The sequence below is a fragment of the Triticum aestivum genome, chromosome 4B (assembly GCF_018294505.1).
Source record: "Triticum aestivum cultivar Chinese Spring chromosome 4B, IWGSC CS RefSeq v2.1, whole genome shotgun sequence".
Classification (NCBI taxonomy): Eukaryota; Viridiplantae; Streptophyta; class Magnoliopsida; order Poales; family Poaceae; genus Triticum; species Triticum aestivum.
The window spans coordinates 182,511,857-182,583,945 of NC_057804.1; positions in this window are offsets into that span (position 1 = coordinate 182,511,857).

The window sequence follows — 72,089 nt, forward strand, 5'->3', positions numbered from 1 at the left end:
CGAGTTCCGGGCTCTGAATGCCCGCCTGAACCTCAAGATGGAGAAGTGATTGTATTTATGCAACACTAAGACCGGGGCTTCAGCCCTCCCGGTTCAAAAAATTTCCGGGATGTCCTCACCAGTTTTCAACTCCATCCACAAGACATTGGACCAAATTCTGTGTCGAACATATGAAATTTTCAATTATTTTGTGAAGTGTACCTTCAAGAAGAACCATCTGTCGAGTTGTTCCGGGACTTCTTCCACTTAAACCGCCGAACCGAGTTTTCTGATGGCCCTAACACAAAACTTGGCGGGGTATCAATCCATAAGAGAAAAGAGGTTGATTTCCCGCATGCATCACACCACAGTCATCCCAAAGACTGGAACCAAACTTGGTTTTACTGTCTGAACACAGCCCGTGCTGGAGAGAATCCCTTGCCGGGTTACCGCCCTCATCGGCTTAGCAATGGCCACCCGTTGCCTAAACGATTAACTGCCAGAGAGAGGCAAACTTACGCCCCTCAACTCGCCAAGCTCCGGGCTCTCATGGCCAACGGATTAACTGGTGTTGATCTTGTTCATTGTTGGGTCAAGTGGCATATCCTGCCCTTAAGCCGCCATTCTGGATTAATGCATGAATATACCGGCAACGCCAATGACCCTCAACGGTTTAATGAGATAGAGATGATTGATGAAGAAGTCACCGAATCGGTGAAGAAGATGTTGGATGAATCAATCACCGCATGCAGCCAAACCGGGCCGGCTCCTTTCTACACCGCCAACAAACCACCGGCGATAAGTTTTTGAACTTGTACTTTCTTGATCCGCCTCCGCTTTAACACTTGTGCTGACAATCCTTTGTTTTAATCTTTTCAGGCCAACAGCAATTTTTGGAAGAAGAAAACTTCAGAGAAAACAGTTAGAGCTCCTCGTGATAAGAGCAAAGTTGTCAAGAAATCAAAAAAGAAGACCGGCGAAGCTGCTGATCTGCCCGAAGATGCTGAAGAATCGGATCAAGAGGTAGAACTTGACTCTCTTGGCTCCTTTTTTATTCATATTATTAACAATGATTATCATCAGGATGATGCGGAGGTCAGCCGTGCGGACCATGTTGAGGTAATCTCTCTTTCTTCCGGTTCAGATCTTATGCCGGTTCAATGATTTCGCCGTGTAGTTCGGAAAGTGAAACGCTCTCACCCTCTTGCTTATTTGGATCCAAAATTTTCTTTAAAGAAACAGCAACCTGAAGAGCGCCGCACGACCCGACATAGTGGCCAACAAGTCACTTCTTCCGGTTTATAGATACTCCAATCCGGAAGCGTCGTCAAGAGGTTACTTGCTCTCCCAAAAAACGTTATCCTTTGAAGGGTTTCTTCCGATACCCACTTAATCTGTCTGATCCGAATTACCAGGCGTCTTCTAACTCATCTGGCGGTTCATCAACCACACAGCTGCCTCCCCTCAAGACCGTCCCTGGGTAAGTGCATCATTTGTTGGTTTGTCTCTTCATGCATTGATTTACCATACTAATCTTTATCTCGATGCTGCAGTGCCAAAGCTTGATTGAGTAAGAAAGCCAAAACCAACGGTCCCTCTAATGATGTTGAACCGGAGAAGACCCCAGATAATGTTGGTGATGATACTGAAAATGTCATGGATGAATCCGTTCCACAAGATCCTGCTGCTGATGCCAATACGCTAGAGGCTGATCAAGAAACACATGTTGACACATCAAGTCCACATGCCACACCTCCAAGTCCAATTGCTGATTCGCTGGGCTCAACTGCCAATCCACCAAGTCCTGCTGCCAATCCGCCAAGTCCTACCATCAGATCGCCAAGCCCAGCCAAAGACAAGGTCAACTCGTCGAGCCCCGCCAAGGATGACGATGACGTTATTGTCACTGGTACTGCGTATACCGGCCCTGGCAATCCAGTTGCTTTATCAAAGCACACTGCCAAGGATGAATTTGCTTCTATGAACAAGGGAAAGGGGAAGACTGATTTGTCAGCCTATGTGGATCTTTCTGCTCAAGACCTTCATTCTGGATTCTTGAACCGGCTTTACACCAGCCGAGATTATAAGGCCGGTTTGGTGAATCTGATGAAGGAACGCTATGAGGTAACTTTGAAAACACCATCTTTATTCTGTCCATTCCTTGCATTGTAGACCCCAAGGGCTGGTTTATCTTTGAAAGATAAACCAGGTCTTTTATATTCCATATTATATCTTTGTTGGCTTTCCTTGCGTATGTCGTAGATCAAACACACATTAGCCCCCAAGTGCCAAGATTAAAACTTGTATTCATCCTTGGGACTTTAAACAATTAGTAGTAAAAAAGCAATCCGCATTAGCCCCCAAGTGCCAAGTGTATAACTGGTTATATGCTTGGGACTTTCAAAAAGACATTGACATGCTCTTCTGACTGTTGCAGACTGAGATAAATCAACAAGTATCTCAAATTGCTGATCTTCAAGAGAATCTTAAATCCCAACGAGCAGAAACCACCAAGGCCAAGGATGAGTTAAAACCGCATTAACCACCAATGAGCAACTCAAAGAGTGGTTCAAGTCTGAGCGTGCCAACTGGGACACCGAAAAGGCTGGATTGCTGAAGTGGGCTGAAGATGCCGAGTTGGCTCTTAAACCGGTGGCGGAAGAGCTATCTGGATTGAAACATCAAGTGAATGCCATGACCTCAGCAATATTTGGTAAGTACTTTGTGCCAAGGCTTCTTGAATGACCATCTTTGAAATATGTCGTTTTAACATGAAATTCTTAAACCGGTGTAGGTGGCCGCATTGCTCATCTAAGCTCCGATATGCGGATGAAACTAAAGGCAGCCTATACACTGATTGAACAGTTGTATACCTGTGCCCAATGGGTTATCTGCGCAACCTCCTATGACAAGTCAGCCCCAACTTTGATCAAAGACACTCTAGCCAGGTTATCCATGACACCAGCCCAGATAGAAGAGGTGAAGTGATCCGCTGCCAGGGCTGGCACTTTGTTAGCACTCACCCGAGCCAAAGCATGGATAGTTGATCTAGCTCCGATTGATATTGCCAAGGGTTTTCCCAGTGAACAAGAAAACGGGGCAACGTTTGATAACAAAGCCCTCAAAAAGGTGACAAGGGAGATGCGTCCTTTGGCGAGTTAGTTGGCAGAAGAAGCTAACTTGATGGTTCACCGGTCCTTCTATGATGCCAACAACAAACAGATTGAGGCTGTTATTCCAGAAGTGTAAAATCTTATTCCGCCAATTCGTAAGCACACTTACGCCCCTGACGTTGATCCGACTGAACTTATAAGTGAAGAGGCTGTCTTTCAGGCCTTAACCCGGATTGACTGGACCACCACTGACTTCCATCCACTAGATGGGGAGGAGGAGGCTGAACCGACACCAGATGACCCATCCACTTCGCGTCAACATGGTGATGAGGTTTGATCCGGCAATCTGGTTGACACTTCATAAACTGTCCGGTTTGAAAGAAACAATTCCATATTTTGGGCCATAAAGCGCCTTGTAATAGGCTAGTAAAAATACTTTGATCTGCTGCCATCGTACATTGGGAGATACTTTGTGTGATCCACCATGTGAATTTCAATGTTGGTTTCTATATCATAATATAGTATGCAATCCCTTATGTCTGCATAAAAAGAATTGTCCTGGCGGTTTACCGCCGAACGGGTCATAATGCCCAAAATAAAGCCTGGCTAATAACCAAAGAGAAATAAATATGAAATAACTCATACCTGTGATATGAAATCACTTAGTTGGTTACCAACTTTTTGTTGTAGTAAGGGTGCAAACCCAAATTGTGAACTGTTTGACCTCTCACCATGTAATGATGGCGTGTAAGAGGTCACACCGGGTTATAATGAACACCAGATGATCAAAACTGGCGACATGTAGTCAAAGCCAGGCCGGGTTAAGAAACGCCGGTCTAACAATGAGGTCTGACAACATGTAGTTGCAAACCAAGCCGGGTTAACAAACACCGGGTTAATATGATGACTGAAAAGTCATACGGGTCAAGAGACGTCGGTTTAACTCAAAACCTTAACAAAGGAGAGAACTTCAGAAAACAAAAAAAACTTGTAGTCGAGACTTTTCAAGGGCTGCCAGGCCCAAATTCGAGGCTTTTCATGGGCTGCCAGGCCACTGAGTTGAACCATTTGACAAAGCCTTTTAAGATGGGCCTCCAACTAACCAATCATCATTTTAACTTTGACAAGTTCAGGGTCTCAATGAGAGTAACTGTTAAACGTTCGACGGGTCATGCCAGGATTACCTGGATAGGAGTGGCTTACTTGATGAAGGCAGGTTAACCCGGGGTTTTAGGTGAATACACCAGGCTTCCAAGCCGTGGGTCGATACCCAATTACAAGGGTCCCTTCAAACTCTTTGTGGCCTTTGCACAAAAGAGCCCCCAAGTAACTTTGTGAGTTGTGCTCAATGGGTGCCTATGTTTGCGCTGTGTATAACATCCAGACTCTCTTTGGCCCCTTGGGTGTGAAGCTCCCAAGCTTTGTTGTGGCGTGATAGCCGGATTAATGGACAGAACTCCGCTTTGTCAGCTGAAGCCCCCATGTAACCAAGTAAGATTGGAAGAACGGCAGAGGCCCTGCTTGTAGCAAGGATGCCGGTTTATTATATTGATAATAATATATATATTTTCATAATATGTACATAAGGAAAGCCTATGGCTCAGGTATAATAAGGCCAAAGGAGAGCTATGTTCCATGGCCGCCGGGTCTCCTCCTCAGAACTGCGTGAGTCTTCTCGAACGTCAATGAGGTAGTAAGATCTGTTGTGCAAATTTTTGCTGACCACAAAGGGTCCTTCCCAAGGTGGAGATAGCTTGTGCATATCGGTCTGATCCTGGATGAGCCGAAGCATTAAGTCACCTTCTTGAAAGGTTCGTGTCTTAACCCGGCGGCTGTGATAATGCCGCAGGTCTTGTTGGTAAACCGCTGACCGAGCCAAAGCCATGTCCCGTTTCTCATCTAACAGGTCCAACGCCTCTTGACGCGCTTGCTCATTGTCCGCTTCAACATAATTGGCAACCCGGGGTGAATCATGACGAATATCACTTGGGAGTACAGCCTCAGCCCCGTAAACCATAAAGAAAGGTGTATAACCCGTGGATCGGTTTGGGGTGGTGTTAATACTCCATAACACAGAGCACAATTATTCCACCCAACAACCCGGCGTCCACTTCAATGGAACCATAAGACTGGGCTTAATACCCTTCAAAATTTCTTGATTCGCCCTCTCGGCTTGACCATTGGACTGGGGATGTGCTACGGATGCTACATCAAGCCGAATGTGCTCTCGTTGGCAGAACTCCTCCATCTCAGCTTTAGAAAGGTTTGTACCATTATCTGTGATGATGCTGTGAGGAAACCAAAAACGGAAAATAATCTTTTTAAGAAATTGAACCGTCGTGGATGCATCACACTTACTGACAGGTTCCGCTTCAACCCATTTAGTGAATTTGTCAACCGCCACCAACAGGTGGGTCTTCTTATCCTGGGAGTGCTTAAAAGGTCCCACCATATCAAGCCCCCAAGTGGCAAATGGCCAAGTGATAGGAATCATCCGTAGCTCCTGAGCCGGAACATGAGCTCGACGTGAAAATTTCTGACAAGCGTCACATCGCTTTACCAGATCCTCCGCATCAGCATGAGCTGTCAACCAATAGAGCCCATGATGAAAAACTTTAGCCACCAGGGATTTTGAACCGGTGTGGTGACCACAATCCCCTTCATGGATTTCACGTAGAATCTCTTGTCCTTCTTCAGGGGTAATACAGCGTTGAAAAACGCCTGAAACACTGCAACGGTGTAGCTCGCCATTGTGAATAACCATGGACTTGGACCGCCGGATTATCTATCTAGCGAAAACCTCATCATCTGGTAACTCGCCCCGGTTTAGATACACCAAATATGGAACCATCCAATCCGGAGTAGTATGTAAAGCAGCCACCAACTGGGCCTCCGAATCAGGAACAGCTAAATCCTCCTCTATAGGCAACTTGACAGACGGGTTATGCAAGATATCTAAAAAGGTATTGGGCGGTACCGGTTTACGCTGAGATCCCAGTCGGCTTAAAGCATCTGCTGCCTCGTTTTTGCGCCAGTCAATATGCTCAACCTGATAACCCTTAAAATGACCTGCCACAATATCCACCTCGCGTCTGTAAGCCGCCATTAGTGGATCTTTAGAATCCCAAGTACCTGAAACTTGCTGAGCCACCAGATCAGAATCTCCAAAACAGCAAACACGGCTTAAGTTCATTTCCTTAGCCACCCGAAGACCATGGAGTAAGGCCTCATATTCAGCTGCATTGTTAGTACAAGGAAACATTAAGCGGAGAACATAACAGATTTTATCACCTCGAGGGGAAGTAAGAACAACTCCAGACCCCGAGCCCTCCAATTGCTTGGAACCATCAAAGTGAATGGTCCAATATGTACTATCCGGTTTGTCCTCTGGTGCTTGTAACTCGGTCCAATCATTGATGAAGTCAACAAGTGCCTGTGACTTGATTGATGTCCGAGGCATATATTTCAATCCGTGCGGGCCAAGCTCAATTGCCCACTTTGCAACCCGGACAGTTGCCTCCCTGTTCTGAATTATATCGCCCAAAGGAGCTGAACTGACCACTATAATGGGATGGCCTTGAAAGTACTGCTTCAGTTTCCGACTTGCCATAAAAACCCCATAAACTAGCTTCTGCCAATGCGGATACCGCTGCTTTGACTCGATAAGCACTTCGCTGATGTAGTAAACCGGCCGTTGAACCGGTTATTCCTTACCAGTCTCCTTGCGCTCTACCACAATCGCCATGCTGACAGCGCGGGCATTAGCAGCCACGTACAATAACAAGGGCTCTTTATCAACCGAAGCAGCAAGAACCAGCGGTTCAACCAACTGTCGCTTTAAGTCCTCAAACGCCGCATTAGCCGCATCACTACAGATGAAATTGTCTGTCTTTTTCAACATCTGATACAAAGGAATCGCCTTTTCTCCCAAACGGCTAATAAACCGGCTAAGGGTGGCGATTCGACCCGCCAAACGCTGAACATCATTGATACACTTCGGTTTAGCCAAAGATGTAATTGCTTTGATTTTTTCCGGATTAGCCTCGATTCCTCTGTTGGACACCAAAAAGCCTAAGAGCTTGCCTTCCGGAACACCAAATACACATTTGTCCAGATTAAGCATCATCTTGTAAACCCGAAGATTGTCAAACGTCTCCTTGAGGTCGTCTATCAAGGTTTCCTTCTTCCAGGATTTTACCACAATGTCATCCACATAGGCATGAACATTATGCCCAATCTGCGTGTGAAGACAATTTTGCACACAACGCTGATAAGTTGCTTGGGCACTCTTGAGTCCAAAGGGCATAGAAACATAGCTGAAGGCTCCAAAGGGAGTGATGAAGGCTGTCTTCTCCTGGTCCTTAACCGCCATCTTAATCTGATGATAACCTGAATAAGCATCCAAGAAACTCAGGCGCTCACAACCCGCCGTCGCATCAATAATCTGATCAATACGCCGGAGGGCAAAAGGATCTGCCGGACAAGCCTTGTTCAAATCTGTGTAGTCCACGCACATACGCCAAGTGCCGTTTTTCTTGAGGACGAGCACCGGATTAGCCAACCACTCGGGATGGAACACTTCAATGATAAAACCAGCAGCCAACAACCGGGCTACCTCTTCACCAATGGCCTTGCGTCTTTCTTCATTAAACCGCCGAAGAAATTGCTTGACTGGTTTAAACTTGGGATCAATATTGAGAGTGTGCTCAGCGAGTTCCCTCGGTATACCTGGCATGTTAGAAGGCTTCCATGCGAAGATATCCCGGTTCTCACGGATGAACTCGATGAGCGTGCTTTCCTATTTCGGATCCAGATTGGTGTTGATGCTGAACTGTTTGGATGAATTGCCAGGAACAAAGTCAACAAGTTTAGTTTCATCAGTCGGTTTGAACTTCAGGGTCGGGTCATGCTCAGTGGTGGGCTTCTTCGAAGGAGTCATGTCTGCCGGATCAACATTGTCCTTATAAAACTTCAGCTCCTCCGTAGCACAAGCCGACTCAGCATAAGCCGCATCGCCTTCCTCACAATCCAAAGTGATCTTTCGACTTCCATGCACTGTTATAGTTCCCTTGTGACCCGGCATTTTGAGCTGTAAATAGATATAACAGGGCCTCGCCATGAATTTGGCGTAACCCGGCCGTCCAAACAGTGCTGATACAGGCTCCGGATCTTCACCACTTCAACGGTCAACTTTTCAGACCTGGAATCATGCTCATCTCCAAACACAACCTCCAGAGAGATCTTGCCAACAGGATATGCCGATTTGCCTGGCACCACACCATGAAAAACAGTGTTGGACGGTTTAAGACTCTTGTCTGTCAACCCCATACGACGAAAAGTCTCATAATACAGGATGTTGATACTGCTCCCTCCATCCATCAGGACTTTGGTAAACTTGTAACCTCGCACCTGAGGTGCTACTACCAAGGCCAGTTGACCCGGATTGTCAATCCGGGGCGGATGATCCTCCCTGCTCCACATGATGGGCTGCTCGGACCACCGTAAGTAGCATGGCACTGCCGGTTCAACAACATTAACTGCCCTTTTGTGAAGCTTCTGATCTCGCTTACACAGGCTAGTAGTGAACACATGATACTGCCCACCATTCAACTACTTGGGGTGACTTTGATAACCTGATTGCTGCTGATTCCCCTGATTATTCTGTTGGCTACTACCACCTTGGTTATGCTGGTTGCCTTGATTATTCTGAAATCCAGAGCTTGCACCACCGCCATCATGAAAACCTGGACCTGAACCGCCCGAAGGACCCGGATCATACCGGAAAATATCGGAATTCTTGAACTCCTTCATGATATAACAATCTTTCCATAGATGTGTGGAAGGGGCCTCCTTGGTCCCATGCTTGGGACAGGGCTAGTTCATTAAACGCTCCAGATTCATCCCTCCACCGCGCTGGGGCGGTTTACCTTTATGACGCTGCATATTAGTGTTAGCCACAAGATCTGAATTATCTGCTTTGCGCTTACCATTGTTCCCATGGCCTCCTTGGTTGTGATGTTGTCCCTTTGCACCATCGTTCTTCTTTCCCTTCTCCGGTTTCTCATCATCAGAATCGGGATCCTTGGTATTATCAGAATCGGCATACTTGACCAAGGCTGCCATAAGGGTTCCCATGTCATTGCAGTGGCGCTTAAGTCGTCCCAACTTCATCTTTAGTGACTTAAACCGACAATTACGCTCCAGCGTTATGATCGCTTGACCAGCGTTAATCCGGTCGGACGAGTGCAAAACCTCTGAAACCCGGCGTACCCAATAGGTTGTTGACTCGTTCTCCTCTTGAACACAAGCATCCAGATCCACAATGGAGTACGGGTGTTCCTTCCAACATCATCGTGAAGTACTTTGCACAGGCCGCTTCATCCACATCCAGCATCTCCATTGCCATCTCATAACTCTCGATCCACGCCTCAAGTGGCTGATATGCCGTGTAGTTAGGCACTTTACATGGACCCTTGAAATCTTTGGGCAGACGCACATTATGGAGAGCCGGAATAAGGCACGGTACTCCCCAGGAACTGAAGGCAAGCCCGGTGCCTCGGTCTACTGACGCAGCTGGCTGAACCGGGGCGGGTTGATGACGACCCAAAGCGGCCTCCCTTCATGCTCTGCCATTATTCACCACATCTTCAGCATTACGATGTCACGCACTGCTAGATACTTTTGGTTCATCCATGTTCCTGCTATAGCTCGGGCTCGGACGAGGGGTTGAATGAATTCTATCCCGGCTATAAGAATAAGCCCGCTGTTGTACCACGACGGTTTGAAGAAGGTCCCTAGCCCGTCGCGTTTCAATTGCTGCCAGTGAATCGCCCTCTATCGGAATGGCTGCCAGGCGCGATGCTGCGGCAATCATGTTATCCAGAGGGCTCGAGAAGTGACCCGGCAGTGTAGATACGTATTGCGGCGGGTTATCTGTTCGCCGGGGTGGTTCCGTTATCCGTAGTTGATCCGGAGATGTCCTAGGCACGTCAGTTTGCAGCTGCCGGATTGCTCGGCCCTGTGCCTGGTGTTTGAAAGAGGTTTAATCCTTCGTAGATCGACAGCTGACGAGACCGGTACTTCCGTCGCATTACATCCTCTGATGCGGTCCGGTCCAGCATGAGCCGATAATTCTGCGCCTGTATCTGCTGTGACTGGGCATCCACAGCGGCCCGTTCCTCAGCCATCCTAGCATCCTCAGTTGCCAGGTCCTCCTTAGCCTGTGTTATCTGATCCTTCAGCTTTGCAACGTCCGCATTGTCCTGATCCCGCATCTCCGGGGTGACTGCCGTGGTTAACAAAGTCGCCCAGGCATCCATCAAACCAGAGAGGACTTGAGCCGGTCGGTGCACTGGGGCTCCTGTCGCGGCTGCTGATCCGTTATTCATTGCCGCTGTAGATGAAGATTGCAAAGTGGGCTGTGTTTCGGCCATGTAAACAGCAACCCGACTTGGCGGTTCAAGGAGGTCCGGAATACTGTTACCATCGGAATATCCTTCGAACACACCATTATGAATCTGGTACAAGGACTCGGTTTCGCCAGTGGATGACTCGCCGTCGGAATAAATAGCCGTCCCGCCTTTGGACACCGGTTCAGATCCGATCCCATGGACACATCCTACGAACGCACGCTTCACGGCGGGCTTAACCCGGGCTGGACTCGCACGCTGAGCCATCTCAACAAGGTCGCTGCAAATGTCCGGCTCAGGGCTCGGTTCGCCGATCTTGCCGATGAAGACATGAATTCCACCAAAGGGGACCCAGTACCCGTACTCGATTGAGCCGGCCTTGGGGCCCCATCCTTCGTCGTCGATGTAGAGCTTGCCGCGACGACTCTTGGTCATCCAGCCAACCACGTACCCCTTTAGTCCTTCAAAGTTGCCCTTCAAGAACTCGAAACCATCGTGCGATAGCCCCACGGTGGGCGCCAACTGTCGTGGAATTAAGACATCAGATGTCCTCATGAAAGGACTTAGTCGTGGAGCCATCGCGACGGGTTAGCTTGAAGGGGTTAAACTGAACAAGGGACACGTGAGTTTTATAATAGTTCGGCCCCTTCGATGAAGGTAAAAGCCTACGTCTAGTTGTGATGGGATTGATTGGGTTTCGACGACCAGGGAGCAAATACGCTTGCCTGAGTCTCGAGCTATTGTCTGTTGTCCCTGAACCGCCGTCGGGTCGTCCCTTTATATACTCAGGTTGATGCCCGGCCGGTCTACAGAGTCCCGAGGCCGACTTATACAAGTGTACGGCTCGGTCTATCCTTTCCTAACTTATAATACAAGTTACATAACCATGGCGGTTTGTTACTACGGGCCCTAACCCGCCTTTGGGCTTCGGGCCTCCAAGCTTCATTAGTAAAGCGCCATCTTCGGGGTCTTCATGGGCTTCAACGTAGCTGACGGTGAACCGGCCCTCCTGGGCGGTTTACATCCTGTAGTTATATCCCCAACAGTTTTGTAGCTTCTCCTAATGTGATTTCCATAAAGGTACCCCCTGCGGTTGAGTCCAAAGATTTCTAGAAACAAAGTTTAATCCCGCATAATTTTTTATATGATCATCCATAAGCTTAAACCATGAGTGGGGCAATTTCTTATCATTAGTTTCATTCTCTCCCAAGATTGTGCAACATGTTCATGCTCAGGTTGCTTAAAATTCATGATTTCATTTCCATGACAAATAATTTTGGCGGGAGGAAAATACTTGGCAATAAAAGCATCCTTACACTTATCCCAAAATCAATACCATTTCGCGGCAAGGATGAAAACCAAGTTTTACCACGACCTCATAGCGAGAAGGGAAATAATTTCCATTTGACAATATCATTATTCACTTTTTTTTTCTTTTGCATATCACACAATTCAACGGAAGTATTAAGATGGGATGCAACATCTTCATCAGGACTACCCAAAAATTGTTCTTTCGTAACAACATTTAGCAAAGTAGCATTAATATCACATGACTTTGCACTAGTGGCGTGAGGAGCAATTGGAGTACTAATAAAATCATTATTAGTCCAAGGATGTATCAAAAGATTGACGCATCAGAAGCATAGATAGAAGGGCCCACGATGGGCGAAGTTTTGCTACAAGCCACGGCTTACACAGCCAAAAGTGTCCACATGTGGATCGCTCACCATTGTCCAACCTATCTATCGAATAAGGAGAGAAGCCAGCTCCCGAAGCAAGCCGTTAGCCCTCCAATCCTGACCATCAAGCTGAATCTTCCTAAGCACGGCGTCCGCCGATGGCGAGGCACCATTGAACATGATGCCGTTACTGTGCTTCCGTAGCATCCAAGCCACGAGTGTCACCATCGTCCAGGTCTCCTTCCTTAGTTGTTTCCGCGGGCTGAGGGGAGTCAACCATCCCACCAAGGTCACATCCACCACTGGCATCCAGGAAGGCCTGCCCCAAGCATTGGTGATGCTGGTCCACACTTGCCGAGACAGCACACAGCCAAGCAGCAAGTGGTCGATCGTTTCCTGAGCTTGATCACAGAAGGGGCATGCCGAGGGGTGAGGAAGTAGCCTTCTTTGCAATCTATCCACCGTCCAACACATATTCTTGCTGCCAGCCAGATGAAGAACTTCCAAGAATTTGGAACTCTCGATTTCCAAATCTGGGTGGCACCGTCCGACTCCATCAAGCCAGCGAAGAATGCCCTATATGCCGATCTAACAGAGAACTGCCCCATGCTCTCCCAAGCCCAGTAAATCCTGTCATCTGTGCCTTACGTGAGGACCACATCCGGCATCCTGTCGACAAGTGCAACAAACTCGAGCAACGCTTGCGCTGACATGTTCAGTACTTGTTCATTGCATTGATTGTGTTCCTTCTATGTTACCGGTACTCCTTCCCTCTCGATAGATGTGGTTCCGACGATGAGTTTGATGACACCGATGAAGAGATATACTATCTTCAGAAGTTCCAGGCAAGCAAAACCCCCTTGTTCATTCCGATACAATCCCACTCTCTCGCTCCAGCTCTCTTTTACTGCATTAGGACAACAACGACTCATGTGTTACTTGCTGCGGTAGTTGAACCCCCTTTTCCTCTGCATGACCTGTCATTGCCATAGTAAATAGATGAAACCCACTAGCATGAGTAGGAGTTGTTTGAGCCCTGATCTGCCTACTCATTCATGCTTGTTTATCATGCCTGCTACTGCTTAGAGTTGAGTCGGGTCTGATTCATCGGGGATGAATTGGAATGGTGTTGAACATGTCCTACTGTGTGTGAGCTAAGTGTGTGAACATGATTTGGTAAAGGTAGCAGTGAGAGGCCATGTAGGAGTACATGGTGGGTTGTCTCATTGAAGACGTCCTCAGGAACTGAGTTCTATGTTTGTGATCCATGAACAGCTACTACCACTCATTGGGATCCTTAATTGACCCTCTTGACTTATTAGCCGCCCTTGTCCTATGTCCAGGAGTTGCAAGTAGTTTCTGGTGTTTGTAATATGCTGGAGGCCGTGCGCAGCACTGACCCGAGGGGTGGGCTGTGATGCAGTAGGCACATGGCCGGGTATGCTGGGCGCCCATTTGGTGTTGTGAAACCCTGTACACATCATTCGGGGCCGTATGTGGAAACCTCGGTCGGACTCCCTGCGGATGGAACCTGAATAGGCCATAAACCTGGACTAGAGACTTGTGTGGTTAGTCAGGTTGTGGCTGACACCCTTGCCAGGCTTCTGCTTGAAGGTTGCCGAGATACATGACGTGTACATGGAGGTAAGTGGTGAGAGCGTGTGTGAAGAAGTACACCCCTGCAGGGTTAACATCATCTATTCGAATAGCCGCGTCCACGGTAAAGGACCTCTAGGTTGCCTATATAGTTCATAGACAAGTGAAAGTGGATACTCTAAAATACGCAAGATAAGCATGAGTGCTATGGATGGCGTTCTTGTAGGGAGACGGGAGCGGATCCATAGTAGTGTATTGATATGGTGAATATGTGGACTCGTGTGCGCCACCTCAAAAGAGCTACTTGCAGTCGTAGTTCAGGATAGCCACCGAGTCAAGTTGGCTTGCTGAAGTTAAACCTCACCATGCCTTTGTTGATACTGATGCATATGTAGTTAGTTCTGATGTAAGTCTTGCTGGGTACATTTGTACTCACGATTGCTTAATTTATGTTTTTGCAGAGAGACTCCAGTCTCACTAGTAGTTCTGCGTGGACTTTGATGTTTAGCTTGTTACCTCTGCTATGGTCTTGTGCCCTCGGCAGGATCTGGTAGATAGGCAGGCTTCTCAGCCCTTTTCATTTGTAGTTGTGTGTACTAAGACATGTTAAGCTTCCGTGTGTGCTTGTTGTTCATATGCTCTGAATGTTGGGTCATGAGACCCATGTTTGTAATACTTGGCTCCTCGGAGCCTATACTTGAGTTGTAGAGTCATGTTGTGATGCCATGTTGTATTTGCACATATCGAGCATATTGTGTGTATGATTATTGAAATGCTTGGTATGTGTGGGATCTGACAATCTAGTTGTTTATTCTTGGTAGCCTTTCTTACCGGGGAAATGTCTCCTAGTGCTTCCACTAAGCCATGGTAGCTTGCTACTGCTCCGAAACACTTAGGCTGGCCGGCATGTGTCCTTCTTCGTTCCTGTGTCTGTCCCTTCGGGGAAATGTCACACATTGTTCCTTTAAGTCCCTGTAGCTTGCTACGACTTGGGTTCATACGTTGTTGATCGACACGTTCGTTTCTAGGTCGTGTATGCCTATCCCTGTAAGTTAGCGCCACCTTGGGTTTACGACTAGTCATGTCGGCCCAGGTTCTTTGTCATATGGATGCTAGTGGCACTATCATATACGTGAGCCAAAAGGCACAAACGGTCCCGGGCCAGGTAAGGTGGCACCCATGGGAATACCGTGCGTGAGGCCGCAAAGTGATATGATGTGTTACATGCTAGATCGGTGTGACTTAGGATCGGGGTCCTGACAAGCGCGATGCGGTGCATTAAGCCATAGCTAAATCTATGGCAGGGGCTCGCGCAAGGAAGAATGAGGTGCCCATTAAGGTTTCCTTTCCTTTAACAGCTCTGCAGCAGCTCTACGGTGTCTCCCGAGGCCTCTAGCACCTCCCGAGACCGGTGGCCCCTGAGTCACCAGGAAAGGGGGCTTCGCCAGGCATCAAGGGTCGTGCCCCCGCAAGGTGGGAAGCTGCCGCGAACATGTCAAGCTAAGTTACCCTACCCTTGCCTACCCAGAATACAAACATCACGGCACAACATTAAGATAACAAGAACATCATAAATGGCATAACTGCCATAGTTCATTACACACCCCAGCGGGCACCCTACTTTTTTCAAATTGCAGAAGGAAGGAAAGGTTAAACAAAAGTGGCCTGCAAGGTCGCAGAAGGTCCTGAGTCCAAGTTCGGCATCCCTGAGCTCAGGTCGGGCCTTCCTCCTGCTTCACTGGGACGTGGCGGCGAGACGATCCGCCGCCTTCCTTGATGTGAGCTCAGCGGCATGGAGGCTGGTCGTAGCCGCCGCTGCTTGAGCTCTCGCCCGAGGAAGAGCTGCCAGTGCGGGAGGAGATGTGGATGTCGTCAAGGCAAGCTCACCCTCGTCGCCGGCGCGACCAACGTCAAGGCCAAGCTCATCGTCACTTCTGTCTTCTAGGCAGCACCCCGCGTGGCAGCCGTCTTCCCTGAACACCCTCATGAAGAGGGTCGCAAGGCCATTGTACTTGAAGTGGAGGTTGCACCTCCCGCTCAGGCCTCGTGATCGGGGAAACGCCTGCCAGCCGCGGGTCAGTACCATGCTGCCCGTGGCGGGGACATCGATCCCCACCCACGAGGCCCTGCTGCAGCAGCTGTTGGCCTGCAGCCAGAGGCCGTCAAGCCCCAAGGTCGGCAGCTCGCCGCTGAAGAAGCACGGAAGCCGAATAAGGTGCCAGCGGGCCTCTCCGACCACACCACAAACTCCAGGAGCACATCCATCGAGGAGAAGCGCGGACGAGGAGGGCGAACGACCATAGCGCGCCTCCCCTCGTCGCGGGGGCTGCCCCGTGGCGGGTGGCCCCCACTGCGAGAAGAAGCACCGCCATGGATGCCAAGGGAAATGCCAGCCCCTGGAGAAGCGCGCCCGCGCCCCCTGGGGGCGCCGCTGGGGTCGTGGCATGCTTTCGGGGACGGCCACGGCCCCTCTTGGGTGGCGGTGAAGCTGGTCCCTCCTTAGGAGCCTTCCCTTTCTAGGCGGTCGAGAATCTCCTCGTCGACGCCATGGATGTTGCGGCAAAGTGAAGAAGGTGAAGAAGGGATGAGTAGGGAGGAGATGAAGAAAGAGATGAGCGAGGGGGGCTCCGCCCCTCCCCTCATTTATAGCCGGAGGGAGGCCAACCTCCGGCCTCCATGATCTCGCACAATGATGTTTCTCTGCCTGCAGCATCAACTCGTCAAGTTGGATGGATTTCAAAGCAGCATGGGGAAGTGGAGACGCCCACGCCCCATCAAGCGCCACACGTCGTCCAAGGCCGCAGGTGGTTAGGGCCCGTGGCGCTCCACACTTTCCCTTTGGCTTTGCCCAGAAGCCAAGTCCGAGCGCACCTTGGGCCCGGGGGCTACTATTAGCATTCTGAATACGGGTGTACCTAGACTTGCCTCCCTGCGGCCCACGGCGTGGCTCCATTGATGGCCTGGTACGGCCCAACTTCAGCATCAACAACACAAGATGTTTGCGAGGGGCCAAGCCTCGCGAGGCAGACGACACCAAGGACTCCAAGGGGATCGGCCCCCTCAGGCTGGCTCCCGAGGAGCGAAGACACACGATCTCGCACAATGATGTTTCTCTGCCTGCAGCATCAACTCGTCAAGTTGGATGGATTTCAAAGCAGCATGGGGAAGTGGAGACGCCCACACCCCATCAAGCGCCACACGTCGTCCAAGGCCGCAGGTGGTTAGGGCCCGCAGCACTCCACACTTTCCCTTTGGCTTTGCCCAGAAGCCAAGTCCGAGCGCGCCTTGGGCCCCGGGGCTAGTATTAGCATTCTGAATATGGGTGTACCTAGACTTGCCTCCCTGCGGCCCACGGCGTGGCTCCATCGACGGCCTGGTACGGCCCAACTTCAGCATCAACAACTCAAGATGTTTGCGAGGGGCCAAGCCTCGCCGAAGCGGATGACACCAAGGCCTCCAAGGGGATCGGCCCCCTCAGGCTGGCTCCCGAGGAGCAAAGATACACGATCTCGCACAATGATGTTTCTCTGCCTGCAGCATCAACTCGTCAAGTTGGATGGATTTCATAGCAGCATGGGGAAGTGGAGACGCCCACGCCCCATCAAGCGCCACACGTCGTCCAAGGACGCAGGTGGTTAGGGCCCGCGGCGCTCCACACTTTCCCTTTGGCTTCGCCCAGAAGCCAAGTCCGAGCGCGCCTTGGGCCCGGGGGCTACTATTAGCATTCTGAATACGGGTGTACCTAGACTTGCCTCCCTGCGGCCCACGGCGTGGCTCCATCGACGGCCTGGTATGGCCCAACTTCAGCATCAACAACTCAAGATGTTTGCGAGGGGCCAAGCCTCGCAAGGCGGACAACACCAAGGCCTCCAAGGGGATCGGCCCCCTCAGGCTGGCTCCCGAGGAGCAAAGATACCTATGCAAGGTGCACCTCGTGAGGTTCGGCTGTGTTGGGGATATAACTCCTGAGTGTAAACCGGCCAGGAGGGCCCGGTTCACCCTCAACTATATTGAAGCCCACGAAGATCCAGAAGATGGAGTTTTACTAGTGAAGCTTAGAAGCCTGGAGCCCAAAGGCGGATTAGGGCCCATAGTGGTAAACCGCCATGGTTATGTAACTTGTATTGTAAGTCAGGAAAGGAGAGACCGAGCCAGACACTTGTATGAGTCGGCCTCGGGACTCTGTAGATCGGCCGAGCGTCAACCTATGTATATAAAGGGATGACCCGGCGGCGGTTCAGGGATAAAAAAACAACAACTCGAGACTCGGGCAAAGCATATTTTGCTCCCTGGTCATCAAAACCTAATCAATCCCATCACAACTAGACGTAGGCTTTTACCTTCATCGAAGGGGCCGAACTAGTATAAAACTCCCGTGTCCCTTGTCCGGTTTAACCCCTTCAAGCTAACCCGTTCCGATGGCTCCACGACTAAGTCCTTTCATGAGGACATCTGACGTGTTAATTCCACGACAGTTGGCGCCCACCGTGGGGCTATCGCACGATGGTTTCGAGTTCTTGAAGGGCAGCTAGGACTCAAGGGGTACGTGGTTGGCCGGATGACCAAGAGTCATTGCGGCAAGCTCTACATCGACGGCGAAGGATGGGGCCTAGAGGCCGGTTCAATCGAGTACGGATACCGGGTCCCCTTTGGCGGAATTCATGTCTTCATCGGCAAGATCAGTGAACTGGGCCCTGAACCTGACATCTGCACCGACCTCGTCGGGACGGCTCAGCATGCGAGTCCTGCCCGGGTTAAGCCCGCCATGAAGCATGAGTTCGTAGGATGTATCCATGGGATCGGATCTGAACCAGTGTCTGAAGGAGAGACAGATGTTTGTTCCAACAGCGAGTCATCCACTGGAGAAACCGAGTCCCTATACCAAATTCATGATGGTGTGTTCGAAGGATATTCCGATAGCAACAGTATTCTGGACCTCCTTGAACCGCCAAGTTGGGTTGCTGTTTACATGGACGGAACATAGCCCACTTTGCAGTCTTCATCTACAGCGGTAATGAATGCCGGATCAGCGGCCGCGGCAGGAGCCCCGGCGCGCCGACTAGCTCAAGTTCTCTCCGGTTTGATGGATGCATGGGCGACCTTATTAACCACAGCAGTTACCCCGGAGACGCAGGATCAGCACAATGCGGACATTGCGAAGCTGAAGGATCAGATAACGCAGGCTAAGGAAGACCTGGCAATTGAGGATGCTAGGATGGCTGAGGAATCGGCTGCTTTGGATGCCCAGTCACAGCAGATACAGGCACAGAATTACCGGCCCCTATTGGATCAGAATGCATCAAACAACGTAATGCGAACGAAGTACCAATCGCGTATGCAGCCGGTCTTTGAAGGATTGAATTTCTTTAATACATCAGGGGCTGGGCCGAGTAATCCGGCAGCTGCAAACCGGACCGACGCGCCTAGGGCAGTGCCATACCAACCACGGATAATGGAACCACCTTGACGAACGGATAACCCGCCGCAATACGTGTCCACACCACCGGGTCACTTCTCGAGCCCTTTGGATAACATGATTGCCGCAGCATCTCGCCTGGCAGCCATTCCGATGGAGGGCGATTCACTGGCGGCGATTGAGACGCGGCGGGCCAGGGATCTTCCTCAAACCGCCATGGTGCAGCAGCAGGCTTATTCCTATAGCCGAGATAGAATTCATTCAACCCCCCGTCCGAGAAAAAGCTATAGCAGGCACATGGATGAACCAGAAGTGTCTAGCAGTGCGTGACATCATAATGGACCCAATCCGGCGTGCGGTGAGGTAAATGCTCAGGACGTGGTGGATAATGGCAGAGCATGAAGGGAGGCCGCTTTGGCAGCACAATATGTGGGTCATTATCAACCTGCCCCGGTTCAGCCAGCGGCATCAGTAGACCGAGGCACCGGGCTTGCCTTTAGTTCCTGGGGAGTGTCGTGTCTCATTCCGACTCTGCGTAATGTGCGACTGCCCAAGGATTTCAAGGGTCCATGTAAGGTGCCTAATTACACCGCGGATCAGTCACCTGAGGCGTGGGTCGAGAGTTATGAGATGGCAATGGAGATGCTGGATGTGGATGAAGCGGCCTGTGCAAAGTACTTCACGATGATGTTGGAAGGGACAGACCGTACTTGGTTGAAAAACCTACCGGCCAATTCCATCGAGTCATGGGATCAATTGAAGGCCCGGTTTATCACCAATTTCAAAGACACCTGCAAACAGCCTATGTCCATTGTGGATCTGGATGCCTGTGTTCAAGGGGAGAACGAGTCAACAACTCACTGGGTGCGCCGGGTTTCGGAAGTTTTGCATTCATCAGACCGGATCAATGCTGGTCAAGCAATCATAACGCTGGAGCGTAATTGTCGGTTTAAGTTGCTAAAGATGAAGTTGGGACAGCTCAAGCGCCACTGCAATGACATGGGAACCCTTATGGCAGCCTTGGTCAAATATGTCGATTCTAATAATACCAAGGATCCCGATTCTGATGAGGAGAAACCGGAGAAGGGAAAGAAGAACGGCGGTGCAAAGGGACAACATCACAACCAAGGAGGCCATGGGAATAATGGTAAGCGCAAGGCAGATAGTTCAGAGCTTGTGGCTAACACCAATATGCAGCATCGTAAAGGTAAACCGCCCCAGTGCGATGGAGGGATGAATCTGGAGCGTTTGTTAAACCAGCCCTGCCCAAAGCATGGGACCAAGCAAGCCCCTTCCACACATCTTTGGAAGGATTGTTATATCATGAAAGAGTTCAAGAATTCCAATGTTTTCCGGTATGTTCAGGGTCCGTCGGGTGGTTTAGGTCCAGGTTTTCATGGTGGCGGCGGTTCAAACTCTGGATTTCAGAATAATCAGGGCAACCAGAATAACCAAGGTGGTAATGGCCAACAGAATAACCAAGGAAATCAGCAGCAGTCAGGTTATCAAAGTCACCCCAAGCAGTTGAATGGTGGGCAGTACCATGTGTTCACTACTAGCATGTGTAAGCGTGATCAGAAGCTTCACAAAAAGGGCAGTTAATGTTGTTATTTACGGTGGTCCGAGCATCCCATTGTGTGGAGCAGAGAGGATCATCCGCCCCGGGTTGACAATCCGGGTCAACTGGCTTTGGTGGTAGTGCCTCAGGTGGGAGGTTACAACTTTACCAAAGTCCTGATGGATGGAGGGAGCAGTATTAACATCCTGTACTATGAGACTTTTCGTTGCATGGGGTTGACAGACAAGAGTCTTAAACCGTCCAACACTGTTTTTCATGGTGTAGTACCAGGTAAGTCGGCATATCCTGTTGGCAAGATCGCTTTGGAGGTTGTGTTTGGAGATGAGCATGATTCCAGGTCTGAAAATTTGACCTTTGAAGTGGTGAAGATCCAGAGCCCGTATCACGACTGTTTGGACGGCTAGCTTACGCAAAATTTATGGCGAGACCCTGCTATATTTATTTACAGCTCAAAATGCCGGGTCATAAGGGGACTATAACAGTACATGGAAGTCGAAAGATTGCTTTGGATTGTGAGGAAGGTGATGCGGCTTATGCTGAGTCGGTTTGTGCTATAGAGGAGCTAAAGTTTTATAAGGACAATGTTGATCCGGCAAACATGACCCCTCTGAAGAAGCCCACCACTGAGCATGACCCGACCCTGAAGTTCAAACCGGCTGATGAGACTAAACTTGTTGACTTTGTTCCTGGCGATTCAGCCAAACAGTTTAGCATCAGCACCAATCTGGATCCGAAATAGGAAAGCACGCTCATCAAGTTCATCCGTGAGAACTGGGACATTTTTGCATGGAAGCCTTCTGACATGCCAGGTGTACCGAGGGAACTCGCTGAGCACACTCTCAATATTGATCCTAAGTTTAAACCGGTCAAGCAATTTCTTCGCCGCTTTAACGAGGAAAGATGTAAGGCCATTGGTGAAGAGGTAGCCCGGCTGTCGGCTGCTGGATTTATCATCGAAGTATTTCACCCTGAGTGGTTAGCTAATCCGGTGCTCGTTCTTATGAAAAATGGCACTTGGCATATGTGTGTGGACTACACAGATTTGAACAAGGCTTGTCCGGCAGATCCTTTTGCTCTCCCGCGTATTGATCAGATTATTGATGCGACGACGGGTTGTGAGCGCTTGAGTTTCTTGGATGCTTATTCGGGTTATCATTAGATTAAAATGGCAGTTAAGGACCAGGAGAAGACAGCCTTCATCACTCCCTTTGGAGCCTTCTGCTATGTTTCTATGCCCTTTGGGCTCAAAAGTGCTCAGGCAACTTATCAGCGTTGTGTGCAAAATTTTCTTCACACGCAGATTGGGCGTAATGTTCATGCCTATGTGGATGACATTGTGGTAAAATCCAGGAAGAAGGAAACCTTGCTAAATGACCTCAAGGAAACGTTTGACAATCTTCGGGTTTACAAAATTATGCTTAATCCGGACAAATGTGTTTTTGGTGTTCCGGCAGGCAAGCTCTTGGGCTTTCTGGTGTCCAACAGAGGCATTGAGGCTAATCCAGAAAAAATCAAAGTGATTACATCTTTGGCTAGACCGAAGTGTATCAATGATGTTCAGCGTTTGGCGGGTTGAATTGCCGCCCTTAGCCGGTTTATCAGCCGTTTGGGAGAGAAGGCGATTCATTTGTATCAGATGTTGAAAAAGACGGACGATTTCGTCTGGAGTGACGCAGCTAATGCGGCGTTTGAGGAATTAAAGCGGCAGTTGGTTGAACCACCGGTTCTTGCTGCTCCGGTTGACAAAGAGCCCTTGTTATTGTATGTGGTTGCTAATGCCCGTGCTGTCAGCGTGGCAATTGTGGTGGAGCGCAAGGAGGCTGGTAAGGAATATCCAGTTCAACGGCCGGTTTACTATATCAGCGAAGTACTTAACGAGTCAAAGCAACGATATCCGCATTGGCAGAAGCTGGTTTATGGGGTTTTTATGGCAAGTCGGAAGGTCAAACAATACTTTCAAGGTCATCCCATTATAGTGGTCAGTTCAGCTCCTTTGGGCGATATAATTCAGAACAGGGAGGCAACTAGTCGGGTTGCAAAGTGGGCAATTGAGCTTGGCCCGCACGGATTGAAGTATATGCCTCGGACATCAATTAAGTCACAGGCGCTTGTTGACTTCATCAATGATTGGACCGAGTTACAGGCACCAGAGGACAAACCGGATAATACATACTGGACCATTCACTTTGATGGATCCAGGAACTTGGAAGGCTCGGGGGCTGGAGTTGTTCTTACTTCCCCTCGAGGTGATAAAATTTGTTATGTTCTCCGCTTAATGTTTCCTTGTACTAACAATGCAGCTTAGTACGAGGCCTTACTCCACGGTCTCCGTGTGGCTAAGGAAATGAACTTAAGCCGGGTTCGCTGTTTTGGAGATTCTAATCTGGTGGCTCAGCAAGTTTCTGGTACTTGGGATTCTAAGGATCCACTCATGGCGGCTTACAGACGCGAGGTGGATATTGTGGTAGGTCACTTTAAGGGTTATCAGGTTGAACACATTGACCGGCGCAAAAACGAAGCAGCAGATGCTTTAAGCCGGCTGGGATCTCAGCGTAAACCGGTACCACCCAATACTTTTTTAGATATCTTGCATAACCCATCTGTGAAGTTGCCTACAGAGGAGGATTTAGTTGTTCCTGATCCAGAGGCTCAATTGGTGGCCGCTTTACGTACTATTCCGGATTGGACGGTTCCATATTTGGCGTATATGAACCGGGGCGAGTTACCAGATGATGAGATCTTTGCCCGACAGATAATCCGGCGGTCCAAGTCCGTGGTTATTCACAATGGCGAGTTACACTGTTGCAGTGTTTCAGGCGTATTCCAACGTTGTATTTCTCCTGAAGAAGGACAAGAGATTCTATGGGAAATCAATGAAGGGGATTGTGGTCACCATGCCGGTTCAAAGTCCCTGGTGGCTAAAGCTTTTCGTCATGGGTTCTATTGGTTGACAGCTCATGCTGATGCGGAGGATCTGGTAAAGCGGTGTGACGCTTGTCAGAAATTTTCACGTCGAGCTCATGTTCCGGCTCAGGAGCTACAGATGATTCCTATCACTTGGTCGTTTGCCACTTGGGGGCTTGATATGGTGGGACCTTTTAAGCGCTCCCAGGATAAGAAGACCCACCTGTTGGTGGTGGTTGATAAGTTCACTAAATGGGTTGAAGCGGAGCCCGTCAGCAAGTGTGATGCAGCCACGGCGGTTCAATTTCTCAAAAAGATCATTTTCCGTCTTGGTTTTCCAAACAGCATCATCACAGATAATGGAACAAACCTTTCTAAAGGTGAGATGGAGGAGTTTTGTCAACGAGAGCACATCCGGCTTGATGTAGCATCCGTGGCTCATCCCCAGTCCAATGGTCAAGCTGAGAGGGTGAATCAAGAGATCCTGAAGGGTATCAAACCCCGACTTATGGTTCCTTTGAAGCAGACACCAGGTTATTGGGTGGAAGAATTACCATCTATGTTATGGAGTATAAACACCACCCCAAACCGATCTACGGGTTATACACCTTTCTTCATGGTTTACGGGGCGGAAGCCATCCTCCCAAGTGATATTCGTCATGATTCGCCCCGGGTTACCAAATATGTTGAAGCGGATAATGAGCAAGCACGCCAAGAGGCGATGGACCTGTTAGATGAGAAACGGGACATGGCCTTCGCTCGATCGGCGGTTTATCAACAAGACCTGCAGCGTTATCACAGCCGCCAGGTTAAGACACGAACCTTTCAAGAAGGCAACTTGTTGCTCCGGCTCATCCATGATCAGACCGATATGCACAAGTTATCCCCACCTTGGGAAGGACCTTTTGTGGTCAGCAAAAATCTGCACAACGGATCATACTACCTCATTGACGTTCGAGAAGACTCACGCAGTTCTGAGGAGGAGACCCGGCAGCCGTGGAACATAGCTCTCCTTCGGCCTTACTACACTTGAGCCATAGGCTTTTCTTATGTACATATTTCAACAATATATATATTATGATCAATATAATAAACTGGCATCCTTGCTATAAGCAGGACCTCTGCCGTTTGGTCTTCAAATCTATTTGTTTACATGGGGGATTCAGCTGACAAAGCGAAGTACTACCTGTTAAACCGGGTATCATGCCACAACACAGCTTGGGAGCTTCACACTCGAGGGGCCAAAGAGAGTCTGGATGTTATGCACAGCTCAAACATAGGCACCCATTGAGCACAGCTCACAAAGTTACTTGGGGGCTCTTTTGTGCAAAAGCCACAAAGAGTTTGAAAGGACCCTTGTAATTGGGTATCAACCCACGGCTTGGAAGCCTGGTGTATTCACCTAAAACCCCGGGTTAACCTGCCTTCATCAAGTAAGCCACTCCTATCCAGGTAATCCTGGCATAACCCGCCAAACATTTGACAAGTCAATCTTATACAGACCCTGAACTTGTCAAAGTTAAAACGACGATTGGTTAGTTGGAGGCCCATCTTAAAAGGCTTTGCAAAATGGTTTAACTCAGTGGCCTGGCAGCCCATGAAAAGCCTCGAATTTGGGCCTGGCAGCCCTTGAAAAGCCTTGACTACATGGTTTCTTGTTTTCTTTTTGCCAAGTTTTTACCTTTTCATGAATTTATCTTGCCGGTGTTCTTTGACCCGGTGTGGCTTTTTTAGTCATCATATTAACCCGGTGTTTGTTAACCCGGCTTGGCTTTCAACTATAAGTTGTCAGACCATCTTATCAAATCGGCGTTTACAAAACCCGACCTGGCTTTGACTATGTGTCACCAGTATGATCATCTGGTGTTCATTGTAACCCGGCATGACTTATTCATCACATCATTAAAGGCTAAGGGATATAACAGCCAAAGATTTGGGTTTTCACCCTTACTAAGTGATTTCATATCACAGGTATGAGTTATTTCATATTTGTTCCACTTTGGTTATTAGCCAGGCTTTACCTTGGGCATTATGACCCGTCCAGCGGTAAACCGCCCGGACAGATCTTTTTATGCAGACATAGGGATTGCATAATATTATGACGATATATAAGCCAACACTAAAATTGGCATGGCGGACCAAACAAAGTATATCCCAGTGCACGATGGCAGCAGATCAGAGTATTTTAACTAGCCTATTATAAGGCGCTTTAAGGCCCAAAATGCAGAATTGTTTTTTTCACAGAACAAAGTTTATGAAGCATCAGCCAGATTGCCGGATCAAGCCTCATCACCATGTTGACGTGGAGTTGATGGATCATCTGGCGTCGTTTCAGCCTCCTCCTCCCCATCCAGTGGCTGGAAGTCAACGATGGTCCAGTCAATCCGGGTTAAAGCCTGAAAGACAGCCTCTTCACTTATAAGTTCAGTCGGATCAATGTCAGGGGCGTAAGTGTGCTTACGGATTGGCGGGATAAGATTTTGCACTTCCCGCATGACAGTGTCAATCCGTTTGTTGTTGGCATCATAGAAGGACCGGTGAACAGTCAAGTTCGCTTCTTCTGCCAATTGACTCGCTAGAGGACGCATCTCCCTTGTCACATTTTTGAGGGCTTCGTTATCAAACTCTTCCCTGTTTTCTTGTTCACTAGGAAAGCCCTTGGCGATATCAACCTGATCCAGGTCAGCTATCCATGCTTTGGCTCGAGTAAGGGCCAACAAAGCGCCAGCCCTGGCAGCGGATCACTTCATCTCTTCTATCTGTGCTGGTGTCATGGATAACCTTGCTAGAGTGTCCTTGATCAATGTCGGAGCCGGATTGTTGTATGAGGCTGCACAGATAACCCGTTGGGCACCGGTATACAGTTGTACAATCAGAGTATATGATGCCTTCAGCTTCATCCTCATGTTAAACCGGCAACTTACAAAGATGGTCATTCAAGAAGCCTTGGCAAGAGTACTTACCAAATACTGCAGAAGTCATGGCATTCACTTGGCGCTTCAACCCAGTTAGCTCTTCCGCCACCGGTTTAAGAGCTGACTTGGCGTCTTCCGCCCGATTCAGCAATGCAGTCTTTTGAGTCTCCTAGTTGGCACGCTCTGTCTTGAACCCTTCTTTGAGTTGTTCCATGGCTGCCAAAGCGGTTTTAAGCTCATCTTTCGCTTGGATGTTTCTTCTTGTTGGGACTTGATGTTTTCTTGGAGATCAGCAATTTGAGAGCCTTGGTGATTTATATCAGCCTGTTACAATCAGATGAGGAGCATGTAAATAATTTATCAAAAGTCCCAAGCATATAACAAGTTATACACTTGGCACTTGGGGGCTAATGCGGATTGCTTCTTTACTACTGATTGTTTGAAGTCCCAAGGATCAATACAAGTTTTAATCTTGGCACTTGGGGGCTAATGTGTGTTTGATTAGGAAAATACACAAGTAAGGAAAGTCAACAAAGTACAGTATGGAATAGAAAAGTCCTGATTTATCTTTACAAGACAAACCGGCCCTTGGGGGCTACGAAGTCGAAGTGTTCTCTCTTTTAATTCCCGGTTTATCTTCAAGAGATAAACTGGCCCTTCGGGGCTACAATACAATGAATGTACAGAATAAAGATGAAGGTGTTTTGAAGATTACCTCATAGCATTCCTTCATCAGATTCACCAAACCGGCTTCATAATCTCGGCTGGTGTAAAGTCGGTTCAAGAATCCGGAATGAAGATCCTGAGCAGAAAGGTTGACATAGCTTGACAAATCCGTTTTCCCTTTTCCCTTGCTCATAGCAGCAAACTTGTCCTTGGCAGTATGTTTTGATAAAACAACTGGATTGCCTGGGGCGGTATAAGCAGTGTTAGTGACAATAACATCATCATCATCTTTGGCTGGGCTCGGTGGATTGACATTATCTTTGGCTGGGCTTGGTGGATTGGCAGCAGGGTTTGGCGGATTGGCAGCAGGGCTTGGCGGATTAACAGCTGAACTCAGCGGATCAGCAACTGGACTTGGAGGTGTGGCACGTGGACTTGATGTATCGACATGTATAGCCGGGTCAGCCTCCGGCGGATTAGCATCAGTAGCTGGGTCTTGCGGAGCAGAGTCATCTATGACAATATCAGGATTTTCGCCAGCATTTTCTGGGGTCTTCTCCGGATCAACATCGTCAGTGGGGCCGCTGGTCTTGGCTTTCTTGCTCAATCGGGCCTTGGCGCTACAACATCAAAGTACGGATTAGTATGATAAACCGACGCATGAAGAAACAAACCGGAAAGCAGTACGCTTACCAAGTGACGGTCTTGAGGGGAGGCAGTTGAGTGGTTGATGAACCGTAAGACGAATTGGAAGATGCCTAGTAATTCGGATCAGACGGATTGAGTGGGTATCGGAAGAAACCCTTCAAGGGATAAAGTTTTTCGGGAGAACAAGTAACCTTTGGACGACGCTTCCGGGTTGGTGTGTCCGGTAAACCGGAAGAGGTGACTTGCTGGCCACTGTGTCGGGTTGTGCGACGCCCTTCAGGCTGCTGTGTCTTCAAAGAAAATTTTGGATCCAAATAAGCAAGAGGGTGAGAGCATTTCACTTTCCGAACTACACGGCAAAATCTTAGAACCGGCACAAGATCTAAATCAGAGGAAAGAGAGATTACCTCAACATGGTCCACACGGCTGACCTCCGCATCATCCTGATAAAAGTCATTGTTAATAAGATGTATGAAAAGGGAGCCAAGGGAGTCAGGTTCTACCTCTTGATCCGAATCTTCAACATCTTCGGGCGGATCAGCAGTTTTGTCGGTCTTCTTCTTGGCTGCTCTCTTTATAACTTTGCTCTTTGGACGAGGAGCCCTTGCCGGTTTATCTGAAGCTTTCCTTTTACAAAAGGAGCTATTGGCCTGTAAAATTAAACCGAGATTTATTAGAACAATGTTAAAGCAGAGGAAGATTAAGAAAGCACAAAGTTAAAATCTTTACCGTTGGTGGTTTGTTGGCGGTATAAAAGGGGGCCAGCCCGGTTTGGCTGCATGCGGTGATTGGTTCGTCTAACATCTTCTTCACCGATTTAGTGACTTCATCATCAGTCATTTCTATTTCATTAAACCGTTGAGGGTCCTTGGCGTCTCTGGTATACTCATTCATTAATCTGGAGCGGCGACTTAAGGGCAGGATGTGCCATTTAACCCAACAGCGAATGAGATCAACACCAGTGAAACCGTTGGCCAAGAGAGCTCGGAGCTTCACGAGTTGAGGTGCGTAAGTTTGCCGTTCTTTAGCAGTTAACCGTCAAGGTAACGGGTGGCCGTTGCTAAGCCGGTGAGGGCGGTAACCCGGCAAGGGATTTTCTCCAGCAGGGGCAGTGTTCAAACAATAAAACCAAGTTTGGTTCCAGTCTTTGGGATGACTGTGGTGTGATGCATGTGGGAACTCAACTTCTTTCCTCTTCTGGATTGATACCCCGCCAAGTTTCGTGTTAGGACCATCAGAAAACACAATTCGGCGGTTTAGATGAAAAAAATCCCGGAAGAGCTCAACAGATGGTTCTTCTTGAAGGTAAACTTCACAAAATACTTGGAAGTTGCATATATTTGATACGGAATTTGGTCCAATATCTTGTGGATGGAGTTGAAAGCTCGCAAGGACATCTCGGAAATTTTTTGATCCGGGAGGACTGAAGCCCCGGTCTAGGTGCTGCATAACAACAATAACCTCTCCATCTTGAGGCTCAGGAGGACACTCAGGGCCAGGAACTCGCCAGTGAAGAACATTTTTTGAGGCTAAAGCGCCGGTTACAATGTATCCATTGATCTATGTTTCCGTATCCGGGACGGGACCCAGTTGCAAGCGGCGAATTGCTTGGTCATCTTGGAAACAAACTGAAAGGAAAAATAAAGGCCGGTTTATGATGGATGGTTGATCAGTGTTAAACCGGAGAATTTGGTGAAGGCATATATGTGAGTTAAACCGGAGTTTTTTACTCAAAATAAGGTGGCGGTTTAAAGTGAGGGCTAATGTTATATGGCGGATTACCAACTGATAAAGATTTAAACCTCCCTTAGGTGGAGGAGCCAGAGATGAAAATCTGCTAAGTGTTGACAGAAACAGGTTTCACACAATGATGAAATTAATTTGGATCTACCATGCTTCAGTAAGAAAAAATTTCTGCGACCTATACAGGCGTTAAGCAGGACAGAGAAGTTCGTGCGTTCTACTAAGGATTTTGTACGAAGAAGGAAGGTCTACTAGTGCTAAAACTGGATGCGGAGCAACTACCGCACGAGATCTATGCTACTCTTAGATCAAAGAAACTATGGCAGAAGCAAAATACGAAGAACTGGGATAAACACTTATGAACATGGATGAACTCGTCAACCCTAGCATAGATCTAAAGATGCGGAAAAAGGAAAACTTACCGGTACAGATCTACTGCGGAGGGATGCCGCACGCTCTGGTTCGATTCAGGGTGATGCAGCGGCCGGGGACGAAGACGACGGTGCGCTCTGTGGCGGCGGCGGAGCTCGAGCAGTAGGGGTTCGCGAGAGGAAGAAGAAGAGGCAAGGGGAGAAAATGGGAAGACCCGTTGGCTTTATTTATAAAGAGAAAGGGATAAGTGGTAGGCGCAAGGATCGAGGAGCCTGAAGCGGCAAAAAGGGCGCGCCTGTCGCCTCGATCTTCGGGATACCATTAATGAAGGGAATCTTTTTAATCTTGTTTACAGAGATGATGTCATGATGATCCATTGTTGTGTCTAGAGGATGACGTCATGGCGGTTTAACAAAGTTTACAGGAGAAGACATCATGGCGGTTTATGAGAATATAAGGAGATGTTCACAGAATTTCTTTAAGTATTGAAGATTGACATGAACAGGTTCCAATCAATCTGGGGTCTAATGTTGGGGATATAACCCCTGAGTGTAAACCGGCCAGGAGGGCCCTGTTCACCATCAACTGTATTGAAGCCCACGAAGATCCAGAAGATGGCATTTTACTAATGAATCTTAGAAGCCCGGAGCCCAAAGTCAGATTAGGGCCCATAGTGGTAAACCGCCATGGTTATGTAACTTGTATTGTAAGTCAGGAAAGGAGAGACCAAGCCGGACACTTGTATGAGTCGGCCTCGGGACTATGTAGACCGGTCGGGCGTCAACCTATGTATATAAAGGGACGACCCGACGGTGGTTCAGGGACAAAAAAACAACAACTCGAGACTCAGGCAAAGCATATTTTGCTCCCTGGTCATCAAAACCCAATCAATCCCATCACAACTAGACGTAGGCTTTTACCTTCATCGAATGGGTCGAACTAGTATAAAACTCTTGTGTCCCTTGTCCGGTTTAACCCCTTCAAGCTAACCCATTCCAATGGCTCCACGACTAAGTCCTTTCATGAGGACATCTGACGTATTAATTCCACGACAGCTGACGTGAGCCATGACAACCAAGGCCAGGAGGGCGCTAGTGGGCGCAGAGTACCAGTTTCCCCTTTGGTGCAAAGGAGGCAAGCAACAGGCGTAGGGTCCCGAGGAATCAATCAAAGGTTTCCATTCTGGTGCAACAACACCAAGACCGACAGGACGACAAGACGGAGGTCACCACCGAGCCCACCACAGCATCATGACAAGAGGCTTTTGCAGGCAAAGACCACTTTAGTCAGGATAGGATGTACTTGTTGTCTCCCTTCAATTTGGTCGTTGTGGGATCCCTTCCCGCCTACATTTGGGAATAGGACCAAGGCCACTATAAATAGGACGTAGCCACCACCATAGGAGGGCGATTGAAACAATTCCACGCTCACCACCTCACCAGCTCACTTGAGCTCAATAACTCGCCTCCTGAGGCTATTCGCCACTGTACTAGTTCTTCCTCATCCCCTGAAGGCAAATACACCACAAAGCGGGAGTAGGGTTTTACACCGCAAGGTGGCCGGAACATAGGTAAACTGATGTGTCTTCCTTCCCCTTCGAGCTCGATGCGATAGGCTGTGAGGTTTGCGAGTTGGCAGGCTGGGTAGGTTGAGATCTCCGCACACACCCCAGAGTTCGAACCTCTCAAGGGTTTGCGGAACCCGAAATCCGAGACTTTTCCAAAGTTGTTTGTCGTTTCATGGAACTATTAGCAAGTTTGGAATAGCTTGGTTTGAGATTTTCATCAGATTCATCCTCACTTGATCAGAGGAGGAATACTTGAGTACCTTGGCACCTTTTTCCATGAAGCAAAAGGTGGGAGCAAAGTTGTTGTTGCCATCGTCAGCAGTGTTGGAGTCGTCATTTTCTTCACAGTTGAAGATGGACTTGCTGACGAACACAGTAGCGAGAGATAGGCTCGCCACACCAGAGTCTGACTCCTCAGATTCCTCCTCTTCCTCATTTTCTTCATATTCAGCTTCAAAATCCATTTCCTTGCTGAGGAAAGCCCGAGCCTTTCTGGAACTGCTCTTCTTGTGAGATGAAGACTTGGAAGATTTTGACGATGAGGACTTTAGAGATTTCTTCTTTTTTTTCAAGTCATCAGAACTATCATCCTTGTACTTCTTCTTCTTTGATTCCTTCAACCCTTGAGGACAATCATCCATGTACTGACCTGCCTTCTTGCATTTGTGGCAAGTACTTTTCTTGTAGTCGCGGGATGAAGAATTTGATCTCATGCCATCACCTCTAGAAGATTTTCCAAAGAAGCCACGCCTTGAGAGCTTCTGGAATTTCCTCATGAGCATTGCTAGCTCCTGACTTAGTTCTTCAGGATCACCAAGGCTGCTGTCAGAATATTCTCCTTCAGATGAGGAAATTGCCTTATTCTTCAATGCGTGTGATCTTCCATAACTTGGCCCGTAGAGGTCTCTCTTCTGAGCTAGTTGGAATTCATGAGTGCTCAGTCTCTCAAGGATATCAGAAGGATCTAGTGACTTGTATTCTCCTCGTTCTTGAATCATCAGTGCGAGTGTGTCGAATCAGGATACAAGAGATCTCAGCAATTTATTCACCACCTCATGGTCGGTGATGTCAGTGGCACCAAGTGCTTGAAACTCATTGGAGATATCAATGAGGCGGTGGAAGGTTTGTTGAACATTTTCATTGTTGAGTCTTTTAAAGTGGTTGAAGAGATTGCGAAGAACGTCAACTCGAGAGTCACGTTGGGTTGAGACTCTTTCGTTGACCTTGGACGGCCTATCCCAGATAAGCTTTGCAGTCTCCAAAGCACTCACTCTGTCGTACTATACTTTGCTCAGATGGCCACATATGATATTCTTCACTTGAGAGTGGAGTTGCTTGAATCTCTTCACATCAGCAACATTCACGGAGGGGCTGATGGAGGGAACGCAATTTTCCACAACGTACCAGAGATTGTTGTTAATTGCCTCAAGATGCATGCGCATCTTGTTCTTCCAGTAGGGTAGTCCGTCCCATCAAAGGCAGGACACCCAGTAGAGACCTTGTGTGACGCCCCCAAACCAATCATAGACGCAAATGTGTACGATCAAGATCAGGGACTCACGGGAAGATATCACAACACAACTCTAGACACAAATAGAATAATACAAGCTTTATATTACAAGCCAGGGGCCTCGAGGGCTCGAATACATAGCTCGATACACAAGAGTCAGCGGAAGCAACAATATCTGAGTACAAACATAAGTCAAACAAGGATGCCTTAAGAAGGCTAGCACAAAAGCAACAACGATCGAAGAGGCAAGGCCTCCTGCCTGGGACCTCCTAACTACTCCTGGTCGTCAGCGGCCTCCACGTAGTAGCATCCATCGGCAGTGGCATCAGGCTCCAGGGATGCATCATCTGGTATCATCAACCGGAAAGAAGAAAGAAGGGGGAAAAGGGGTAGCAAAGCAACTGTGAGTACTCATCCAAAGTACTCGCAAGCATCAGATCTATACTAAGTATGCACTGGTATCAAATGGAAGGTTTTGTATTTGTGGATTGAACTGCATAATTCCAGAATAGAGGGGAAGGCCTAGCCTAACGAATTTCACATCAACTCGCGGGTGCTCTACGGGCCCGCCCGACTTTCACATCAACTCGTGGGTACCCCTGAGGGCCGACCCGACTTTAACAATGGTCTCAAGTAAAGTCTGGGTAACCGTGTGTCCAAACATCAAGGGGAAAATCTGAGGAATCACCCTTGGTGTATTCCACTCGATGTAATCATCAAGGTGAATGTAAGAGGAACCACCCTCGAGGTTCACACTTGAGGGGTTTCACGACAGAGTCGTATCAGAAGTGGTTAAGGAGGAATCACCCTCGATGACAATGACCGAATAGCTACACTACAGAGATCTCATCAGGAGTGATGTATGAGGTACCACCCTTGGCACTCGATGGTAACTCTGTAGAGTCGAGCAATAAAAAGGGCGTGATGTGATGTGAGGTGTCGAGCTCTGGTCATTGATCACGTTGATCGAGGCGTCGATGATGAAGCAGGGGCAACAAGGACAAGTGGGGGTCACTGATGGATCACTAACCAACCTATACTAAGAAGTTTAGGATAAGCAGGTAAGGTACAATAGCACGTTACAAAAGCAGGCTATGCATCAGAATAGGAGCAATCAATAACAGTAGCAAAATCTAATGCAAGCATGAGAGAATGGATTCGCCGATATCAGGATGATCAAAGGGAGGGCTTGCCTGGAAGCTCCGCTGAAAAGGGGTAGAAGTGTCATCGATGACGTAGTCGATCACACCGGCAGCATCGGTCTCGGGATCTACCGGAGAGAAGAGGGGGAAGAAACAGTAAATACACGCAAACATATGCACAACAAGACAATAAGCGGTGCTAGAGGTGATATAACATAGCGTTAGGTGATACTGGCGAAGGGGGAAAACATCCAGGAAAGTTTTCCCGATTCCGGACGTTTGTCAAACAGATGAACCAGAGGGGAAAGGTTCGACGTTGCTATGATTGGGACGTGTGGCAGGTGAATGGACCACGTATTCGGATTCGTGTCGTCGTTCTGAGTAACTTTCATGTATAAAACTTTTTCATTCGAGCTACGGATTATTTATAATGATTATCCGAAGTTTAAAAAATTTCTAAATTTATTATTAATTGTTAAACTCGACATAAATGAATAATGACATCAGCAGTCAACCAGTCAGTTGACTAGTCAAACTGTCAATCGGGGCCCACGTGTCATAGGCATAGTTAATTAAGCATGTATTAATTAATTAAACCAGTTAATTAGGTAAGTTAAACAGAACTAATTAAGTTAAGTTATTAATTAAACTTATTAATTAATTATTATTATTATTATTAAAGTTATTTTTTAAGCTTCTTTTTTTAACAAGGGCGTGGGCCCCCAATGTCAGCGGCCCAGGGGGCCTTAGCGGGGCGGGCGAAACGGGGCGGAGCCCCCTAGGGTGCAAGCATAGCCCGCATGGGCGCATGCCCAGGGGTGTGGACGGCGCTGGTCGGCGGGCAGGGCCGACGAGGACGGCCGCCGGCGCGGCCAAATAGCGGACGGGCGCGGCACGATGGAGGAACGGGGCGAGCGGCCGCAGGCAGAAGCACGGGCGTGAGGCATGCGTGTGGCGGCTGCAATGCAGGCGGGGTCCGGCGTTGGCGGAGGGGGCATGGCGAGGCCACGGGGGGCAGGGGCGGCGGAGCGGCACCGACGAGGTGGCGGAGCACGGCGACAATGAGGCGGCGTCGGTGTCGGAGGCGCAGGGGGCGGCGCGGGATTGGGCCCCTCCCCGATCTAGTCGAGTGAGGGCGCCTGGGAGGAGGCAGGGGTGGCATTCGACGAGGCCAGGGCAACTTCCCCGATCCATATCCGATCGGGGGGAGAGGGGGAGGAGCGAGGAAAACGTGGGGGGAGTGGGGATCGAGCGGGAGGGTCGGGGTGAGGCTAGGGTTTCATTGCCCCTGGGGGGATATAGCCACGGGCTGTGCCGGTTGGGCTGGGATGGGCCGAGGCCCATGGGGAGCCAGGGTCTTCTTTTCTGGGGGGTTTTGGTTGCCGTATCGTTTTGTTTTATTTACTTTTGCCTTTTCCTACTCATTTTAAATATGAAAATGGAACCGACTTTGAAACAACATGAACTTAACCACGGTAAATCTCGATGACATGGCACCATTAACAGGGGCTTACTGTAGCATAATTATCCGGGCGTTACACCTTGATCGTACCTGTAGTAGACATAACTAAAACTCCAGATGGTTAAACAAAAATCACATAGAAAAAGCGAGTACCTTGCTCTGATACCAATTGAAAGTGCGTTATATCGACTAATGGGGGGTGAGTGGGCGATTTTTACAAATTCGTCACTTGAAGAAATACTATGTGAGGAATTAGCTAAGTGATGAACTATACAAGCAGCGGATAAAATACTCAGGTGCGTGCATAACAAAGCAGTAGCATAGTCATCATGATGAAATGAAGCATACACGGAGCACAAGTAGCATCACACCAGGATAAACAGGTAGAAGACAAGATGACTGAAGAAATAGGATTGAGGAAATTGAGAAAGTCTTCAGTCAAAGTCTTCAAATAGTAACGATCAAGATGAATAGCAAGTATGCGAGGAAATGAAAGGGTTGGGGAAATAGAACCAGTAGCTCGGTGAAGACAGTGATTGGGTAGACCAGTTTGAACTGTTGTGACATTTGTACGTCTAGTCGGAGCGGCTTGGTATTTGAATCAAATGACACACAGTCCTTACCATATTCTCCTTGAGCTAAGGCCACACAGACCTCGCCCAATCACTCGTGGTAAGTCTTCAGGTGACTTCCAAACCTTCACAGACTTGGTCACTCGGCGATCCATAATTACTCTTAGATGCTCTAGACCATGATGCCTAACCTATGGAAGATGCACAGTCTTCAAAGGTAACAAGCATCGGTTCCACACATGAATAATCTCTTCAATAATGCTCAATCACTTTAGGTTTCAGGTGTTGGGGTTTTGGGTTTTTCCTCACTGATGATTTTCTCTCAAAGTCCGCGGAGGATGGGATGCTCTAAATTACAAGTTTCAGTTTCTCTTGGAGCAGCCAACCATCTAGTGGTTGAGGGGGCGGCTATTTATAGCCAGGGAGCAGCCCGACATGATAAGACATAAATACCCTTCAATGATATGACCGTTAGGTGGATAAGATATTTGGGATAGTTGGCGCGCACCACAGCAACGGTCGGAAATTTGAACTCTCAAATTTCTTAGGGCTATCATGTTCCTCACTTGTAGGCAATCCGCACTGGTGAATTCCTAACTCCTCAGTTACAACAAATTCCTCAGAGATCAGAAGTTCTTCGTCTCTCTCACTGAAGAAATTGACTGAACTGTATGAGATTTCCAAAGGCTTCACTCGAAGGATTGAGAATGTGTAGGTTTTGAGATGAGCATCACTTGGAAATTTTTCCTTAGTTTTACCTCGACCCCCTTTAATAGTACGATGTTTCCTATGACTCAAGAAAGGAAAACTAAACTACAAAAACAAAAGTCTTCACGCCTCATAATCCTCGCATTAATATCAATGTATTCAAGGTCACACCAATTTCCTCATTTTCAAAGTCTTCAAGAAAACCAAAATCTTTAGTTGAAGACATTCATTTTTAGCGGTCGACATTCATCAGATTTGTCAAACTCTGATCCTCAGATTCTTATTAGACTTGTGAACTCATAAACACATTAGTCCCTTAACCTATAAGTCTTCAATACACCAAAATCACTAAGGGGACTAGATGCCCTTACAGTCTAGTTTTGACATGAAGATTTCAATACTCAAGCACATCAACAACCAACCATGTCTTTCAAAATATCTACACTAAAGCAAGTTATCCCTAGCCCATCATGCTCAATCATTGATCCATTCATGAAACACACTCGCATATTAGCTACATCCAATGCTCAAGTACGATCATAGTGCCCCTTAGTTGGTGCTTTATAAGAGAAGATGGAGACTCAAATAAAAATAAAGATTGCATAAAGTAAATAGAAAGGCCCTTCACAGAGATAAGTGGGGATTTGTAGAGGTGCCAGAGCTCAGAGCAAAAATAATAGAGATAAAACATTTTGGGTGGCATGCTTTTCCTGTCAACGAAATGATCGAGTAGTTCCCAACACTTTCCATGCTAGATATATCATAGGCGATCCCCAAACAAAAAATAAAGTTTATTCCATTTTCCACCATACTTCACATTCCATGGCTAGCCGTATCCACAGGTGTCGTCCATACCAACACTTTCCAAGGAAATATTATTTGATAACATAAAGTAAATTCATTTTTTATTTCGGGACTGGGCATCCCTAATACCTTTGTCATACTCTCGTGCAATGACAAGTGAATAAACACTTATCTTGAGAATAACACATCTAGCATGAAAAAATATTAGCCACCCTCTATCGTTTCATGAGCGGTACGAGCACACAAAAGGGAAATTATTTTGAAAAATAGAGATGGCACATACAAATTTGCTTAGAATAGCACGGGAATACCGCATATAGGTAGGTATGATGGACTCATATGGCAAAGTTGGGTTTAAGGATTTTAGATGCATAAGTAGTATTCCTACTTAGTACGTGAAGGCTGGCAAACATATTGAGAAGCATCCAACCAAGAAACGAAAAATCACATAAGCGACCATTGAGCATAACTAACACCGAATAATGCACCACAAGTAGGATGTAATTTCATTGCATAACTATTGACTTTTGTGCTTGCATAGGGAATCACAAACCTTAACACCAATATTCTTACTAAAGCACAATTACTCACCAACATGACTCACATATCACTATCATCATATCTCAAAACTATTATAAAGAATAAAGTTTATTTTGTCCAATGATTTTCATGAAAGTTTTTATTATATCCCTCTTGAATATCCATCACTTTGCGACTAATTTCATACAATGCAATTACTTTTGGCAAGCTCAAATAAATTTAAGTGAAGAACATGAGCATAAAAATTTTCATCTCTCAAAATAATATAAGTGAACCATGAGAGAATTTCTTCAAAATTACTAAATCTCAAATAAATCTAAGTGAAGCATGAGAGCATTTCTTCAAAATTATTAAAGCACAATGTGCTCAAAAAGATATAAGTGAAGCACTAGAGCAATTCCATGGCTCAAAAAATTTAAGTCGAGCATAAAGAGCAATTCTAACAAATCTGTCGGGGAAACTGATCCTCGAACACCTATGGGGCCGGCGGACTGGGCCCCTTTCGGTTCGGCGGGGGCGGAGATCGCACGAAGAGCAGATCGAGGCGAGGCACACGAGCAGTTTACCCAGCTTCGGAGCTCTCCGGAGAGATAACACTCCTACTGCTGCTTGTCTGGTTGTATTATCTGGTGTTCTTGCTCTCCAAAGTGAGAGTGTGATGTTCTCTGGGCTACGGATGGATCGAAGCAAACTGTCTGAGACTTCGAACCTATGAGCCGAACCCCCTCTACGTTGCGCATGGGCCTCCTTTTATACGCTAAAGGGGTCACCGACAGGTGGCAACGCAAAGGAGGGTAAAAACGTAAAAAGCGAGGTAGTTGATACAGTTGCTTGTACAGTGCATCCTAGCTAACCCTGACGGCAGGGGACAAGGGCATTAAATGCCCGTCTGAGTCGCCCGAACAGTGCAGAAAAGGACCGTTAGGGGCGCCACCGTTCGCCACGATGGCGATCTTGTCAGCTTCGCATGCCACTGCGCACCGCTGGCTGCACAGCCTCCCGCCACGCACGTCCGGAGAGGCCCCCAGAGCGACACGTTGGTGGATGCGCTGGAGCGTGGACGCAGAGTGGCCGCCTGCCGCGGCAAGCGCCTTGCCGCTGTTGTTATCTTGTCGGGTCCGGAAGCTTGTCGCTCACCGGGCTTCGAGGTACCTTGGTTTGTCTTCCCGGCAAGCTCCTCTTGCCGGGGCCTTGTTGCCTTGCCGGAGCGCGTGGCGCGTCGCGGCAAGTTCATTGGAGCGCCTTGGTTGGCCTTCCCGGCAAGCTCCTCTTGCCGGGGTCTTGTCTCCTTAGCTTAAATACTTTGTTCTTGGATGGCTCCAAGGGAACCTTGGGGGATCTTGGCGATCACCCGGCAAGCCTTTGCCGCGGGGTGCTGCAACTGCCCGTGCACAAGTTCGGGGTACTAGGGTACCCCTATTCTAGTACACCGACAGGAGCCCCCGGGCCTGGGCCAGACACGGTGCCGAGCGCTGTTGGGCCAGGCCCAAGACAGGGCACGGGCACACGCGGGCTGGGCCACGCCAAATCTTGTTCCGTATCCACCGCACTCTCCCATAACGGCACGCGTTGAATGCGGCATCGTGGGAGAGATCATGGGTGGTTGTTTAAGCGGAAGGCCGAAACGTCCGACCCGTCCCTCTTTATAAGCAGAGGAAACAGGGGCAGTTCGTTCCCCCTCGCTGCTTGCTGCTACTCCTTCTTCACAAACTCCGCCGCTCCCCTCTTCTTCTCGAAGCCGAGAGAGCAGCGCTCCGCCCCCCCCCCCCCATTGCCACCAGCATCACCACGCCGTCGACCTTCTCCACCACCTCCGCCATGGCCCCGAAAGGCGACAAGGGAAAGGGCGTGAAGTCGGCCGAGGCGCGGCGGCTCGGGGCGCTGCGGAAGGAGCAGGCGATCTTCACCCCCCAGCTCGGAGTGCAGGAGCTGAGGGAGTACTTCTACCTCTTTTGGGCGACGGAGACGCGTGCGCATCCGCGCACGAGGGTACTCCCGGCTGCTGCCTCGGAGTCGGCTCCAAATGGGTACCCGTTCTTCCCGCTATTCTTCTACTGCGGGCTCTGCCCGCCCTTCTCGGAATTCTTTTGTGACATTATGAACACGTATGGCTTCCGCCTCCTTGACTTCACCCCCAATGCTGTCTTGACCATGGCAGTTTTCGCACACTTGTGCGAAAACTTTGTCGGAGTCCACCCTAGTGTAGCCCTTTTCCGCCACTTCTTCATACCTCGGGTAGAGAGAGGAGAGCCGCTTGCCGGAGGGATTGCCTGGGTCTCGAGAGTCGGCAAGAAAGAGGCGTACTTGGAGGGTGAGCTTCGCAGCAAGTGGGAGGAGTGGAGAGCGGAGTGGTGTTGGATCGTCGAGGAGGATCCGCAGCCCTTCACCGCCGTGCGCCAAACTCCAATAGTGCGCGGCAATGACTGGAGCAACATGGCCCTGGAAGACGAGAGGCTGAAGATCGCCATCACTAGGATTCTTTGCCTCAGGCTTGCCGGGCTCACCGTAGGTGCTGTCGGGGCAGATTTCCTCCGCCGCTGCATTGCCCCCCTGCAGGAGAGGAGGAGGCCCGCCTGGGAATTCAAGAATTCAGCGGACATCATGAGGCTGCGGCCGGGCCTGAACTACAACTTCACTGTCTTGGAGTTGGACGCAATGCTCTTGGAATTATTCAAACGCGACCCCCAGCATCCATTCACACTGCCGAGGGGCGTAGTTCCTTTGTGCAATAACTCTTCGCTTGACCGGATCCGCGCCATGATGCCGTTGTGCGATTCACACGGCATCGTCCCAACTTGGAAAGAGCATGCGGACGACGTTGTGCGAGCGTTCTTCGACACCTTGGAGGAATTGCCAGTCCGCGCTGACGAGCAGAAGAGCCTCACCTGCGACACCACCGACGAGGAGCTGCAACTCATTGCTACTAGGGCGGAAGAGGCTGCGGCCGCAGCTGCTGCGGGTGTGTTTGGGTTTACTGTGGAGGAGGCAGAGGCTGCAAAGGCGGCAAACCTTGCCGAACGCGCGGAGTTCATGGGCGAGGAAGAGCCTGCTGGTTCTGAAGCCGAGTCGAGCGAGGCCGGCGAGGAGGAGGCTGAGCCTTCAGAGAGCTTGCCGCAGGCGGAGCCCCCGGCCCCGCCAAGGAGGCGCCTTCGCAGGGCCGGGGACGCAGCAGGGCGGCAGCCGGCTCCACAGCCACTAAGCCGCGCGACGCGCTCTACCGCGGCAAGCAATGTTGCCGCGGGAGCGCCTCACGCAACAGCGGCAACTGGAGCGGGATCTTCCTGGGCTACCGTCGCCGCCCCTGCCAAGCGGGCAAGGGATCCTACTCCTCCACCTCGCTGCACCGGAGGAGGGCCGGACTTCGATCTTTCCGTGCTCAGCTCCGATGAGGAGGAAGAAGAGTGAGTTTCTTTGGCGTCCTTATAATCCTTCAATCTTGCTGTTTATATCTTGTATCTGACTTGCTCCAATCTGGACTCTTTTCTTTTCAGAACACTGGCCCAGAGAGCGGCGAAGAGGGCCAAGGCCGCGGTGATCGTCATCGAGGATGACCCCATCGCGTCGGCAGGAGGTGGGTCCGAGACCACCTTGACGCACCCGGCAATCACCCCTCAGAGCAGCCCCCAGCGCAGCCCCCAGCGTAAGTTCATAGTTTAGCCTTCTGCTGTCGGGCGCGCTTGAGTGCTTTTTCCTTTGTTGATATCTTGCTTGTTGACTTGTGCAGGAGCAGAGCAGCCTCATCAGGAGCGCCCGGAGGCCGATCCCGAAGTGCCACCTGCTTCGACTGCGCCGCCAAGGGAGGAGTCCCCGGCAAGGGAGCGCTCTCCGACAAGGGGGGACTCTCCAGCAAGGGACGGCACTGCTGATCCTGCGGCGACCGAGGCCGCTACTGAAGATCTTGGCGCAGGTAATCCACTTGCCCAAAAACTTTCCCTTGGGTTCTGCTTCTTCTGTTTTTCTTTCCTTGAATTTTTGATTGATTTTCCTCCCTTCTTCGTTCTTCAGACCCACCTTCGGCTGAGCCAATGGAGACAAAGGGCGCCGGCGAGGAAGGTGCCGGTGCTGATGAGACCGCCGGTGAGGAGGCCGCCGGGGCTGCTGCTGCGGAAGTCAGCGAGGGGTCGGGCGATCGCACTGACGACCCTGAGGCCGCAGGAGCGCCGGGCGCTGCACCGACCGCCGAACCCTCTGCCGCTTCCGTGGAGCCGGGCTCCGAGGAGCCCCAGCCCGGTGCCTACTTGCAGGCCGGTGACAACATCTTCATCAAGCTACCCTGGGCGTCGAGCTCCAGGGTGCCGGTCGAGGGGGAGACTTTTGACGGGGAGGTGCTCGCCTCTGCCGGACTGTCATTGGTTGACGCGCCCGGCAGCAGCAGTGGCGAGCCTGAGGAGGAGCAGCTGCTGCGGAAGCTGCTGTCACTCTACCGCACCCGGCAAGCCAAGCTGGCTTCCCGGGAAGCGCTTGTCGCGAAGGCGGGAGTTGACATGGAGAAGCGCGCGGAGGAGCTCCGGGGACAAAATGAAGAAGCTCTTTGGTCCCTGGCGCAGGAGCGGGAGCGAGTAGACGAGGAGCGCATGGCCTTTCTCCTCGAGAAGGCCGAGGCTGAGGAGGAACAAAGGCTTGCTGCCGAGAAGCAGTCCGCGCGGGAAGGCGAGCTAGTGCAGCGGAAGGCCCACCTCGACAGCTACGAGGAAGAGCTCGCCGTGCGCGAGCGAGCACTTGGCGGGGCGCTCAAGGAGGCAAAGGATGCCGCGGCAACTGCAGAGGCCGCCAATAAGGAGCTAGAGGAGAAGGTGGTGCGGCTGGAGGCTGATATTGGGAAGAGCGGCGAGGAGATTGCCGCGCTCAAGCGTGAGCGCGAGAAGGATGCTGCCGCCCATGGTGAGCTGCAAGCCTTCTCGCTGAGAGGGGCAAGGAGCTCGGCGCCGCCAAGGATTCCAAAGCAGACCTGGAGCTTAAGCTGGCCACGCTGACACAGACGCTGGAGGCCGCCAAGGAGCAGGAGAAGACCTTGGTGGAGAAGGTCAAGGCTGACGAGGCGCTGCTGGAGAGCATTGCAGTTACCCAGAACTCGTTCAAAGACACGGTGGAGCACTGGACCGAGGGCCTGGTGAACACTGCCGCCGTCATCAACGAGGAGCTGGCGCAGCTGGGGATGGATGACTTTGGGTATCCTTCCGACGAGAGCCTTCAACCCAGCGCCAAGCTCAGCCTATTCTTCAAGGGCGTGGCGACGGCACTCCAGCGGCTCCGGGAGAGGATCCCGAAGCAGCTGGCCGACGAGTCACGCAAAATCTGCGCCGGGGTTCTCTAGAAGGTGCTGATGAAGGTAGCCTTCCGCAATCCAGGTCTCAGCTTCACCAACGTCCTCCGATCCTTGCCGCCTGACACCGATCTGGACGCACTCAAGGCCCTTGTCGCACCCATTGTGGACAAGGTGAGCGAGATCAAGCGAGTCGAGGGCGGGCGTGTAGATTAGGCCGCCCATTTCTTCTTTTCCCTTGTCGCTGCTAGTCATGTCATGAAAACAGTCTATTAGAGCTGCGACAAGTTATCTTTGTAATATAACTTTATTTCTGTCTATCAATTGCAATGTTATTTCCTCTACTAGATTCCTCCCTTTGTATGTTTTCACCCTACGCTTCTAGGGAACTTGTCGGCGCAGGCGCCCGAGCCGCGAGCGCTGAGTGCGGAACTTCAGCAGCCTGCTGGCGGCGCTGCTTCCGACAAGAAACCTTGTCGTGACTAGATACAGCATGCTTAAGCTGTTGAGCGGACTCGAAACAAAGTAAGGGCGCAACTAGCCACGAGTTGGTTCCTCCGCGCACAGGTTTTCCATACAAAGCAGGGTTGTTCGAGGAAGATAACTCAAAAATAAAAAAAAATCATTGCTCAAACTTTGGCAACTTAGCTTTTCTGTTATTTGCTTCCCGGTAAGGCAAGTCTTTGCTTGAACGACGCCTGGTCCACACCACAATCTTCTCCTTCCCCCCGGCAAACTTGTGTGCGAGAGAACCTTCTTTTCCTTTAAAAGAAAAAGAAAGAAGAGAAAATAATAATATGGAGCACTTCGGCTCGTTACTACTTACCGGATGTAAGTGCTGCACAAAGTGTCAGATAATCACATGCAAGTAAGGAACTAACGCATGAAATGGACAAGCTGTGCAGAGCACATGGGGTTTTACTTATGCACGGGATCTGCGCCCGGCTTTGTACAAAGGATTACATGCAACAGCGGCAAGACTTGTACAAAAGGTGGTTGCCGGAATGGGTTCCGGCAACCGCGCCTTATGGGAAAAACTTACGAAGATGTTCTATGTTCCAGGAGTTACTCACTGGAATGCCATCCTCGGTCTCAAGGCGGACAGCGCCAGGCCTTGTGACTTGTCTCGCCCAATAAGGGCCTTCCCACTTCGGCGTCAACTTGTTGGAATTCTTGGCGGATTGAACGCGCCGAAGAACAAGGTCGCCTTCCTCGAAGCTTCTGGCTTTAACTTTGCGGCATAGCGGCGCAAAGCTTGCTGGTATCGAGCAGCTCATACAGCAGCCTGAAGATGATCTTCCTCGAGGAGCAGCGCGTCATCTTGCCGCAGCTGTTCTTGCTCAAGCTCATCATAAGCGAGCACTCGAGGTGATCCGTATACGAGTTCCGTGGGGAGAACTGCCTCTGCTCCATAGACTAGAGCGAAAGGTGTCTGGCCAGTTGCTCGATTTGGCGTCGTTCTGATCGACCAAAGAACCACTGGCAGCTCCTCGATCCAGTTCCTTCCGCACCTGTGCAGCCTGTCGAAAGTTTTGGTCTTGAGCCCGCGCAGCACTTCAGCATTTGCCCTCTCTGCTTGACCGTTGCTTCTCGGATGAGCAACAGAAGCGAAGCAGACCTTGGCGCCAAGGTCTTGGACATACTGCATGAAGGTGCGGCTCGTGAATTGCGTGCCGTTGTCGGTGATGATCCTGTTAGGGATCCCGAAACGGCAAACAATCGACCTGAAGAACTTGACTGCTGACTGTGCTGTCACCTTCCTCACTGGCTGCACTTCCAGCCACTTTGTGAACTTGTCGATTGCGACGTACAAGTACTCAAAGCCCCCGACAGCTCGGGGGAAGGGGCCGAGAATATCGAGCCCCCAGACCGAAAATGGCCAGGATAAAGGGATCGTCTGGAGAGCTTGAGCTGGCTGGTGTATCTGTTTGGAGTGGAACTGGCACGCTTCACACTTGATTACTTGTGCAGTTGCATCCTGGAGGGCTGTCGGCCAAAATAAACCTTGTCGGAAAGCTTTGCCGGCAAGTGCTCTTGCGCCTATGTGGTGGCCACATATGCCTCCATGTATCTCTGCCAATAGCTTTTGTCCATCTTCCCAGCGAATACACTTCAATTTCACACTGTTGAGTCTTCTTCTGTACAGTATGCCATCGACAAACTGGTACATACTTGACTGCCGGGCTACTCTTTCCGCTTCTTCTTGCTCTTCGGGAAGTTCTCCTGTCTGAAGAAAATGGACAATCTACTGTGCCCATGCTGGAGCTTGTGGCTCAACAACAAGGACTAAAGGCACATCTGCTGCTGCGGGAACATCTGCTTCTACGGCAAGGACTTGCGGCCCTGCCGGAGCTTGATGTTCCCCGGCAAGCTTGCCGGAGCAAAACTTGTCGGGAGCATCTGCTTCAACGGAACAAACCATAAGGCTTGCCGGAGCAGACTGCCCCGCAGCATCTTTGGTGTTGATCTTGGGGACTTTCTTGGCGGCGGCTTCGGGGAGCTCTGCCGGAAAGTAGTCACCAGAAACCAACTTCCTCTTCTTGCTTTGTCCAGTTGATGGTGTTACGGATGGTTGAGTCAACTTAAGCACAAAGATCCCTGGTTCCACAGGTAACTTTAGTGCGGCGCACTTTGACAGGCCATCAGCAATATCATTCTGAGCTCTTGGGATATGCTCCATTTGTAGGCCGTCAAAGTGCTCCTCTAGCTTCCTCACTTCATCGACATACGCTTCCATCAACGGACTCTGGTAGTTCTTGTTTACTTGTCGGACGACAAGCTGTGAGTCACCCCTGACAATGAGCTTCTTAATCCCAAGGTCTGCTGCAATTCTGAGACCGGCAAGCAATCCTTCATACTCTGCAGTATTGTTGGTTGCTTGCTCTTTGGGAAAATGCATCTGGACTACGTACTTGAGGTGCTCTCTGGTGGGTGCGACAAGCAGCACGCCTGCACCTGCGCCTTGCAGCGAGAAGGCACCATCAAAGTACATCAGCCACTCTTTGCTTGCTTCTTTGACGGGGATGCTCGTTTCTGGAATTTCTTCATCTGGGGTTGGCGTCCACTCTGCTATGAACTCTGCCAATGCTCTACTTTGGATAGTTGAGGTGTTGGAAATATGCCCTAGAGGCAATAATAAAAGTATTATTATTATATTTGCTTATTCATGATAATTGTCTTTTATTCATGCTATAACTGTATTATCCGGAAATCGTAATACACGTGTGAATACATAGACCACAATATGTCCCTAGTGAGCCTCTAGTTGACTAGCTCGTTGTGATCAACAGATAGTCATGGTTTCCTGGCTATGGACATTGGATGTCGTTGATAACGGGATCACATCATTAGGAGAATGATGTGATGGACAAGACCCAATCCTAAGCCTAGCACAAAGATCGTGTAGTTCGTTTGCTAGAGCTTTGCCAATGTCAAGTATCTCTTCCTTTGACCATGAGAGCGTGTAACTCCTGGATACCGTAGGAGTGCTTTGGGTGTATCAAACGTCACAACGTAACTGGGTGACTATAAAGGTGCACTACAGGTATCTCCGAAAGTATCTATTGTTTTATGCGGATCGAGACTGGGATTTGTCACTCCGTGTAAATGGAGAGGTATCTCTGGGCCCACTCGGTAGGACATCATCATATGCACAATGTGACCAAGGAGTTGATCACGGGATGATGTGTTACGGAATGAGTAAAGTGACTTGCCGGTAACGAGATTGAACAAGGTATTGGATACCGACGATCGAGTCTCGGGCAAGTAACATACCGATAGACAAAGGGAATTGAATACGGGATTGATTAAGTCCTTGACATCGTGGTTCATCCGATGAGATCATCGTGGAACATGTGGGAGCCATCATGGGTATCCAGATCCCGCTGTTGGTTATTGATCGGAGAACGTCTCGGTCATGTCTGCATGTCTCCCGAACCCGTAGGGTCTACACACTTAAGGTTCGGTGATGCTAGGGTTATAAAGGAAGCTTGTATGTGGTTACCGAATGTTGTTCGGAGTCCCGGATGAGATCCCGGACGTCACGAGGAGTTCCGGAATGGTCCGGAGGTAAAGATTTATATATGGGAAGTCCTGTTTTGGTCACCGGAAAAGTTTCGGGCAATATCGGTAATGTACCGGGACCACCGGGAGGGTCCCGGGGGTCCACCAAGTGGGGCCACCTGCCCCAGAAGGTTGCGTGGGCCAAGTGTGGGAGGGGACCAGCCCCTAGGAGGGCTGGTGCACCCTCCACAAGGGGGCCAAGGCGCAAGGGAGAGTGGGAGGGGGCAAACCCTAGTCCAGATGGGCCTTAAGGCCCACCTAGTGTGCGCCTCCCCTCTCTCCCCCTCTTGGCCGCCTCCCCAAGTCCCATCTAGGGCTGGCCGCACCCCTTGGGGTGGGAAACCCTAAAGGGGGCGCAGCCCCCTTCTCCCCTATATAAATAGAGGCCTGGAGCTGCCCATAACACATGAGAACTTCTCCTCTCGTTGGTGCAGCCCTGTCTCTCCTCCAACTCCTCTCCCATGGTGCTTGGCGAAGCCCTGCTGGATTGCCACGCTCCTCCACCACCACCATGCCGTTGTGATGCTGTTGGATGGAGTCTTCCTCAACCTCTCCCTCTCTCCTTGCTGGATCAAGGCGTGGGAGACGTCACCGGGCTGTACGTGTGTTGAACGCGGAGGTGCCGTGCGTTCGGCACTTGATCATCGGTGATTTGAATCACGACGAGTACGACTTCATCAACCCCGTTCACTTGAACACTTCCGCTTAGCGATCTACAAGGGTATGTAGATGCACTCTCCTTCCCCTCGTTGCTGGTTTCTCCATAGATAGATCTTGGTGATACGTAGGAAAATTTTGAATTTCTGCTACGTTCCCCAATAGTGGCATCATGAGCTAGGTCTATTGCGTAGATTCTTTGCACGAGTAGAACACAAAGTAGTTGTGGGCGTTGATTTTGTTCAATATGCTTACCGTTACTAGTCCAATCTTGTTTCGATGGTATTGTGGGATGAAGCGGCCCGGACCGACCTTGCACATACTCTTACGTGAGACAGGTTCCACCGATTGACATGCACTTGGTGCATAAGGTGGCTAGCGGGTGCCAGTCTCTCCCACTTTAGTCGGAACGGATTCGATGAAAAGGGTCCTTATGAAGGGTAAATAGAAATTGGCATATCACGTTGTGGTTTTGCGTAGGTAAGAAACGTTCTTGCTAGAAACCCATAGCAGCCACGTAAAACATGCAACAACAATTAGAGGATGTCTAACTTGTTTTTGCAGGGTATGTCATGTGATGTGATATGGCCAAAAGGATGTGATGAATGATATATATGTGATGTATGAGATTGATCATGTTCTTGTAATAGGAATCACGACTTGCATGTCGATGAGTATGACAACCGGCGGGAGCCATAGGAGTTGTCTTTATTTTTTGTATGACCTGCGTGTCATTGAAGAACGCCATGTAACTTACTTTACTTTATTGCTAAACGCGTTAGTCATAGAAGTAGAAGTAGTCGTTGGCGTGACAACTTCATGAAGACACGATGATGGAGATCATGATGATGGAGATCATGGTGTCATGCCGGTGACAAGATGATCATGGAGCCCCGAAGATGGAGATCAATGGAGCTATATGATATTGGCCATATCATGTCACAACTATATAATTGCATGTGATGTTTATTATGTTTATGCATCTTGTTTACTTAGGACGACGGTAGTAAATAAGATGATCCCTTATAAAATTTCAAGAAGTGTTCTCCCCTAACTGTGCACCGTTGCTACAGTTCGTCGCTTCTAAGCACCACGTGATGATCGGGTGTGATGGATTCTTACGTTCACATACAACGGGTGTAAGACAGTTTTACACAGCGAAAACACTTGGGGTTAACTTGACGAGCCTAGCATGTGCAGACATGGCCTCGGAACACGGAGACCGAAAGGTCGAGCATGAGTCGTATGGTAGATACGATCAACATGAAGATGTTAACCGATGATGACTAGTCCGTCTCACGTGAAGATCGGACACGGCCTAGTTGACTCGGATCATGTGATCACTTAGATGACCAGAGGGATGACTATCTGAGTGGGAGTTCATAAGATGAACTTAATTATCCTGAACATAGTCAAAAGGATTTTGCAAATTATGTCGTAGCTCGCGCTTTAGTTCTACTATTTTAGATATGTTCCTAGAGAAAATATAGTTTGAAAGTTGAAAGTAGCAATTATGCGGACAGTAGAAAGCTTATATCCTTAATGCACTGCTCAGTGTGTTGAACCTCGAACGTTGTCTGTGGATGTTGCGAACATCTGACATACACATTTTGATAACTACGTGATAGTTCAGTTAAACGGTTTAGAATTGAGGCACCAAAGATGTTTTTGAAACATCGCGAAACATATGAGATGTTTTGAGGGCTGAAATTGGGATTTCAGGCTCGTGCCCATGTCAAGAGGTATAAGACCTCCGACAATTTTCTTAGCCTACAAAATAAGGGAGAAAAGCTCAATCGTTGAGCTTGTGCTCAGATTGTCTGAGTACAACAATCACTTGAATCGAGTGGGAGTTGATCTTCCAAATGAGATAGTGATGTTTCTCCAAAGTCATTGCCACCAAGCTGCTAGAGCTTCGTGATGAACTATAACATATCAGGGATAGATATGATGATCCTTGAAATATTCATGATGTTTGACACCGCGAAAGTAGAAATCAAGAAGGAGCATCAATTGTTGATGGTTGGTGAAACCACTAGTTTCAAGAAGGGCAAGGGAACAAAGGGATACTTCATGAAACGGCAATTCAGCTGCTGCTCAAGTGAAGAAACCCAAGGTTGAACCCAAACCCGAGACTAAGTGCTTCTGTAATAAGGGGAACAACCACTGGAGCAGCATTACCCTAGATACTTGGTAGATGAGAAGGCTGGCAAGGTCGATAGAAGTATATTGGATATACATTATGTTAATGTGTACTTTACTAGTACTCCTAGTAGCACCAGCGTATAAGATACCGGTTCGGTTGCTAAGTGTTAGTAACTCGAAATAAAGAGCTACGGAATAAACGGAGACTAGCTAAAGGTGAGCCGACGATATGTGTTGGAAGCATTTCCAAGTTTGATGTGATCAAACATCGCACGCTCCCTCTACCATCAAGATTAGTATTAAACCTGAATAATTGTCATTTGGTGCTTGCGTTGAGCATAGACATGATTGGATTATGTCTATCGCAATACGGTTATTCATTTAAGGAGAATAATGGTTACTCTATTTATTTGAATAAAACCTTCAATGGTCTTGCACCTAAAGGAATGGTTTATTGAATCTCGATCGTAGTGATACATATTTTCATGCCAAAAGATATAAGATAGTAATGATAGTACCACTTACTTGTGGCACTGCCATGTAAGTCATAATGGTATAAAACGCATGAAGAAGCTCCATGTTGATGGATCTTTGGACTCACTCGTTTAGAAAAGTTTGAGACATGCGAACCATGTCTATTGGTGTATATGCATGAAGAAACTCCATGCAAATGGACCGTTTGAACTCACTTGATTTTGAATCACTTGAGACATGCAAATCATACCACATGGGCGAGATGACTGAAAGCCTTGTTTCAGTAAAATGGAACAAGATAGCAATTTGTTGGAAGTAACACATTTTGATGTGTGCAATCCAATGAGTGCTGAGGCATGCAGTGAATATCGTTATGATCTTACTTCACCGATGATTCGAGTAGATGTTGAGAATATTTACTTGATGAAACACAAGTCTGAATTATTGAATGGTTCAAGTAATTTCAGAGTGAAGTTTAAGATCTTCGTGACAAGATGATAGAATGTCTATGATATGATCATAGAGATGAATATCTGAGTTACGAGTTTTGGCACACAATTAAGACATTGTGGAAATTGTTTCGCAATTAATACCGCCTGGAACACCATAGTGTGATGGTGTGTCCGAACATCATAGTTGCACCCTATTGGATATGGTGCGTACCATGATGTCTCTTATTGAATTACCACTATCGTTCATGGGTTAGGCATTAGAGACAACCACATTCACTTTAAATAGGGCACCACGTAATTCCGATGAGATGACACCGTATGAATTATGGTTTAGAGAAACCTAAGTTGTCGTTTCTTAAAGGTTTGGGGCTGCGACGCTTATGTGAAAAAGTTTCAGGATTAAGCTCGAACCCAAAGCGGATAAAATACATCTTCATAGGACACCCAAAACAGTTGGGTATACCTCCTAATTCAGATCCGAAAGCAATATGAATTGTTTCTAGAATCGGGTCCTTTCTCGAGGAAAGGTTTCTCTCGAAAGAGTTGAGTGGGAGAATGGTGGAGACTTGATGAGGTTATTGAACCGTATCTTCAACTAGTTTGTGGCAGGGCACAGGAAGTTGTTCCTGTGGCACCTACACCAATTGAAGTGGAAGATTATGATATTGATCATGAAACTTCAGATCAAGTCACTACCAAACCTCGTGGGATGACAAGGATGCGTACTACTTCAGAGTGGTACGTAATCCTGTCTTGGAAGTCATGTTGCTGGACAACAATGAACCTACGAGCCATGGAGAAGCGATGGTGGGCCCGGATTCCGATAAATGGCTCGAGGCCATAAAATCCGAGAACGGATCCATGGACTTTGGTGGACTTGCCCGATGATCGGCAAGCCATTAAGATAAATGGATCTTTAAGAAGAAGACGGACGTGGATGGTAATGTCACCGTCCATGAAGCTCGACTTGTGGCGAAAAGTTTTTCACAAGTTCAAGGAGTTGACTACGATGAGATTTTCTCATCTGTACCGATGCTTAAAGTTCGTCGGATTCATGTTAGCATTAGCTGTATTTATGAAATCTGGCAGATGGATATCAAAACGAGTTTCCTTACCAGTTTTCGTGAGGAAAGGTTGTATGTAATACAATCAGAAAGTTTTTGTCGATCCTAAGGATGCTAAAAGGTATGCTAGCTCCAGCGATCCTTCTAAGGACTGGAGTGAGCATCTCGGAGTTGGAATGTATGCTTTGATGATGATCAAAGATTTTGGGTTTGTACAAAGTTTATGAGAAACTTGTATTTCCAAAGAAGTGAGTGGGAGCACTATAGAATTTCTGATGAATACATGTTGATCAGAAATGATGTAGAATTTCTGGAAAGCATATAGGGTTATTTTGAAAGTGTTTTTCAATAGAAAGCCTGGACTAAGCTACTTGAACATTGAGCATCAAGATCTATAAGGATAGATCAAAATGCTTAATAATACTTTCAAATGAGCACATACCTTGACATGATCTTGAAGGTGTTCAAGATGGACCAGTCAAAGAAGGACTTCTTGCCTGAGTTGTAAGGTACGAAGTTAAGACTTAAAGCTCGACCACGGCAGAATAGAAAGGACGAAGGTTGTCTCCTATGCTTAAGACATAGGCTCTATAGTATGATATGCTGTGTACCGCACCTGAAGTGTGCCTTGCCATGAGTCAGTCAAGGGGTACAAGAGTGATCCAAGAATGGCTCACAGGACAGCGGTCAAAGTTATCCTTAGTAACTAGTGGACTAAGGAATTTTCTCGATTATGGAGGTGGTAAAAGAGTTCGTCGTAAAGGGTTATGTCGATGCAAGCTTGACACCTATCCGGATAGCTCTGAGTAGAGAGACCGGATACATATAATGGAGCAATAATTTAGAATAGCTCCAAGTAGAACAGTTATTTGGAATAGCTCCAAATAGAGCGTGGTAGCTACATCTAGGAGATGACATAGAGATTTGTAAAGCACACACGGATCTGAAAGGTTCAGACCCGTTGACTAAAACCTCTCTCACAAGCAACATGATCAAACATAAAACTCATTGAGTGTTAATCACATAGTGATGTGAACTAGACTACTGACTCTAGTAAACTCTTGGGTATTAGTCACATGGCGATGTGACCTGTGAGTGTTAATCACATGGCGATGTGAACTGGATTATTGACTCTAGTGCAAGTGGGAGACTGTTGGAAATATGCCCTAGAGGCAATAATAAAAGTATTATTATTATATTTCCTTGTTCATGATAATTGTCTTTTATTCATGCTATAACTGTATTATCCGGAAATCGTAATACACGTGTGAATACATAGACCACAATATGTCCCTAGTGAGCCTCTAGTTGACTAGCTCGTTGTGATCAACAGATAGTCATGGTTTCCTGGCTATGGACATTGGATGTCGTTGATAACGGGATCACATCATTAGGAGAATGATGTGATGGACAAGACCCAATCCTAAGCCTAGCACAAAGATCGTGTAGTTCGTTTGCTAGAGCTTTGCCAATGTCAAGTATCTCTTCCTTTGACCATGAGAGCGTGTAACTCCTGGATACCGTAGGAGTGCTTTGGGTGTATCAAACGTCACAACGTAACTGGGTGACTATAAAGGTGCACTACAGGTATCTCCGAAAGTATCTATTGTTTTATGCGGATCGAGACTGGGATTTGTCACTCCGTGTAAACGGAGAGGTATCTCTGGGCCCACTCGGTAGGACATCATCATATGCGCAATGTGACCAAGGAGTTGATCACGGGATGATGTGTTACGGAACGAGTAAAGTGACTTGCCGGTAACGAATTGAACAAGGTATTGGATACCGACGATCGAGTCTCGGGCAAGTAACATACCGATAGACAAAGGGAATTGAATACGGGATTGATTAAGTCCTTGACATCGTGGTTCATCCGATGAGATCATCATGGAACATGTGGGAGCCATCATGGGTATCCAGATCCCGCTGTTGGTTATTGACCGGAGAACGTCTCGGTCATGTCTGCATGTCTCCCGAACCCGTAGGGTCTACACACTTAAGGTTCGGTGACGCTAGGGTTATAAAGGAAGCTTGTATGTGGTTACCAAATGTTGTTCGGAGTCCCGGATGAGATCCCGGACGTCATGAGGAGTTACAGAATGGTCCGGAGGTAAAGATTTATATATGGGAAGTCCTGTTTTGGTCACCGGAAAAGTTTCGGGCAATATCGGTAATGTACCGGGACCACCGGGAGGGTCCCGGGGGTCCACCAAGTGGGGCCACCTGCCCCAGAAGGTTGCGTGGGCCAAGTGTGGGAGGGGACCAGCCCCTAGGAGGGCTGGTGCGCCCTCCACAAGGGGGCCAAGGCGCAAGGGAGAGTGGGAGGGGGCAAACCCTAGTCCAGATGGGCCTTAAGGCCCACCTAGTGTGCGCCTCCCCTCTCTCCCCCTCTTGGCCGCCTCCCCAAGTCCCATCTAGGGCTGGCCACACCCCTTGGGGTGGGAAACCCTAAAGGGTGCGCAGCCCCCTTCTCCCCTATATAAATAGAGGCCTGGGGCTACCCATAACACATGAGAACTTCTCCTCTCGTTGGTGCAGCCCTGTCTCTCCTCCTCCTCCTCTCCCATGGTGCTTGGCGAAGCCCTGCTGGATTGCCACGCTCCTCCACCACCACCATGCCGTTGTGATGCTGTTGGATGGAGTCTTCCTCAACCTCTTCCTCTCTCCTTGCTGGATCAAGGCGTGGGAGACGTCACCGGGCTGTACGTGTGTTGAACGCGGAGGTGACGTGCGTTCGGCACTTGATCATCGGTGATTTGAATCACGACGAGTACGACTTCATCAACCCCGTTCACTTGAACACTTCCGCTTAGCGATCTACAAGGGTATGTAGATGCACTCTCCTTCCCCTCGTTGCTGATTTCTCCATAGATAGATCTTGGTGACACGTAGGAAAATTTTGAATTTCTGCTACGTTCCCCAACATGAGGTGCTCTCAAACTTGAGGCCAAAGCTTGACAGTTCCAGCGCCCACTCGACAATTCTGCCTGTTGCTTCTGGATTTAAAGGAAAAGAAGAGAAAATAATAATATGGAGCACTTCGGCTCCTTACTGCTTACCGGATGTAAGTGCTGCACAAAGTGTCAGATAATCACATGCAAGTAAGGAACTAACGCATGAAATGGACAAGCTGTGCAGAGCACATGGGGTTTTACTTATGCACGGGATCTGCGCCCGGCTTTGTACAAAGGATTACATGCAACAGCGGCAAGACTTGTACAAAAGGTGGTTGCCGGAACGGGTTCCGGCAACCGCGCCTTATGGGAAAAACTTACGAAGATGTTCTATGTTCCAGGAGTTACTCACTGGAATGCCATCCTCGGTCTCAAGGCAGACAGCGCCAGGCCTTGTGACTTGTCTCACCCGATAAGGGCCTTTCCACTTCGGCGTCAACTTGTTGGAATTCTTGGCGGATTGAACACGCCGAAGAACAAGGTCGCCTTCCTCGAAGCTTCTGGCTTTAACTTTGCGGCTATGATAGCGGCGCAAACCTTGTTGGTATCGAGCAGCTCGTACAGCAGCCTGAAGATGATCTTCCTCGAGGAGCAGCGCGTCATCTTGCCGCAGCTGTTCTTGCTCAAGCTCATCATAAGCGAGCACTCGAGGTGATCCGTATACGAGTTCCGTGGGGAGAACTGCCTCTGCTCCATAGACTAGAGCGAAAGGTGTCTGGCCAGTTGCTCGATTTGGCGTCGTTCTGATCGACCAAAGAACCACTGGCAGCTCCTCGATCCAGTTCCTTCCGCACCTGTGCAGCCTGTCGAAAGTTTTGGTCTTGAGCCCGCGCAGCACTTCAGCATTTGCCCTCTCTGCTTGACCGTTGCTTCTCGGATGAGCAACAGAAGCGAAGCAGACCTTGGCGCCAAGGTCTTGGACATACTGCATGAAGGTGCGGCTCGTGAATTGCGTGCCGTTGTCGGTGATGATCCTGTTAGGGATCCCGAAACGGCAAACAATCGACCTGAAGAACTTGACTGCTGACTGTGCTGTCACCTTCCTCACTGGCTGCACTTCCGGCCACTTTGTGAACTTGTCGATTGCGACGTACAAGTACTCAAAGCCCTGGACAGCTCGGGGGAAGGGGCCGAGAATATCGAGCCCCCAGACCGAAAATGGCCAGGATAAAGGGATCGTCTGGAGAGCTTGAGCTAGCTGGTGTATCTGTTTGGAGTGGAACTGGCACGCTTCACACTTGGTTACTTGTGCAGTTGCATCCTGGAGGGCTGTCGGCCAAAAGAAACCTTGTCGGAAAGCTTTGCCGGCAAGTGCTCTTGCGCCTATGTGGTGGCCACATATGCCTCCATGTATCTCTGCCAACAGCTTTTGTCCATCTTCCCGGCGAATACACTTCAATTTCACACCGTTGAGTCTTCTTCTATACAGTATGCCATCGACAAACTGGTACATACTTGACTGCCAGGATACTCTTTCCGCTTCTTCTTGCTCTTCGGGAAGTTCTCCTATCTGAAGAAAATGGACAATCTGCTGTGCCCATGCTGGAGCTTGTGGCTCGACAACAAGGACTAAAGGCACATCTGCTGCTGCGGGAACATCTGCTTCTACGGCAAGGACTTGCGGCCCTGCCGGAGCTTGATGTTCCCCGGCAAGCTTGCTGGAGCAAAACTTGTCGGGAGCATCTGCTTCAACGGAACAAACCATAAGGCTTGCCGGAGCAGACTGCCCCGCAGCATCTTTGGTGTTGATCTTGGGGACTTTCTTGGCGGCGGCTTCGGGGAGCTCTGCCGGAAAGTAGTCACCAGAAACCAACTTCCTCTTCTTGCTTTGTCCAGTTGATGGTGTTACGGATGGTTGAGTCAACTTAAGCACAAAGATCCCTGGTTCCACAGGTAACTTTAGTGCGGCGCACTTTGACAGGCCATCAGCAATATCATTCTGAGCTCTTGGGATATGCTCCATTTGTAGGCCGTCAAAGTGCTCCTCTAGCTTCCTCACTTCATCGACATACGCTTCCATCAACGGACTCTGATAGTTCTTGTTTACTTGTTGGACGACAAGCTGTGAGTCACCCCTGACAATGAGCTTCTTAATCCCAAGGTCTGCTGCGATTTTGAGACCGGCAAGCAATCCTTCATACTCTGCAGTATTGTTGGTTGCTTGCTCTTTGGGAAAATGCATCTGGACTACGTACTTGAGGTGCTCTCCGGTGGGTGCGACAAGCAGCACGCCTGCACCGGCCCTTGCAGCGAGAAGGCACCATCAAAGTACATCAGCCACTCTTTGCTTGCTTCTTTGACGGGGATGCTTGTTTCTGGAATTTCTTCATCTGGGGTTGGCGTCCACTCTGCTATGAACTCTGCCAATGCTCTGCTTTGGATAGTTGAGGTGCTCTCAAACTTGAGGCCAAAGCTTGACAGTTCCAGCGCCCACTCGACAATTTTGCCTGTTGCTTCTGGATTTTGCAGTATCCTCTTCAGCGGAAAGCGAGTGACGACTGTGATCTCATGTGCTTGGAAGTAATGGCGCAGCTTTCTCGAGGACATGAGGAGGCCGAAAAGCAACTTCTGCACACCAGAGTACCTTGATCTAGCCCCCTGCAGAAGGGAACTGACAAAGTAAACTGGGCGCTGCACCATTCTCCTTGGCATCTTATCATGCTCCTGCGCAAACTCATGTTTGTCGGGACCAGAGCTTGTCGGCGAAGCCCCCTGCTTGTTGCTGGATGGATTTGCCGTGGTTGCTGGCTCATCATCTGCCTCCCTCTCCGCCACTAACGCAGCACTAACCACTTGATTGGTTGCTGCTATATACAGCAGCAACTTCTCTTGCGGCTTAGGTGTGACAAGCGTTGGAGTGGAGGACAGGTATCTCTTCAAGTCCTGCAGCGCAGTCTCCGCTTCCGGAGTCCATTGCATTGGACCTGCCTTTTTCAAAATTTTGAAAAATGGCAGGGCGCGCTCAGCAGATCTAGAGATAAACCTGCTAAGAGCAGCCATGCAGCCGGCAAGCCTTCGTACATCCTTGACGCGCTTTGGTGCTTCGATCTGCTCAATGGCTTTGATCTTGTCGGGATTGGCTTCAATTCCCCGCTGAGACACGAAGAACCCGAGAAGCTTGTCGGAAGGGACTCCAAACACGCACTTCTCGGGGTTAAGCTTGAGGTTGATCTTGCGCAGGTTTGCAAATGTTTCGTCTAAATCTTGAATCAAGGTCGCTTTGTTCTTGCTCTTGACCACTATGTCATCCATGTAAGCTTCCACATTTCTGTGTATTTGTGGCTCAAAAGCATGGTGAACTACCCTTGCGAATGTTGAACCAGCATTCTTCAAACCGAAAGGCATCCGTACGAAGCAGTATGTGCCACACGGGGTGATAAATGTGGTTTTCTCTTCATCTTCTTCTGCCATGAAGATCTGATGATATCCTGAGTATGCATCAAGAAATGAAAGCAAATCACATCCGGCTGTGGAGTCAACAATCTGGTCAATACGCGGCAAGGGAAATGGGTCTTTGGGACAAGCTTTATTAACATCAGTGAAGTCAATACAAAGTCTCCATTTCCCGTTAGCCTTGCGCACAACAACAGGATTGGCCAACCACGTGGGATGGAGTACTCCTCTGACAAGGCCTGCCGCTTCCAACTTCTTGATTTCTTCTGTGATGAATTCTTGGCGCTCAACTGCCTGCTTCCTGACTCTCTGCTTGACGGGCCGCGCATGAGGACAGACGGCAAGGTGGTGCTCAATCACTTTCCTGGGAACACCGGGGATATCAGACGGTTGCCACGCAAACACGTCGACATTCGCCCGCAGGAAAGCAACGAGCGCGCTTTCCTATTTGGGGTCAAGAGTGGCGCTGATGGTGAAGGTACCACCAGTGCCATCCTCCTTAGCGGACACCTTCTTAGTCGCAGGTGGAGCTGCCATCGCCTTCTTGCACTTGCCGGTGGAGCTCGATGGTGCGTCCTCGACGGTAGCGCAGCACTCCGAAGAGGTGCGCTTGCCGGAGTGGGCATCAGAGCTCTTGCCGGACTTGGTCTTCTTCTTCCCCCGGGAGCTTCAGCGGCAAGTGTCCTTCGTTCTGCTGCGGCTGCTGCTTCCCGGTAGATCTTGTCGGCACAAATAAGAGCATCCTTCTTGTCGCCAGGGACAGAGATGACACTTATTGGGCCTGGCATTTTCAGTACGTTGTACGCATAGTGAGAGGCTGCCATGAACTTGGCGAGTGCCGGACGGCCAAGGATTCCATTGTAAGGTAATGGAAAGTCGGCAACGTCAAACGTGACCCTCTCAGTCCTGAAGTTCAGCTCACTGCCAAATGTTACCGGCAACGTGATCTTTCCCTTTGGCTTGCTCCTTCCCGGGTTGATTCCTTGAAATGTGCCGGTCTCTTCGAGCTCGCTGTCAGGGATCTGGAGCTTCTGGAGCACCGCGGAGGAGATCAGATTCAAGCCGGCCCCGCCGTCAACTAGCATCTTAGTGACCTTGAGGTTGCGGATTGTTGGTGAAACCAACATCGGCAAGCACCCGACCGCAGTTATGCGATCCGGGTGGTCCTCAATATCAAAGATGATAGGCGTGCTGGACCATTTCAGAGGCTTGCGTGACTCGACGGGTGGTTCTGCTGCATTAACTTCCCGCATCCACTGCTTGAGCTGGCGGTGCGAGGCATGCAGAGAAGCACCACCGTCAACGCACAGGACCTCTGTAGCTTTCTGGAACTCCTGCTCATCAGTCTCCTCATCATCCATATCTTCATCGTCGTCGTCATCTTCATCCTTGTCGCGGCCGCGAGGAGGTCTGTCTCCTTGCCGCTGCTTGGCCTTGCCGCGGCGTCCTCCTCGGCCGGGACGTTTCTTGCCGGATCCACCAGCTCCTTCCTGGGCCTTCTCCTTGTCGCGCCGCTCGTATTCAGCTTTCTGTTGCTCAACAAGCTGCTCGACCCTTTGCAGTTCTGAAGATCATGGCCCTTGGTGCGGTGAATCTTGCAATACTGCTTGTTGGTGCCGTCCTGCTTGTCGGCGACCGCCACCTCCGCAGCAACCTCCTTGCCGGAGTTACCAGCTTTGGCTTCCTTGGCGCCGCCACCATTGCCGGACTGCTCAACAACTAGCACTTCTTTGCCTTTCCTCCTTCTGTTGTTCCGCCGCCGGTTTTTCCTTGTCGGGGCGGCATCTTCGCTGTTAGATCCTCCCGCTCCTATATTTTCTCCGGGGAGTCTCCTCCCTTCCTCAGCACGCGCGCACTTGTCGGCCAGTGCATATAACTCACTGACGTCCCTGATCTTGCACATCGCCATTTCCTCCCGCATCCTGCGGTTCCGCACGTTCTGATGGAACGCGCTGATCACCGCGGCAGGGTGGACGTCTGGGATGTTGTGCTGCACGCTACTGAATCTCTGAATGTACTTGCGCAGGGGCTCTCCTTCCTTCTGGGCGAGCAAATGAAGATCACTCTCCTGGCCATGAGGCGTGTGTCCGTCGGTAAAGGCGCCGACAAACTGATGGCACAGATCAGCCCAAGAGGATATGGAGTTGTCTGGCAAGTGCATGAGCCAGGACCTGACATTGGGCTTGAGCACCAGCGGGAAGTAGTTGGCAAGGATCTTGTCATCTCGTCCCCCGGCAGCTTGCACCGCAATGGTGTAGATGCTGAGGAACTCTGACGGATGCGTCTTGCCGTCGTACTTCTCCGGTACGTCTGGCTTGAAGTGCTTTGTACTGGGCCACTGAACTTGCCGCAGCTCACGAGTGAACGCAGGACAACCTACCGCATACGGTAGATCGCCTGGTTCCCCTGGCGCATGCATGTCAACAGAGGGCCCAGCGCGCTTGTCGAATTAACGTCGCGCTTCTCTTCGGCGCTCGATGCGGGTTCGAGCGTCTTCTTGTTGTCGATCATGAAGAACTTGGCGCTGATCGCGACGAGCTCGTGGATCCGACGATGCAGTGGAGTCGCTGTCGAGGTGGATCTGGCGAGTCGGCGATCTTGGCCTTCGGGGCGGTGATTGCATGGTAGTTGCACCTCCGCCCGTTTCGTCGCCACCGGCTCGCGTCCGGCGGTCCTCCGGTGGCGGCGACGCGCTCGGCCGCCATGGAGTGTCGCCGTTGGCGTAGCCGATGAGACTCTAAATGGTGGCTCTCCATTCGTCGATCTTGTCTGACGTCGGGGGGTAATGTAGGAGAAGTTGAGCTCGCGCCAAAGCTTCTGCTGGGGTAGTGGGTGGCAGTGGCGGACGGCGCGAGGAGCGGGACGTGCTCGAACTTCTAACTATGTTAGAAGGAGCAGTATCCCGTCCAGGCGACCGTGCCCCGCTCATGCCAGCATGCTGGCGTGCATGCTGGTCTTGAGCGCCCCGAGATCCACCAGCTTGGCCTTGGTCTAACATGCGCATGGTGCTGCGAGCGCCATGGTGCTGCTGATCTTGCGCCTCCTGAGAGTGGCGCGGAACATGTACAGTCGCCGAGGTTTGTGCAGCCTTGTCCTTGGACTTGGCAGCACTGTGAGCACCCTCATCGACGGCTGTTCTTCCGCCGGCGTCCACTCCACCACCCGTTTGCTCCAACGGTGGCAGAAATGAAGTGGACGGAGCGGCTGCCGCCGAAATCTTCTTCTTCGGTGGCATGTTGATGAAGGGAATGAAGATCTAGCTCGTGTGAACACCGGATCAGGTTCACACAATCTCGACGCCCCCTACCTGGCGCGCCAAAGATGTCGGGGAAACTGATCCTCGAACACCTATGGGGCCGGCGGACCGGGCCCCTTTCGGTTCGGCGGGGGGCGGAGATCGCATGAAGAGCAGATCGAGGCGAGGCACACGAGCAGTTTACCCAGCTTCGGAGCTCTCCGGAGAGATAACACTCCTACTGCTGCTTGTCTCGTTGTATTATCTGGTGTTCTTGCTCTCCAAAGTGAGAGTGTGATGTTCTCTGGGCTACGGATGGATCGAAGCAAACTGTCTGAGACTTCGAACCTATGAGCCGAACCCCCTCTACGTTGCGCATGGGCCTCCTTTTATACACTAAAGGGGTCACCGACAGGTGGCAACGCAGAGGAGGGTAAAAACGTAAAAAGTGAGGTAGTTGATACAGTTGCTTGTACAGTGCATCCTACCTAACCCTGACGGCAGGGGACAAGGGCATTAAATGCCCGTCTGAGTCGCCCGAACAGTGCAGAAAAGGACCGTTAGGGGCGCCACCGTTCGCCACGATGGCAATCCTGTCAGCTTCGCATGCCACTGCGCACCGCTGGCTGCATAACCTCCCGCCACGCACGTCCGGAGAGGCCCCCAGAGCGACACGTTGGTGGATGCGCTGGAGCGTGGACGCAGAGTGGCCGCTTGCCGCGGCAAGCGCCTTGCCGCTGTTGTTATCTTGTCGGGTCCGGAAGCTTGTCGCTCACCGGGCTTCGAGGTGCCTTGGTTTGTCTTCCCGGCAAGCTCCTCTTGCCGGGGCCTTGTTGCCTTGCCGGAGTGTGTGGCGCGTCGCGGCAAGTTCATTGGAGCGCCTTGGTTGGCCTTCCCGGCAAGCTCCCCTTGTCGGGGTCTTGTCTCCTTAGCTTAAATACTTTGTTCTTGGATGGCTCCAAGGGAACCTTGGGGGATCTTGGCGATCACCCGGCAAGCCTTTGCCGCGGGGTGCTGCAACTGCTTGTGCACAAGTTCGGGGTACTAGGTACCCCTATTCTAGTACACTGACAAAATCATAGTATAATTTTGGCTCTGTCAAATAGGTGTGTCCAGCAAGGATACTTGTGACAAACTAAAAAGCAAAACAAGGAAAGACTCATATAATACAAGACACTCCAAGCAAAACTCATGATATGTGACGAATAAAAATATAGCTCCAAGTAAAATACCGATGGTCGTTAGAAGAAACAGGGGATGCCACTCGGGGCATCCCCAAACATAGTTGCTTGTTTCTCCTTGAATATTGCCTTGGGGTGCCATTGTACATCCCCAAACTTAGGCTCTTCTTACTCCTTATTCCTTCATCCATCGTGATCTCACCCAAAACTTGAAAACTTCAATCACACAATACTTAACAAAACCTTCATGAGATATTCGTTAGTATAAGAAAACAAATCTTTACTTTAAGTACTGTAGAAAACCCATTTAAATTTTATTATTGCATTATATATACTGTATTCTAACTTTGCCATGGCTTATACCCCCCGATACAATCCATAGAATCATCAAAATAAGCACACGTAGGATCGTAAGTATGTCTAGAGGCGGGTGATTAGACTACTTGACCAAATAAAAATCTAGCCTTTTCCCAATTTTAAGTCTTGGCAGATTTTAGCAAATTAGCACTAGTCAAGCAATCATCCTACACATGCAATTCTAAGAGTATAGAAGCGGGATGTAAATCATTGCATATGAAGGTAAAGGGGAGGAGTTTGGAGGGAGAAAACGCAATGTAGACACGGAGATTTTTGGCGTGGTTCCGATAGGTGGTGCTATCGTACATCCACGTTGATGGAGACTTCAACCTATGAAGGGTAACGGATGCGCGAGTCCACAAAGGGCTCCACCCACGAAGGGTCCACAAAGAAGCAACCTTGTCTATTCCACCATGGCCATCGCCCACAAAGGACTTGCCTCACTTGGGTAGATCTTCATGAAGTACGCGATCTCCTTGCCCTTACAAACTCCTTGGTTCAACTCCACAATCTTGACAGAGGCTCCCAAGTGACACCTAACCAATCTAGGAGACACCACTCTCCAAAAGGTAATAGATGGTGTGTTGATGATGAACTCCTTGCACTTGTGCTTCAAATGATAGTCTCCCCAACACTCAACTCTCTCACACAGATTTGGATATGGTGGAAAGATGATTTGAGTGGAGAGCAACTTGGGGAAGGCTAGAGATCAAGATTCTTGTGGTTGGATTGGAATGTCTTGGTCTCAACACATGAGTAGGTGGTTCTCTCTTAGAAAATGAGTAGTGGAAGTGTAGGCACATTCTGATAGCTCTCCCCATGAATGGAGAATGGGTGGAGGGGTATATATAGCCTCCACACAAAATCAAACCATTGCACACAAATTCCCAAACTCGGTGAGACCGAATAATGAAACTCGGTCAGACTGATTCAGTTCAAAATGTGAATGTTAGGCTTTTCGGTGGGACCGACAACATCAACTCGGTGGGACCGATGTGCTAGGGTTATGGCATAACTTGATCTCGGTGAGACCGATCACATGAACTCGGTGGGACCGATTTCAGTAATAGGCAACCAGAGAGTTGGTCAGGCAAACTCGGTAGGACCGATCGCTCATTTCGGTGAGACTGAAATGTTATGAAAGGGAAACAGAGAGTTTGCATTGCGAACTCGGTGGGACCGATCGCTCATTTCAGTTAGACCAAAATGTTACGAAGGGAAACAGAGAGTTTTCAATCTCATCTCAGTGAGACCGAGATCCCTATTGGTGAGACCGAACTGATTGGGGTTTCTGGCGGTGGCTATGTTAAGTGAACTCGGTGGCGCTAGATAGATCAAATCGGTGGGGCCGAGTTTGACTTTAGGTTTAGGACATATGTGGAAATGAGAAAGTGGTTGAGGGCTTTTGGAGCATATCATTAAGCATTTTGAGCAAGTAAGCCATTAAGCAACACCTCATCCCCTTTTAATAGTATTGGCTTTTCCTATGGACTCAATGTGATCTTGGATCACTAAAATGAAAATGTAGAGTCTTGAGCTTTTGCCAATATGTGTCCTTAGCATTTTGAGGGGTCCACATCTCTAGTCCATGCCATGCCAATCATTGAACTTTCTGAAATGATCACCTTGAAAGAGTATTAGTTCAATGAGCTATATGTTGTTAAGAATTACCAAAACCACCCAGGGATTAGTTGCACTTTCAGCACACAATGCAAAGAAGACAGAATCTGTCAAAAACAGAACAGTCTGTAAAGACTCGAATTTTACTCATACTTCTCTAACTCCAAAAATTCTAAAAAAAATAGGATAACAAAGGCAATTTGTATATAATCTAGTGTAAAAAATTCAGAATTTTTTATCGCATCTGTGAAGTTAGACAAATATTTTACTAGGCTCCAAAGTTTATGTTTTTCAACAGGATCAAATCAACTATAACAAAGCTATCCCAAAGGCTTTACTTGGCACAAACACTATTTAAAACATAAAAAAACACAATCATAACAGAGGCATAATTGCGCAAACACTCAAGAACAGAAAGAAAAAGGCAAAATAAATTTTATTCATTGGGTTGCCTCCCAATAAGCACTATCGTTTTACGCCCCTAGCTAGGCATAAAGCATAGATTCAAGTATTGTCATCTTTAGTTTTTGCAACTCTTGTAAGGGCTTTTCCAAATCCGGGAGGCTCTTTGCACTTCCCAAGATTTTCCAGAAAGGAGACCATCTTGAGATCTAAAATATCCAAATGCTGATTGCAAACAGTAATCAAAGTACTCATGTGATTGAGATTTCCACTGATATGCTTAAGAGGTTCGTCATATTTTTGCAACTCAACCAAATGTTTATGAAAATCACTTAACTTGTCTAAAATTTGAGCTCCTTCTTGAGTAAAGGGTAGCCCCTTTTTGGTAGGTGGAATTCTCAAAATTCCTTCTAGGATCTCATAAGAAGTATTAGGATCAAGCTCAATAAAGTTCCCTTTAGCGGCAAAATCCAAGAGTTGCCTATGATGCAGAGCTAATCCAATATAGAAGTTTCGAAGCAAAATCTTTGCATCCCCTTTGAGATTGCAAATGTGATAGGATTCCATTAGCCTATACCAAGCATCTTTCAAATTTTCTCCTTGTGTCTGCTTGAAGTATAAAACTTCAAAATCTAGTGAGAAAGGAGGGGTAGTCATGCTAGCCATAGTGACAAAGTAGAGCAAGCAAGATCACACACAAAAAGATAGGCCTGACGAGGAAATGGCGAACAGAAAAGAGGGCGAATAAAACGGCAACTTTTTTGTGAAGTGGGGGAGATGAAAATGAGAGGCAAATGGCAAATAATGTAAATTGCAAGGACATGAGATTTCTGATTAGGAACCTAATAGATGTTAATGATGTCTCCCCACAACGGCGCCAGAAAACCTTTCTTGATGCCTCGTGTCTACCTCAGTATTTCCCCGACGAGGAAGGGATGATGCAGCACATCTACGATAGGTATTTCCCTCAGTTATGAAACCAAGGTTATTGAACCAGTAGGAGAACCAAGCAACACTATGTAAAATATACCAGCACACAAAGAACAAATACTTGTAACCCGACGCGTAAGAGGGGTTGTCAATCCCTCTCGGGTAAAAGATAGATTGGTTTGTATGATTTTGGATAAATAGATCTCACGATAGAACAAAATAAAATAAATAAAGAAAAAGTGCAGCAAGGTATTTTGAGGTTTTTAGAATAATAGATCTGAAAATAAAAGCAAATAAAAATAGATCTCAAAGCAAATATGATAAAGAATAGACTCGGGGGCCATAGATTTCACTAGTGGCTTCTCTCGAGAAAATAGCATACGGTGGGTAAAAAAATTACTGTTGGGAAATTGATAGAACTTCAGATAATTATGACGATATCTAGGCAATGATCATTATATAGGCATCATGTCCAAGATTAGTAGAACAACTCCTGCGTGCATCTACTACTATTACTCCCCACATTGACCGCTATCCAGCGTGCATCTAGTGTATTAAGTTCATGGAGAAACGGAGTAATGCAATAAGAATGATGACATGATGTAGACAAGATCTATTCATGTAGGAATAGACCCCATCTTGTTATCCTTAATAGCAACGATCAATACGTGTCGTGCTGCCCCTTTTGTCACTGGGAAAGAACACCGCACGACCGAACCCATCACAAAGCACCTCCTCCCATGGCAAGAAAAAAAGATCTAGTTGGCCTAACTAAACCAAAGCTTCGAAGATGAAATACGAGGCTATAAGTAATCATGCACATAAGAGATCAATGAAACTGAAATAACTTTCATGGATAAATATATCTAATCATAAACTCAAAGTTCACCGGATCCGAACAAACACAACGCAAAAAGAGGTTACATCAAATTGATCTCCAAGAGACCATTGTATTGAGAATCAAGAGAGAGAGGGAGAGAGAGAGAGAGAGAGAGAGGAAGCCATCTAGCTACTAACTACGGACTCGTAGGTCCACAATGAACTACTCACGCATCATCGGAGAGGCACCAATCAGGATGATGAACTCCTCTGTGAGGGTGTCTAGATTGGATCTGGTGGTTCTGGAACTTGTGGTGGCCGGAATTGTGTTTCGTCGACTCCCTTAGGGTTTTTGGATTTTCGGGGTATTTATAGAGCAAAGAGGTGGTGCGGGAGGCAGCCGAGTTGGGCACAACCCACTAGGGCACGCCTGAGCCCCCGGGCGCACCCAGGTGGGTTGTGCTCCCCTCGGAGCCCCCCTCTGGTACTTGTTTGGCCCAACAGGTGTCTTCTGGTCTAGAAAAATTCTCCAAAATGTTTCACTGTGTTTCGACTCCGTTTGGTACTAATATTCTGCGAAGTAAAAAACAAGCAAAAAACATCAACTGGCACTAGGCACTATGTCAATAGGTTAGTCCCAAAAAATGATACAAATTTGCTATAAAATAATTGTAAAACATCCAAGAATGATAATATAACAACATGGAACAAGCAAAAATTATAATACGTTGGAGACGTATCACACGATTGGCATTGGATGGATATAACAACATGGAACAAGCAACAATGATAGATACGTCGGAGACGTATCACACAATTGTCGTCGGATGGACGTCCATGAGCCACTTCTGCTAGAATCGGGTGTTGATATAAGTTGGCAAATCCTTGTGTACGCGTCAACTTAGTAGGCCCACAAGTCAGCAATACATATGTGACGGACAACATATAACCCATTTGCTATTTTTTTTGTAAAATTTACAGACCATTTACTAATTATTACGAAATTTATTGAAGCCCATTTTATTTTATTTTAGAATTCCTGCCCATTTTCTGGCAAGGACAGGGTTAAAAATTTCAATGATATTTCATTGAATTTTTTGAACTATTTTTAATCCTGAAATTTCGAGCCCGATAAAAACTAAATTTATACTATATTTAAATTTTGTTAAGAATCCAATGAAATATGAAATCTCAAAAATGAAAGAAAAACCGAAATGTGAAACTAATTGCTCATTTTCTGTGCTTTTATATATATCCGACCCATTTTATGTTACTTTTAAGATTTATAGCCTTTTTCTGCAGGCCCAATGTATTCCTCGTTGTCTTGAAATATTTGCAGCCCAACAAGGCAGATAAAAACAAATTGGCTCGCGTAGGGTATTCTACAGGGAAAAGCTGGGCTAGTCATTTTCATCGAGAAAAAATAGTTGGGATCGTCATGTTGTAAACATAAAATAAAAGCCTGAGCTAGAGGGACCACAGGCACCGCACAACCCAGTTAATACCGTGCTCCATCTCAACAATAAAAAAAAATTGCTCGAGCTCCTTGGTCCTGCTACTTGTGAGCTGCGTTGGGATTTTCTTGAATAGGAGAGGATGAAGCAGTACAGTAGAGATAAATATTTCCCTCAGTTAAGAGCCAAGGTTATCAATCCGGTAGGAGAACCACACGGAACAATGTTAGCAGCACCTACACAAACAAAAGCAAATACTTGCACCCAATGCAAACAAGGGGGTTGTCAATCCCCTCAGCGGATATTTGCCAGGATCAAATCTCGTAGTAGTAGGCAAATAGATAAATTGCAAAAAAAAGTGCAGCAAGGTATTTTTGGATTTATATATGATAAACATAGACCCGAGGTCCATAGTTATCAATAGAGGCTTCTCTTTCAAGCACACGACATATGGTGGGTGAACAAATTATGGTTGGGTAATTGATAGAAAAGTGCATAGTTATGACGATATTCAAGGCAATGATCATGTATATAGGCATCACGTCTGAGACAAGTAGATTGACTCCTGCGTGCATCTACTACTATTACTTCACCAATCGACGGCTATCTAGTATGCATCTAGGGTATTAAGTTAATAAAAACAGAGTAACACCCTAAGCAAGATGACATGATGTAGACAAAGTAAACCCAAGCAATATGAATAAACCCCATCTTTTTATTATTAATGGAAACAATAAAAATACATGCCATGCCCCTTTCTGTCACTAGGATTGAGCACCGCAAGATTGAACCCATCAAAATGCACCTCTCCCATTGCAAGAAAAATCAATCTAGTTGGCCAAACTAAACGGACAGATCAGAGAGAAATACAATGCAATAATAATCATGCATAAAAGAATTTAGAGAAGACTCAATTAATATTCATGAATAATCTGATCATAAACCCACAATTCATCGGATCCCAACAAACACACCGCAAAAGAAGATTACATCGAATAGAACTCTAAGAATATCGAGGAGAACATTGTATTGAAGAACAAAGAGAGAGAAGAAGCCATCTAGCTACTAGCTATGGACCTGTAGGTCTGTGGTAAACTACTCGCACATCATCAGAAGGGCATCAAGGATGATGTAGATAAGAAAGGCCTACCAAGTATTATAGAACAAGACAATTCCAATCAATATCAAGCACAATTAAATCAACGGGCACATAATTTCTATTTGCAAGAATAAGCACATCATTTATTCTACCCGATGGTTTCTTAATAGTTGAATCCACCAAGTGCAAATTAAGGGAACATTCAACCAAATCATGAAGGCCTAGCACATCACATAAAGATTTTGGTATAGTGGAAACGCTAGCACCCAAATCACATAAAGTACTACACTCATAGATTTTAATTTTAATTTTTATAGTAGGTTCCAGTTCATCATATAATTTCCTAGGTATTTAAACCTCCAACTTTAGCTTTTCATTTAAAGCTTTCATCATAACTTCTACGATATGTTTAGTAAAAGCTTTATTCGTAAGCATTGGGTGAATTTATGGATTACAATAAGGAAATACATTCAATTAAAGAACAACTATCATACTTAAAATACTTGAAAATCCAAAGTAGTGGGCACATCACGAGCTGAAGTTTTGACCTCTCTAAACCCACTTTTATCAAAAAAAATCATTAAGATCATCACCCTCCGAACAATTGGGACGCCTTCTAGCTAAACTTGACTCATCATAAGTCCCTTTACCATCAAATTTTATATTGCTAAATAAAGATCCAATGGGTGAGTCACCAATCATTTTAATATCTCCGTCATGGTTACGATAAAAATCGGGCGAAATCGCTTTTTCTAGGAATTCTCACTTAGCTCTTAACCTAGTGGTTTTCTCTTTAATTCCATTAATAGATATTTGGATAGACTTAATTGAGTCATTAATATCATGCTTTCGTGGCAAAATTTTAGTTTTGAGAGTATCCACATCATGAGCAATTCTATCCATGTTCCTAGCCCTATCATCAACTTTATTCAATTTTTCTTCTACCATGGCACTAAAAATATTTTGAGAATCAATAATTTCTTTAATATTATTCTCAATATCAGAGGGAATATTATTATTATTATTATATGAATTACCATAGGAATTGCCATAATTATAAGAGGAATTTCCAGGAAATGGCCTAGGATAGAAATTACCCCTATAAGCATTGTTGTTGAAATTATTCTAAGAGACAAACTCTACATCAATAACATCATTATTTTTCTCAATCAAAGTAGATAATGGCACATCATCAGGATCAACATGAGCACTCCTACTAGCAACCATTTTCATAAGTGCATCCATTTTATCACTCAAATTATTAATTTTTTCGACAGAGTTTACCTTCTTACTAGTTGGGGTTCTTTTAGTGTGACATTGTGAATAATTTGTCATAATATTATCAAGGAGTTTTGTAGCTTCTCCTAATGTGATTTCCATAAAGGTACCCCCTGCGGTTGAGTCCAAAGATTTCTAGAAACAAAGTTTAATCCCGCATAACTTTTTATATGATCATCCATAAGCTTAAACCATGAGTGGGGCAATTTCTTATCATTAGTTTCATTCTCTCCCAAGATTGTGCAACATGTTCATGCTCAGGTTGCTTAAAATTCATGGTTTCATTTCTAAGATAAATAATTTTAGCGGGAGGAAAATACTTGGCAATAAAAGCATCCTTACACTTATCCCAAAAATCAATACCATTTCGCGGCAAGGATGAAAACCAAGTTTTACCACAACCTCATAGCGAGAAGGGAAATAATTTCCATTTGACAATATCATTATTCACATCTTTTTTTTCTTTTGCATATCACACAATTCAACGGAAGTATTAAGATGGGATGCAACATCTTCATCAGGATTACCCAAAATTTGTTCTTTCGTAACAACATTTAGTAAAGCAGCATTAATATCACATGACTTCACACTAGTGGCGTGAGGAGCAATTGGACTACTAATAAAATCATTATTAGTCCAAGGATGTGTCAAAAGATTGACGCATCGGAAGCATAGATAGAAGGGCCCAAGATGGGCGAAGTTTTGCTACAAGCCACAGCTTACACAGCCAAAAGTGTCCACATGCAGATCACTCACCACTGTCCAACCTATCTACCGAAAAAGGGAGAGAAGCCAGCTCCCGAAGCAAGCCGGCAGCCCTCCAATCCTGACCCTCAAGCTAAATCTTCCTAAGCATGGCGTCCGCCGATGGCGAGGCACCATTGAACACGATGTTGTTCCTGTGCTTCCATAGCATCCAAGCCACG